Raw genomic sequence first — 72,089 nt, forward strand, 5'->3', positions numbered from 1 at the left:
GTCCCTCGCTAAGTTAATTGATCACGCGACTCTCATTATTCAATCCACATTCTGCACTTGCCTAATCCAAGATCGTCGCGAAAACACACGTCCGTACACATGAGCCATCGCGCGCGCCTGGTTTAGTACCTCCGCAAGTGAGTGTAACAAAGTTCGCATGACTACTTAATTAAATTGATCAATTAATTAACCTCTCTGATGCAGAAAAGTGCCACGTCCACCTAGACTTGGAGTCAATTTTCGCCAGTGCCACGCCCACCTGGACTTGAAATGAAATAGTTAAAGTCCCTACCGACCACCACGTCCCCTTACCGACCCATGTTCGTTGGCTAACATGTACTAATGTGTACTGCCGTTTACTAGCGTGCACTAACGTGTACTAACCTACATTAACTTACCACATTTTGTCTATACAAATAAGCCAAGTTTGAATTCGGATGGTCAGTTCGTGTTTCGCTACCAACACAAGAAAATTGTGGCAAACGAAGCCACTAACTTAAATCACACTGTTCGACATGGGTTCTATTTCTGATATTAAAGTAGGTGCTTCTAGACATTTTACCGTGGGAAATTCAAATATGTAAACAAAATATCGTTGTCAGGGATACTTTTTATGTAATATGTATATACATATGTAAATTCACAATTCATGGCAAACACAGAGACGTTACAGAGAAATACGGGTATGTTGCCGCATCCAGTAGTGACAGAACGTGATAATTTCTTGTGCAACAGCAGGTGGGAAAAATCAGACATCATTAGGTTATCCCCCGCCACACCTATGTCATTAAGACCACCTGAAACATCTCATTAACTCGAACGGCGACAGCCGGTCGCTGCCTCGGCAGTAAAGCTTCACGCCTCCTAGGGGCAGGTGCATCGAGTTTACAACAGTGGTGTTACCCGCAATTTGTGCCAGTCTTAACGAGTGTGTGTTTTGGATGACAAATTACTGTCTGTCATATTTCCGAGCACGGTTGAATTTTTTAGTTCCTGTGTGTAAACTGATTGAGCCTGGTGCTGAAGGTAAAACGACTGCTTGTTTTTACACATCAACGTTCCTCTAGTTCCATACTATTAATTTAATACGGGTGTATTACCAAAGTGGTATTTTTAAATTTGCAGAAATGCCGCGTCATCGTGGATGTCGATATAAGCCGGACAACTTCTGCTACATCTGTGGGAAGTTCACTTTTGCCAGAAATAGGAAGAAAATTTCTTCAGTCATAAAGAAAGCATACAAACATTTTTTTGGAGTAGAGGTAGGAGACCAATATAAAGAATGGGCACCACATTTCTGTTGTGCTACATGTTACTGCAAACTAATTCAGTGGTGGAAAGGTAAAGAGAATGTGGCGTTGTTTGCTGTTCCCATGGTGTGGAGGGAGGCTAAGGACCATGTTACTGATTGTTATTTCTGTCTAACAAAAATTCAGGGTTTTACAAACAAAAAGTCGAAGAGGCACATTGTTTACCCAGATCTGCCTTCATCGAGAATGGAAAGTATGTGCAGATTTCAAGGTAATTGCTATGGTACTTGGAATGCAACAAGACTACACAAATTATGCCTGTTTTCTTTGCGAGTGGGATAGTCGAGACCGAAATTCTCACTACGTGAAAAAGAAATGGCCTAGGCGAAGATGGAAAGTTTGCGAAAAGAATGTACAACGTGAAAGTCTGGTAGCTCCTGAATATATACTACTTCCACCGCTTCACATCAAACTTGGCCTTATGAAACAATTCGTGAAGGCCATGAATCCATCAGGCTGTGGGTTTGCATATTTAGCTACCAAATTCCCCCGTCTTTCGACTGCAAAAATAAAGGAAGGTGTATTTGTGGGCCCACAAATCAGGGAGCTGCATAAAGACGCAAATTTTGAAGCATGTTTAACTGATAAAGAAAAAACCGCATGGGACTGTTTCAAGATGGTGTCGGAAAACTTCCTCGGAAGAAGAAGAGCTACTAATTACAAAGCAATGGTGAAGGATATGATCAAAGCATATCAGGATTTGAGGTGCAATATGTCTTTGAAGGTACATATGATGGACTCTCATCTGGACTACTTCACAGAGAGTTGTAGTGACGTATCGAATGAACATGGGGAAAGATTCCATAAAGAAATTTCTACCATAGAAAGGCGCTATGAAGGGAAGTGGGTACCTTCTATGTTAGCGGATTATTGCTGGAATATCATTCGAGAGAAGAAAGATTCACAATACAAGAGAAAAAAGTGATGCGCATTACAAGGCAGTGGCTCATTGTTTGTCAGTTTTCTGTAATTTCTCATGTCAAATAAATGCTTCAAAGTGAATACACAAAGGTTACTGTGTTATATGTTAGATCCCACCCTCCATTAATGTGATGAACTTATAACATCATAAAGATGTGCATTTGTCTGTCGAATTTCACCTCACGTTTGCTGCACTATATCAGAAACTGAAAAGAGAAATAAAATTGCGATTACTCATAAACTATCCCTGACAGAAAAAAACCAAAAACAGTTTTCAATTCAGCACCCAAAATACAACTAGGATCACAATATTTTTTATCAGAAATAGAAAAAAAGGTTTTTTTTGTAGAACGGTGTCATCTGTGATGACTCAAAATCGTCGGCTTTGCCTCTCTCTCACACCACAAGCGCGAGACCGCCCATCTCACAGCCTGGACATTTATACTCGCGTCGGACATACTCCTCTGTAAATATTCTAGCTAAACTATGACCCAAATACTGTTGTTCAATCCACACGGTCTAGGACATGGCCAGAGCATGCCGTACAAAATCACCATTTTACATCAGAGCACCCTCAGTCGACCCAAGTCGCTCTCAGAACAGTTCAGCTGATTCGAGAGCCTTTTCCCGTTGGCAGAAACGTGTCAGTCTTTCTGATCAGAGCCTGCTCCCTTTTCTACAAACATCCCCAGACTCGCGTATTAGAAGACCAAAACTATTTTTAATATAATATTATAAAATTCACCTCGTAATCGTCGATATTAAGCACAGTGCTAGTACTTTAGCGTGCCATAGACCTCTGACTAACTAGAATTCCTGCCCTGCACAGACATTAACATGGACTGATGCACGGCCTCTCACAGGAAACTATAACTTGCACCTTGTAAATCATATTCTTACAGTCGATAGGTTAACATTGAAAGATTTTAAATAAAATACAGCCAAAACACAAGGAAACTAGAAGAGCCTGGTGGCGTTGTGGTGACTTTCCAAACTACCCCACTCCCCCCCGGAAGTGATTGACGGCCTCTACATTTAAACTCATATGTCGCAATGACCCAATAGTTGATAACTCTGCGTACCATTTCTAGTGATTGTTCATTTTGCACACAAGCACGGGATCACCGTTTTCGGTGCTAGCAACCCCAGAAGTTGTGGTCCATCAACCAAAATTTCTTCCCCAACTCAAACAAGCATTGTCACTCAATCATTATGTGGTACCCAATGCACGGATGGGATGGATAAGACACCACCGATCTACTGTAATATTATCCATCACAGCTGATATCGCGAAAAATTTTGCAGTAAGTCCAACACTGGCCAATCATGTGACAGCATGTTTTCCTAATTTCGGTATCATAGCTTCTACTTTGCAGGTATCATTGCGAGCATTGATAGATGACTGCTCAGTACGTCCATTCACGCTATTCTCGAACATATAAAAACGATCAAAGTATACCAGACAACAATATACATATTTCTAAGACCTTGCGCATAGTACTTGATCAATCTCTCTGCGTATGGCGGTCACAGAGCAATCTCGCCCTCTTTCGTTAAAAGACCATCCTCACTTCGACATTGAGCAGCCTACCCCACAACATCGCTACCCAATTAATCCTCAACCGAGCAGACGAATATAGCTACACTTCACTTCCCTTGACTGAATAGAGCTTTCCCAGTCCTACCCCCTCCAAGTGCACCACATTTCTCGAGATGTAACCAAGTCTTGGAGCTTAGCACACCATATCGATCTGAAGTAACAGATCTCAAAGTGCCTTAATTTAATAGCATACAGTTAAGAAGAACAAGAACGGAGTGATATTTATACGCAATGTAGTTCGACTCATTTGTATGTAAATCATCCAATCTATCATGTGCAAAGTACTGTAGCTGCATATGACTAGAACGCAGGCTATATCATGTGACTAAAGCATCCACATAGAACACTGGAAAAAAAATTGACCTTCAGCAACTTGTCCTTCTCTATAATAAATGAGTCAATGTTTAAATCGTACCTAGTTACAGCTCTATCTCAATTGATCATCCCATACACTCTCTGTTATCATTTAACACAGATGTAAATAAGTTTGGACATGAATGATTCTCTGTCCTCCTGGAAAGCATCAAATACAGTATCCAACTCGTGTGTATCACTGCTACCTCAGTAGACATACACTATAATACGAACTCAATGAGAAAAAAATTGACTACCTTCCTGATTCCGCTCACTTCGATGTCATCATTTTCCTACATTCCTCTTGTTGCCGCGTACGTGGCTCCATGTACAAATTGCTCGGTGGGAACCAGAAGATAAGTAAGCACATCATTTTCACCACATTTCGGTGTTTATTAGGTTAGTTTATACGTATGCGCTAATCAGTTTTCGCATTTCTTTCGATTTTATGTCAGATCCATCCATGCGACCGCGACATAACCTATCGTTCTGTGTTCTAAAATTGCCTGTAAATGTAACCCAGGCATATCCAGTCCACTCCACATTCGGAGAGCGCTTGCTCTGGTTTCTGTATGTCTGTGTACATGCACGCCTCGCGGATGGCTCCCAGGACCCAGTCTCATCAGCTGGTGGACAAAACTTCGAGCATAGAATACTTGTCCAGATGTAATGCGTGCTTGGTCCACCCACGAACCCTATTGCAGATGCTTCGTGTGGTGGATCCGCCCACGACACAGCTCTGGATATATAGTACCCAGCAGATCCACACCCGAATGCTAACTCGGGTATTGTATACTGTGGATCTGCATTCGAATTCAGCATCCTACCTTGCGCGAGGTGGATCCACCTTCAAACACACCCCATGCGCGGCATAATGTGGATCCACATCTGTACACCGCTCCAGATATAACTCGCGGCGGATCCACTATTGAACGTTAAGTCGAGTCTACAGCCGGTCCTGGGGGAAAAAATTTGATTGATGGACCACAACTTCTGGGGTTGTTAGCACCGAAACGGTGAGCCCGTATTTGTGTGCAAAATGAACAATTACTAGTAATGGAATGCAGAGTTATCAACTATTGGGTCATTGCGACATATGAGTTTAAATGTAGAGGCCATCAATCACTTTCGGGGGGTAATTTGGAAAGTCACCACAACGCCACCAGGCTCTTCTAGTTTCCTTGTTGTCGCTGTCCTTTATTTAAAATCATTCAATGTTATTCTATAGAGTTAAGACGGTGACAGACGACGCGTGCGGCCTGGCTCGGATAGTGATATTCGGCGTCTTCTCAGGTGTTAGGTGTGAATGCGGCTGTCAGCAAGTCATGTTTGAGGGGTTGTAAGGCGTCAGGCAAATCCAACACCTTCCATGAAAACCCTGACATGATAAGCAAATCCAGCAGTATGTCACATAGCTCCAAAGAAATCCTGACATTAAATTAACCAAAGTAATAAGATCAACGAGTGAGCAAATGGAATACCACAGACTAACACAAGAATGCCTAAATGCATGCCATACCTTCCCACCGTGAAACAGACGCAGTTCCGAGGGAAGAAACGAGAACAGAAGCCGAGAGCAGAACCGTGTTAAACTAGAAGGCCCTACGATAAGGGATGGACACCCACATCGCCTGTCGACCACCAGGACCACCTCCCCAGCCCATGTTAAAAGATAGAGCCCTCCAGAAGAACAGTATAGATCTTACGATAACACTAAAAGGGCCACACCAGCTGCAAGTTTTAGCGTGAGACTTTTTCGCGTCTCTGTTACGTTGCAAACGTTAAAAACATTGCCCCACCACGAAAAGTATAACGTTTCTCATTGGATAGGCAGAATTTAGTAGGTGGAGCTTAAGGTTAACATTAAGACCCTGATTGGTCAGTTGAAAACGCAGCCAGATAGCTTTTTTTAAACCAACTTCAGTAAATTGTACTAAGGAGAAGTTATGAGACAGTTGCTTCCGAGACGGCGAGCTGTATGGAGCTGCGCTGCCCACCGCCCCCTGACGCTGCCCAACCAACGACAAGGTAATGAACACACACGATGCCGCATAACAGCGCATAAAGCTTCACTCACAACTGCAGAAGTCTCATCTGTTACACCCCCTTTTTACGTAATACTAGTGTCGATCGTCAATTAAATCTCATGATGTTCACATTTGCTACTTGAAGTAAAAATCTGAAACGCGATGATTTTTCTGTTATATAATTATTGAGAAGCCACTGTAATTGACGGCAAGTTAGATAAGTAATGAAAGATAATTGAGGGTCACTGTAGACCATTTTGATAGTTTTTTCTTTTGTGAAACTTAATTTAAACCTAGATTATAGATGTGATATGGCATAGGTCATTCTTCGATCCATTATAGATCTTGGAAACCCATTCAGGGAATATTCGTTCACATTTTTGTTGAACGCAGTTGGTTTTTATCATCCTGTATTAAAACATTTCCTTTTATCAATAGTGCAATTTATAAACAATGTTTTGTGAGTAGAATAAAATTTCCAATGGTAAACTTAACTGCTTTTTCGACGTTATTTCACCAGCTAACTAAAGGTACGAAAGCCTTGAACCCCTTCCACTAAATTTAGTTAGTATTAAGATTCTTTTACAAGGAGTGCAGTGGAACTGACGCTGAAATCATTAGGTATTTGGTTATATCATCGCTAGTCTCACTGAACTCTTCTGAACTCTACATGTCATGTGTGGTCTGGCGTCTCCTTGCCAGGAACAGGTCCCAGGTTCAAACTAGTCAATTCCCTAAAAAACAAGCTCAGAGCGTCGTTGCGCGAAAGCGGTAGGGAGACACGACTTAGAACAAACAGACGCCACGCAGAATGTTAGAGGGTCGAACAGAGACCTTTGAGCGAATTGAGAGCCGTCAGACGTGTGACTTAGTGTGGGACAGGTTGATTGCGCACGTCTGTTGAGTCATTTTGCTATGCATTATTTGGACAGATTACGAGTACTGATGGTGTTTACAGTTATGTGTACTGCATTATTTAGGAGCAGTTTGATATTGTGCACTGAAATTAGGAGCTGTTTGCGTGTCTGCCGACTGCGCAACATGACACCAGGTACACCAGCGCGAGTGTTTTTTGTATGAGAGTGATAGATATACTCGAAGCATAAATAAAATCTACGTTAAGTATTTGCGGGACCATATAGAATATGAGAGAGTTCGAGTTGGTTCTTCTTTTTTCTACTTGGAGGATTTGTTAGATCGAATTGCTGAGACAAGTAGCTACGAGAACACGATGGATTTGATTGCAGCATATCTCCGTCTCTCAGCGGTTAACTACAGGTGGGGCGAGCGATGTTCTCGGCTTAGGTACTGGGGGTGTGCTCTGGCCATGAACTACACCGTGTGGATTGAACAACAGTATTTGGGTCATAGTTTAGCTAGAATATTTACAGAGGAGTATGTCCGACGCGAGTATAAATGTCCAGGCTGTGAGATGGGCGGTCTCGCGCTTGTGGTGTGAGAGAGAGGCAAAGCCGACGATTTTGAGTCATCACAGGTGATTTAAGTTAGTGGCTTCGTTTGCCACAATTTTCTTGTGTTGGTAGCGAAACACGAACTGACCATCCGAATTCAAACTTGGCTTATTTGTATAGACAAAATGTGGTAAGTTAATGTAGGTTAGTACACGTTAGTGCACGCTAGTAAACGGCAGTACACATTAGTACATGTTAGCCAACGAACATGGGTCGGTAAGGGGACGTGGTGGTCGGTAGGGACTTTAACTATTTCATTTCAAGTCCAGGTGGGCGTGGCACTGGCGAAAATTGACTCCAAGTCTAGGTGGACGTGGCACTTTTCTGCATCAGAGAGGTTAATTAATTGATCAATTTAATTAAGTAGTCATGCGAACTTTGTTACACTCACTTGCGGAGGTACTAAACCAGGCGCGCGCGATGGCTCATGTGTACGGACGTGTGTTTTCGCGACGATCTTGGATTAGGCAAGTGCAGAATGTGGATTGAATAATGAGAGTCGCGTGATCAATTAACTTAGCGAGGGACGTCGTGGCGAGCACATGTGCTGGACCACCTGTTGTGACGTCATGGCGGATTCCACTCTCGAGCAAACTTTGGCGCCAAACGTGCAGCAGGGCGTTCTTTGTCAACCAGGTGCTGGATCAACCGACCTACTGTTATGAAGTCGGCAGGATCCAACCTGTCCAGCGAACAGCTTTGGCGCCAACTGGTCGGCGGAGGCGGACTCCACTGTCCACGAAAAGACGTTTACATCGCTGGACCAGCGGGGGACGGCGACGCGAGTCGGCGCCAGTAGGATGTGACGTGAGCGGCCGCTGGACCGGCAGCAGGCGCTGATGCATCCGACGGCCGTCACGTGAGGCGACCACTCGCTTGCTGGTGGCGCGCGGTCCGGCGCGGGTCGGCGGCGACCATATGAACTAATTCAGTTGGACTGGGGCCCTCGTGGCGACTGGACTGCGATCTCTAAGATGTGTATTAACTCCGTTGGAGAACAAGTGATGACGGTACTGTTTGAAATAAAGACTTCAGTCCTTTTCCCACGAAGTCACAGGAGGTAACTTACGTTAGTAAAAGTGCACTTTATTACTATTTGACGCGATTTTCATAGCTTAGGAGTGAAACAATAAGTGAGGGCGAAAAATTCAAACTTCGTAGGATGACGTGGACTTAGGTTAGTGCACATGGCCCAATTGGTCCCTTTTTTTTTCATAGGTGTGACAGATTATCGTGTTTGAATTTGAATTTGTGAGAGATTTTTTGTCATGGATCTTGATTAAATAATAATAAATCATAATAAATGCTAATAAATAATAGTAAATGATAATAATAATAATAAATAGAAGTACGGTTTTCCAGAGATTATGGCGTGTGAATTTGAACATGGAGCGATTTTCTGTGTTAGTGGAGGTAGGCCAGTAATAATAAATAATAATAAATGATAATAAATAACAATAAATAATAAATGACAATAAATAATGATAATAAATAATAATAAATTATGAATGTTAATGAATAATAATAAAGACAAGCATGGTTCTGCAGCCATTATCGACTTGGAATTTGAATTTGGCGTGAATTTTCTAATGGAGGTAGGCCAATAATAATAAATAATAATAATAAATAATAATAAATGATAATGAATTATAATAAATGATAATGAATAATAATAAAGACAAGTAGTTTTTGCATGCATTATCCAGCTGGAATTTGAATTTGGCGCCAATTTCTTCTGGAGAGTCAGGTTAGTGGACTTAGCCCAATTGACCTATTTTCCCGCCAAAATTCAAACTTCCCACCATTTTTCTGGAGGGTTAGGTTAGTGGACACAGCACAATTTGCCTATCTTCCCGCCATAAGCCGCCGTCTTGGATGACGTCATGCGCTGTTTCTAAGTCTACATGCCGCCATCTTGGATGACATTATCTCCGCCATCTTGAATAAATTTGGCAACAATGCAGAGTGAGTTGGCACGAAGGTTGCCCCACTTCTAACGATGCGATACAAATATTCACATGAATGATGATCTTGCAGCATAAAGCTGAAGGCTGCTGTAAATCGTCTTTTTCGCCCAAGTTCAACATTGAAATAAGCTATTCTATTACAAGAGCAAAGATTGCATGGAAAGCATAGTTTTAACATTAATGTATAAATTTTACTGATGATTAAGCTCCGTGGCTCTGGGTTATATTACTTTAACAAATATGGCAACCAGCCCCCTTTTTACGTGTTTTTATTTATAGCAACACGTGTTTCGGGCTTCATACCTCTTCAGTTAGAGTAATACGTACTTAAATCTTAAATTATCAAAAGAATTGAAGTTTTGATACTGCATTTGTCATGTAGGAACTACAATTTTGTTTCTTTACTTGCAGTCAGCCACCTGTTTGGTCGTATTTGTGCGTGTTTTATTAGTGATTTTGAAGTATTAAATTTTCTTTCATTCACACACGAAGTTGGTGTCTGTATTCTTGGATCTCTTCACATGACTTGCACGCCAGACCAGCCAATGTTGTAGTCAAAAAGCATTCTTTATCGGTTATAGACTGCTGGCTAGGCACACTTTAAAAGCGTCACCTACAGCGACCAAAGGGCAGTGTGGGAATATGGTCAAGTGAGGTCCTGGGGGTTCCAGTAGGAACTTCTCTCTTCTCTCGGCCTCCTATCTGATAACACGCAAACTTTCTTCATGTCACCACCACTTCAATATGCTAGCCCCTCTGTATCCCGGGTACTGAGTTATAATGAGCTAATTACCCAACTTAACTCTCATCATACCTTCACTAGATGCCCATTCCTTCATCTTACCCTATGTTTCACACACTTACTATACTTCATAAGTTATATTTTTACAGTACACACTCTTAAACGCGATGTACATGTGCAGGTAAACAAATGATAACAAGTTCAGAAAAATTGGATATTTGTTCAAAAGAAAGGTCTTCACAAATTGAGCAAGTCAGTAACGTCTTCGTCCACCTCTGACCCTTAAGCAAGCGTTGTTGGGCTTGGTATTGACAGACAAGAGTTTTTGGATGTCCTCCTGAGAGATATTGAGTCAAATTCAGTCCAATTTGCGCGTTACATCGTCAAAATTCCGAGATGGTTGGACAGCCTTGCCCATAATGCTCCAAATGTTCTTAATTGGGTTGAGATCCGGTGACCTTGCTGGCCAAGGTAGGATTTGGTATCCACGAAGACAAGCAGCAGAAACTCTCACCATGTGTGGGTAAGCATTGTCTTATTGAAATGTGAGTCCAAGATGGCTTGTCATCAAGGGCAACAAAACAGGGAGTAGAATATTTTAGATGTGCCGTTGTGCTGTAAGGGTGCTGCGAAATACAACCAAAGGGGTCCCACAATGAGAAAAATGACTTCCCAAGCCATCACTCGTGGTTGTCAGGCCGTACGATGAGCAACAATCAGGTTGGTTGGTATCCTACCTCTGTCCTGAGCGTCTCCAGACACGGCTTCGCTGATCATTAGGGCTCAATTCAAAGTTGGACCCATCACTGAAGACAATTCTACTTCAGTCAATGAGATTCCAGACCGAGGACGTGTCTGGAGAATCCCCAGACAACTGTGGGATACCAACCTGACTGTCGCCAACCATACAACTCGACAACCAGGAGTGGAGATATGGGATACCATTTCGTTTCATAGCAAGGACGCCTTACAGCACAGCATGCATGGACAATACTCTACGCCTCGTTTTGTTTCCCGTCATTTCAAACGATCCTAGGCTAACATTTCAGCAAGATAATGCTCTCCCACACACGGCAAAAGCTTCGGCTGTTTGTTGTCGTGCTTTCAAACCCCACCTTGGCGAGCAACGTCGCCAGATATCTCCCAAATTGAGAAGGTTTAGAGCATTATGTTCCGGACCTTCAAATCATTTCGGGATTTTGACTATCTAACCCACCAGTAGGACATAATTTGATACGACATCCCTCAGGAGGACATCGACCAACTCTATCAATCAGTGCCAAACCGAATAACTGTTTGGATAAGATCCATAGGTAGACCAATGTGTTATTGACTTGCTCAATTTGTGACGATATTTCTCTTCAATAAATGACCCATTTTTTAAAAATGTAATAATTTGTTTGTCTCTACAAGTGCCTCGTATTTACCTATTTCCGTCCCATTCGGATAATTCCTTCGTGGTGCGTCGTTTTTTTGTCCTTAGAGTGTATTACAATGTTCTTCAGAATAGAAGGCAATTGCATCTAACGAGTAATATATTTTAAATATGCAATTCGTGAAGCGTATTAAATAAACAAAATTGTCATTTGTACAGGGCAGCTGCAGCATTCAGATTGCGGTCTATGCTTTTAACGATGTGCTAATCGAAGATTGAAATGCGTACTCGTATAAGGCCCACTGAAGATGAGCGAAAGCATAAAGCGTCTGGCAATAAATCAAAATACATCAAAAGTGTGTGGTTGTTATCTTTTTAAAAGTTATAAAGCACAATGTGTTGAATGGTTTATCGAAACTAAATCTGACATTCAGATCGAAAGGAACTTTCGAACAGGCTGGAGAGAAAACCCTCACGGTCACCTATCTACACCGGTTAAATGAAAATGTCAGTTTCCTAAAAAAACGTGGCATTAACCGAAGAATCCATTTTTCATGCGTTTGGTAGGTTAAATAAAAAACTACTGTTTGGGGCGCAACCACTGCACGTATGGTAGGTGAGGAAACAGCTGTATGTGTGATGATTTTTGGGTGTTAGTCACACTGTTAAGCCATACTATTTTTACAGAAAAATCTGTTAACATTCTCAAACATCATTTACCACAATACTGAGCTGAGATTGTGTATGTGAGCTTCTCCTGACCGATCGTTTCTGGAACAAGGGAATGACGAAAGTGACCTGATTGACTGACGTAATTAGTAACCCGGTGTTTGGCCTTTGTTTATGAGGATCATCACAGGTCTAGTTTTCCAAACTCCTGTAAATTATACCAATGATGTGAAGATTCGAATCAATCTTGTCATTGCTGCATTTGATGCAGATACGTTGTGCTCAGTGGAGGTGGAGATGGAATACAGATTAAATGTTGCTGACACCACTAAAAGAGTACACATTTAAATAGACAAAAAATTAAGAGTAGGTGAATCACACGTAATAACTCTTTTGTATATTTTATTTTATTCCGATTATATAGTTAATGAAACTGTGATGTGCATTCTGTAAGGCAATGTACTTAAATATATTTCAGAGATTTCTTTCACAGCACTTGTTTGCTTATTCCTGTCATGATCTTCATATTTCTTTCTGTTTTTCAGCTATCACTTCAAACCTCTCATTGGTGTGTGACACCATATTTAAAATATGCTGTCCGTGATTTTGGGCTACTATCCTGTGTTGCGGTTATTACTCGCCTTAGACACAGATACGCGCCTTAGTCGTGCAGCTATGATTTTCATCCCTTCAAAGGCTGAAGATAATTAAGTACCAGGTGTAGAATCCGTCATTCTACAGAGACACCCTCGCCTCCAGGTGGAAAAGTGTCCACAGAGAAATAACAGTGCACTGTCGCTTGGCTTTCAGTTTTAAACGTGGCATTTGTTTTTGCCGTACTACGAGTGTTTCCATTTTCTTTGCAGCCAACCCCCGTAAGTTGTCTTTCGGTAAATTGTGCGATTGCGAAGGAACCTGAGGGACCGGGCAGCCGTCTACAAAAGCGGTCTTGTGTTGTGACATCCGGCACCGCAACAGGTGGCGGAATATGGTCTTGTGACGTGTTTTTTATGACGCTGTAACACGCTTTTATGGGAGTCGCACGTGGACGAGGTAAGTAAGCATTGTCCCTCCACACTTGAATTTCGTTACAGTAAATAGTGTGGGGACTTAATCTTGCACAGTATATTCATGTTCAGTTTCTCCAGGGAACGGAAAAAAATTGTCAAGTTTTTTTGCTGTTAACGGTGTTTCTACAATATACCTGCAAATTGCTTCATTGGGTCTCCGGTTCTGTTGTTTTGTGCTAATTACAGATCTCAGACATAAATTAATTTCCTTACAACCAGAGTTTAGCATTACAACAAATATTTACTTCTGTATCGTCTATGCTACAGCGTGTAAGGTGGGTGTTTTCTGTGGGGTGTTCAAGTTTTAATCAAACCATACATTTATTATTACTCCTGCATCATAATAAAAACAAACAACTGCGCAGTTTATATTGGAACTGAAACTGAGTAATGTTCGTCAGCTTGAGACCCTTGTCAAAACGGATTAACAGTGCACTTCGTCACAGAGTAGTACTATCAAAAAGAGTGTCTCACAAAGATACGGGATTAAATAACAATGAAAAAGTCAAGTCTAAGTAAGGAATAAAGTACAGTTATTTATGACGATATTATGTGAGAAAAAACATAATGGATAAGGTAAACAACCTCTACTTATTCCTTTATAAACATTGTTTGATAATAATAATAATAATGCCGTGTGACGAGGGCCTCCCGTCGGGTAGACAGATCGCCTGGTGCAAGTCTTTCGATTTGACGCCACTTGTATGTATATTTCTGTGCTAGAAAATAAATACAGATATTTTGAAATATTGTTTCACTTCCCAGCACTTTAGCGCACAAAACTGATGAGGAACGTAAGCTATGAAGTCTGGTTTGGCTATTAAAACTTTTTATCATTATTAGTTCCTCAATTCCGAAATTCTACTTTTTTTTATCATGGATGGTGTCTCAGAACATCACTTTCACCATTTGGTACTGGGTTAAGCGAACTGACATGCAGTAATGTTTCGGGCAGTATTAATACACCTTGAGGTGATATGACGGTCTGTAGACCTCTAGTATGAATCAAACTATATGTCTCGTGTCTCTACTAGCCTGGCAGTGGCACAACGTGAAAGATTCTGGACAATGCTCTGTCAAGTTTCTGGTGGTTGAATTTCGAGAATGGTGCCTTAGATTGTCACAGAGGTTGGCGCCAAACCTTCACGTTCCAAGCGGAGTTGAATCCCGTATTATAAAAACGCCCCGCCTCAGCTGCCGTTGAAATAGCCGAGCCAGTGCCTTGCCTTGGGGTGCTGGATGGGGGAGCCCGTACGATTGCCAAATGAAATTGACATAATTATCGAACATTGCTTGGCGAAAGGATTTGCTGAGCTGAGGATGAACACAATACAACACTTTGTAAACATAAAAAATTATATTTATTATTGGAAGTTACAGCTTTCAACAAATTTTGTTACCTTTAATTTTTTAGGACAAGTTGTTGCATGCTGCAAACATCAAATTATAATGAATTCAGAATTCTTCTTTTAGCATATCAACGCTAAATTTGTTTCTAGCGGCAGAACAGAAATGATTCACTAGACTGAAGACTCATTCCACATAGACATTACGTATAGAGCCGCCATTATCCTTTTCATAACTTTTTTATGTTAGGCATTTGTTCTCCATTTAAAAACGTTTTCCACATAGGTTTCCCTACAAAACAGATTGATGAGGCAGCTCAACACTCTTCCAAAACAATACACCTCTGGTACATGGCAATATATATGGCAGGAGGTGATAAAATATCTATCTTCTGTCTCTCTGGAGCTAGAAGGTTATAAATCCACAATGATGATACTCGTGAAGATGCTGTTTGTGTACCAAATTTGGCTGAAATAGACAGTTGCGTGTGAGAGGAGATCCCAGACATGCATACATACATATATACTGTCTGATTTACACACACACACATACACATGTATACTGTTAAATGTGTCGACGAAACCATCAGTTCTGATGTCTTTCAAAACACACATGTGTGTTGAAGGATGTCAGATCTGATGGCTTCATCGACACAGTTAGTATACATGTTTTCCTCTTATAGGGTAGTACTGTTCCCTACACATCATGCCCTAGCAATGGGTGGTGTGCATCAGGGTTGTATCAGGAGACCAATCCACACAGACAACAACCACAGCATTCAATGTTTGCAACAGTGTTTCGCCATTTGTCTGAGACACGGTCGTTTCACAAAGCAGGAAATAATGGAGGACGTACTAGAAAAGTTCGGACACCAGACTTGTGATTAACACTGTGGAGGGTGACCACCGTGTCAGTAGCAGGCAGTTGGCCCACCAGTTACAAAACTTTACACACAGGTGTGCAGTAGTTGCACTGAAGTACATTGTAAACATGTTTAACTATCCTATTCGTTGACAAAATTTTCACAAGTATGTGAGACAACTACAAGAAAATATGGCTGGTTGAGATGCAGGATAAGGAACTCATAGGTAAAGTTACTATATTCCCAGCATGACTAATCCGTTTCCATGACCCAACGACAGTGATTGCCAAAAATTAGAGTTTTTATTGTTATGTATGTCAGACGGGCAGATTCCTCCACCTAATGAAAAACTCTAATGTCCACTGGGCACATCGTGTCCTAAATACTAGCTGAAGACGTTTGCAGATCCTACCATTTTTAACAGCATCGTTGTGTTCACTGCCAGTATTGCTGTTGACTCATGAGGTGTGCTAGCGTAAGGACAGTCACTGCATCATCAGAGGTCTGTTCTGGACAGTGACTTTGTCGAATACAATACTCGTGCAACCCTAATAGCAACCTGGCTCAAACTTTACATTTTGCTGCAGCTGGAGCTGCAAAGTGAAGTAATGACTATTCACTCAGAAGTCAGAACCAAAGTCCGCGAGCAGTATTTGAAATGTTTCTCCTGCAAGCAGAGACGGAAGTGTCTCTTTGGTGTAAGGGTAAGCCAGACGACCATGTGGAACATTCTCCATGACAACTGTTACTACCCTTATCACTTACAACGTGTGCAGGGCTTACCAGCGACAGACTTTCCACATTGGGAGCAGTTTCGTCACTTGTTTCTTCATCAGGCAACCACTATTCTGGGATCTGTGTGATCCATGTTATCCACAGATGAGCCCACCTTTAGATGGAGTGGTATCTTCAACTTTCATAACAGCCATACGTGGATTAATTGAATAACCTCCATGGTGTGGTGACAGTGAATCATCAGCATCAGTGCAGCTGGAATGTGTGGGCTAGAATAATTGGCGATTGTATTTGGAACCACTCTTCCTTCCACGTCGCCTAACAGGCTGTAATTCTTGGCGTTTCTTGTGGGTTATTTTGCCTTCTCTGTTGGAAGAAGTGCTACTGATGATTCGAAGGGTTATGTCGCTGCCACATGATGGTGCTCCAGCCCACTTCACCATTAATGTCTGGACACATCTCAATCAGGAAAAGGGGTCCTGTTGTATGGTCTGCTCGTTCTCTGGATCTCAATCCTTGTGGTTTCTGCTTATGGGGCCATCTCAGAAGCATCGTGTATGCAGAGCCCACTCCATATGCAGAGACACTGGAACAATGTATTCGTGCAGTCTTTGACACTGTTCAGATGGAGCCTGGTCAATGCGAACTTGAGAGACAGAACATGCTACAGTGTGTACAAGCATGTGGCGAGACAAAAATATTCAACACCAACTGTAACTGTGGCTGCATCTCACAGCATATTTTAGACCGCAGTCTCTGTAACAGTTAATGACTAAATAAATGATCTCTAGTGTGAACACCAAGCATTTCCAGACGTACGTTCATTAGACCTTTTTTGTTCCATATCCTCTCGCCGATGAATCTCTAGAGTTTGTACATGGTGGAAAAAATCACCCTGTATACCAAGATATGTAAACCGAATTAACTTGGTTTGCAGATAACGCATTCCTTTACTTTTATTAAAGATTATCCACATATTCTTTTCCTTTAATTGTCTTACCGACAATGACTGCCTGTATGTCAGGTACTTGTAGCAGTTTTATTTTTGGAGAATTGTGTTTGGTTGCGCTGTCAGTTTTTACAGACGGATAGCTGAGCGGAGTAGATGTAAGGGCAGCATTAATGAAGGCTGTCGAAAAGGCTATTGTGTGCAGTGACGAGGCTAGGGGACGTCTGTGGAGAGGCGATACATACTCTGCCTGGAGTAGCACAGCTTCGCTGTTTTGGAGGGCAGCCCTTAGTGTGCCCTGGCAGAAGCTGGAGAAATCCTAGATGGTCCTAATTTTTTTCCTGAAGAACAGTGCATCTGTTGGCTACATAACGGCAACAGGCTTTGTGTAGAACATAAAGGAACCACGACGCCAGTCTGTCGCTATGAAGATAACGCACCACTGGGTAACACGGTCTCTGTGAAAGCAGCAGGGAGAGACAGGAAGACATTTACAAGCCTTCGCCCTCGGCAGAACACGTCACTCGAGGAGTGAGGATTTTGTAAAGTGTGAGACAGCAGCTTTCTCATCCCAGAATACATGCAGTTAGGCCCTTGTGAGAAAAGCAGATAAGAATCTTAGGAGATTTGGTGAAACATGCTGTTATATTGAATAGTGCGCTTGTTTGACTAGCCGACAGGACAGAGCCAAAACAATTTCCTTTCTTTAGCTTAAGTCACGTAGCCCTTTTGGCATGGAAATGTGGGAATTTCATGGGAATTTCATTGGACAGACTGCAATGATGTAGTACTTTTTGGAAAATTATTGAGAGGTTGGGGACACTCTCCAGCCAGATGTGCAGGCAGTTTTTATTCTTGTTGTGCGGGAGATCACTGCAGAAAAATTGATCCTTCTCATTGGATAACTGCTTGTATGATTTTTTTTTTTTGGTTGGCTTCCCATGAAACGGTGAATGTTACGAGAGAGGATAGGGAGCACCAAAGAGATACTTCCGTCTCTGCTTGCAGGAGAAACATTTCAAATACTGCTCGCGGACTTTGGTTCTGACTTCTGAGTGAATAGTCATTACTTCACTTTGCAGCTCCAGCTGCAGCAAAATGTAAAGTTTGAGCCAGGTTGCTATTAGGGTTGCACGAGTATTGTATTCGACAAAGTCACTGTCCAGAACAGACCTCTGATGATGCAGTGGCTGTCCTTACGCTAGCACACCTCATGAGTCAACAGCAATACTGGCAGTGAACACAACGATGCTGTTAAAAATGGTAGGATCTGCAAACAGCTTCAGCTAGTATTTAGGACACGATGTGCCCAGTGGACATTAGAGTTTTTCATTAGGTGGAGGAATCTGCCCGTCTGACATATATAACAATAAAAACTCTAATTTTTGGCAATCACTGTCGTTGGGTCATGGAAACGGATTAGTCATGCTGGGAATATAGTAACTTTACCTATGAGTTCCTTATCCTGCATCTCAACCAGCCATATTTTCTTGTAGTTGTCTCACATACTTGTGAAATTTTTGTCAACGAATAGGATAGTTAAACATGTTTACAATGTACTTCAGTGCAACTACTGCACACCTGTGTGTAAAGTTTTGTAATAAGCAAAAGAATTTATGGTAACTTTGACTTTCATTATACAAGTATGTACCTGGCCAGAAAATTAAATTCTAATGTCACCATTCTGCCAAATTTTTAAAAACTATACGACCATAATATAGCATTAATTAAATATTCTTGGATAACAACTAATAATTAACAGTCTTCATTGGGTATATACATACATACACAGGTTACATATATAAAGATGGTGGTGGTGGGGTAGTGCATTTTAACTCTGATGTTCAACTGAAACCCAATACGTGGCAAAGACTGCATGCAGAATAATGTGACTGGTAGACACACTGTCAGCAGTATAGATGTGGGGAGAGTGGCAGTGGTGGGGGTTATGGAGGAAATGCCAAGCACTGGAGGGGAAGTGCCATTCTAAACTGAAACCTACAATCACATTTTTTCTAAGTATCAAGTGGACCCTCTCCATGCCCACACTTGCACTGACACCATCCGAAAAGATCTCTGTAACCTCTGCTTTGGTTAGCATCTAAAAATAAATCCTCTGAAAATGCAACAAAACCAGCGATTTATTTTCGTCTGACTTATTCACCACTTAACTTCCTGAGAAGCATCATGAGTGGCGAATTTTGAGTAAAACTAACATATCTCTTGTTGCCATGTTAAAATTTGTTTCTTTTGCCAAAATGCGGAGGACGTTACAAAATATCAACTCACTAATGTGTTGTGCAAATGAAATTGCAAGAGAATTCTGATACACTGGTTTATTAACGTTATTAAGTGAGGACAAAGCACATTCTCAGGAAAAAATTAATGTTTAATGCCTTCAGTTATGTTGTTCCAAAACCTATAGCATTTCACCATCTATCGATGGCTCTTAAAAATTATACACTCCTGGAAATGGAAAAAAGAACACATTGACACCGGTGTGTCAGACCCACCATACTTGCTCCGGACACTGCAAGAGGGCTGTACAAGCAATGATCACACGCACGGCACAGCGGACACACCAGGAACCGCGGTGTTGGCCGTCGAATGGCGCTAGCTGCGCAGCATTTGTGCACCGCCGCCGTCAGTGTCAGCCAGTTTGCCGTGGCATACGGAGCTCCATCGCAGTCTTTAACACTGGTAGCATGCCGCGACAGCGTGGACGTGAACCGTATGTGCAGTTGACGGACTTTGAGCGAGGGCGTATAGTGGGCATGAGGGAGGCCGGGTGGGCGAACCGCCGAATTGCTCAACACGTGGGGCGTGAGGTCTCCACAGTACATCGATGTTGTCGCCAGTGGTCGGCGGAAGGTGCACGTGCCCGTCGACCTGGGACCGGACCGCAGCGACGCACGGATGCACGCCAAGACCGTAGGATCCTACGCAGTGCCGTAGGGGACCGCACCGCCACTTCCCAGCAAATTAGGGACACTGTTGCTCCTGGGGTATCGGCGAGGACCATTCGCAACCGTCTCCATGAAGCTGGGCTATGGTCCCGCACACCGTTAGGCCGTCTTCCGCTCACGCCCCAACATCGTGCAGCCCGCCTCCAGTGGTGTCGCGACAGGCGTGAATGGAGGGACGAATGGAGACGTGTCGTCTTCAGCGATGAGAGTCGCTTCTGCCTTGGTGCCAATGATGGTCGTATGCGTGTTTGGCGCCGTGCAGGTGAGCGCCACAATCAGGACTGCATACGACCGAGGCACACAGGGCCAACACCCGGCATCATGGTGTGGGGAGCGATCTCCTACACTGGCCGTACACCACTGGTGACCGTCGAGGGGACACTGAATAGTGCACGGTACATCCAAACCGTCATCGAACCCATCGTTCTACCATTCCTAGACCGGCAAGGGAACTTGCTGTTCCGACAGGACAATGCACGTCCGCATGTATCCCGTGCCACCCAACGTGCTCTAGAAGGTGTAAGTCAACTACCCTGGCCACCAAGATCTCCGGATCTGTCCCCCATTGAACATGTTTGGGACTGGATGAAGCGTCGTCTCACGCGGTCTGCACGTCCAGCACGAACGCTGGTCTAACTGAGGCGCCAGGTGAAAATGGCATGGCAAGCCGTTCCACAGGACTACATCCAGCATCTCTACGATCGTCTCCATGGGAGAATAGCAGCCTGCATTGCTGCGAAAGGTGGATATACACTGTACTAGTGCCGACATTGTGCATGCTCTGTTGCCTGTGTCTATGTGCCTGTGGTTCTGTCAGTGTGATCATGTGATGTATCTGACCCCAGGAATGTGTCAATAAAGTTTCCCCTTCCTGGGACAATGAATTCACGGTGTTCTTATTTCAATTTCCAGGAGTGTATTCTGTCATCAAAAAACTCTGTTGGTAGTTGAATAACACTGTAGATAATGAAGTTTCACATAATAACCATGTGACAAAATACTCTGCTCTTTGCAAGCCATCATCTGCAAAAAATCTCCTTTCGATATCTAATCTGCCAAAATCTCCAATCCATATATCAAACCGTGTATGAGATATGAGGAAAGCTATAGATATTTTATTTTACCTTTATCACTGGTACTTGCGATTGCGAATAGTGCGCTATGTAAGATCAATTTTCTCGAGACTGATGACAGATAGAGAACTCCACCTACGTGTAAATAAATTCGATTTATTACCTAAGATTCAGACGCAGCAACATATTATGTAACATACACCAAATGCAAAATCATAATTACCCCTAGTTTCCATTGCTAACTTTCTCAAATTTGAGTCGTGTCTTACTTAAATGTAAGATGATAATAACTATGACCATTAACGAAATGATGGGCACATCATCATGAAGCTGACATATAAAGCTACAAACAACACAAAAATGATTTTGTTTACCGAGTGGTTACTGTAAAATCGTTTGAAAAGGGTTTCACGAAATGTGCCTGAAATCTGCCATCACAGCATGCAACCAACCGGCTGAAAGTAGGCAAGCAATGTTGGCCTCTCGTTCCAAACAAAGGAATGAACTCGTCCAGTGCTTTGAACGAAAACTGATCATTGTGCATTGGCCACCATATCTTGTGCAAACTCTACTCTGGTATTTGCAGGCAGCGGCCGCAGAATGCAAAGAAAGAAAGAAACAGACAACACTCAGTCAAAGTCACAGATGGAACACACGCCACACAACTCACTAAATGTTATTGACTTGATTTTGCAAATTCGTAAATAAATTAGCTAAATGAAAGGAATTCTAAAAATACCAAACACTTTGCTACCAAACACCGAAAACGGGGCGGAAATAGCGAACAGTTCGGTAAAAAACTGATCACCTGGCAACCCTGGGAGCTAGGCACCAGCCAGACTGGTCTGTTACACCTGGCCATTTGAACAAACCACACGCACACCTTCAACGTTGCGGAGTTTCCCCTCTGTCCATACAATTTTTATGTCAAACTTCCTGGCAGATTAAAACTGTGTGCCCGACCGAGAGTCGAACTCATTCTGGAATTTTTATGTCGATGGGTATTCCTAAACTCAAAGTTCTCTGGCCTCTACTATTTAGCTTATGCCTTTCCCATACCATTTCTTTCACCATCTTGTCGTCTTCCCCTTCTAATTTGTTCGATGTTAATTGCACTAAATAAGTCATGTGTTAACTGTCAGAACATGCCGTGGTCTGTGCTGTGCACCTTCAACCAGTATGTAGGCTGTGACACATGCTATGAACACAAGTCACGTACCCATTTAGATTTATGAGAGTATTGCAGGAGTACAACCCTAGTGTATACCACCTTCAGAAAGTTCGTTCTCTAGCCATAACCGTTTTAACACCTCTCATGGAATATGTACTGTGATTTCTTCGTCGAAATGCTTATGATACTGGCGATTATATACAAGTGTTTCCAGAATGAGATTTTCACCCAGCAGCGAAGCGTGCGCTGATATGGAACTTCCTGGCAGATTAGAACTGTGCACTCGGGAGTTCGAGTCTCGGCCCGGCACACAGTTTTAATCTGCCAGGAAGTTTCATATACAAGTGTTATTCACTGGTGAGTGTGCTGATAATTTTCAGAGGGTCACATCGAGGGTCATGAGGGCATACATGAGACTGTTGTCATATCTCACTATACAAGAGTCTTGTGAGCTTTTGTACTGGAATGACTGGTAGTCGCCTTCTGCGAAGGTATTTTGCCATCATACATAACTCTTGTATATGATACCTCTTGCTGTGCACAGCAATCACTGTTTCCAACCAAGAGCGCCCATGTGGTAGTCTGTAGGGAGGGGGATGGGTTAGACATTTTGGGAGGCGAATGGAGACTTGTAAGTAGCTATAAATGACCTCCAGTTATGACCAAATTAAAAACGTGCATAATACCGACTTTTAAATTATTTTCTTGAAAGAAAAACATCTGACAACGCTACAAATTTTCATTTTCCTGCGAGCTAGTGAGGGTGCCCTTTTTCAAAAATTTTAAATTTGTGGTAAGGTCCTGTGGGACCAAACTGCTGAGGTCATCGGTCCCTAGGCTTAATCTAACTTAAACTAACGTACGCTGAGGACAACGCACAAAACCTCCGAAGGGGGGAGCCGCGTGAACCGTGACAAGGCGCCCAAGACCGTCTGGCTACCCCGCGGGGGGCGCCCTTGGTTTCAATACAACTGTCGCGCGGGATTAGCCGAGCGTTCTGAGGCGCTGCAGTCATGGACTGTGCGGCTAGTTCCGGTGGAGGTTCGAGTCCTCCCTCGGGCATGGGTGTGTGTGTTTGTCCTGAGGATAATTTAGGTTAAGTAGTGTGTAAGCTTAGGGACTGATGATCTTAGCAGTTAAGTCGCGTAAGATTTCACACAGATTTTTTTCCAATACAACTTCCTCCGAAGCCGAGACTGCTAATGCATGACTGCGTGTTGGCGCACGAATCGGAAGTAACTCCTTCGAACCATGGTAGTGGATGAAATTTTCACCACCTGTATTTGGCCGACAAGGAGAGGAGAGTTAGTGTCGTAAAGTTCCTGATCACCAGACTTTCCGCCCTTGTTTTAAATTAAATTAAAACTACAGTGTATCATGGACAAAGGGTATGCAACACTGCTGATGGCGCCTTTCGAGAGGAGTAGGGTATGTGCCGACACCCCGTTCCGCCCAGTCCCTTTTCTTGTCATCATACAACACAAACATTACACCACACTATACACAAATCCATTGTAGTCTCTTACTCTTGACAAACCGAAAGGGTAAATTGTGTGTTGGAAACAAAGTGTTTTCGATTTGGACAGCTGAACCTACACTTCTGCATCTCCCAGGTAACAATGCTGTGTATCTATACTTCTTTGCCGGTACCAGCAGATTTCAGTTGATCTGCAAACATATTTGCAAACACACTATATAGATCGAGTAAAGCCTGTTATGTGGCCAAGACATTCACCTGATTCCAGGTGCCTTCATTATTTTCTTTGAGGTCTTGTTATGGGTGCAATGGACATCACTCCAATTGCTCCCATAACTTAGCCATCAACGACGTGTTTTACGACAAGGGAAAGAATTTTGATATACTCTACAGAGCTGAGTATTTATTGCTACAAAGGCGTAAAGATTGTAATGAAGCTCGGTAGAGACTGAACACCTGGTGGAAATTCAATATAACGTATCTTTAATAAAATGTTAGTTGTTTATAACTGTTATTCGATTTTAGAACTTTCAGACTTCTCACGCACATTACTCACAAAGGACAGGCTATAAATGATGCGTTTCTTAGCCAAATATGACCCTCTGGGTGTGATGTGTCGTTTTTCGAAGTCTGAAGGGGAGTTCGGGGAGCACCTTATGTTCCTCCCTCTAACTCACTCTTCGTCTAATGACTATGAGGGTAGCAAGGAAGACATTCGGCCGCACATAGATGGATACCTACCCTGTTTCTTTTCTCGCACCATCCATGAAAGGAAATGGGAGTGGAAGGGGATAGGTATACCACGTATCTCCACTATGCGCTGTACGGTGTCTTTCTTAGAGTACGTGCAGACGCATGTGAATTGGTAACTGCATTCTAATATGTGTATTTTCACATCTGTGACAACCTTCTTCTTTGCCCCTTGCAAATATCTGTATTAACAAAGAGACATTCATATTTGAATTAAAATATATGTTATACGTATGGCTGACGCCGAGAGAAGTGTCTGTTTAAAGGAACGTAGGGTTTTTTGGGCTCAGTTCTTTCTACTCCATCTTACCTGGCGGTGAAGGATTTCCGAGAACATCATGGAGCTTTCTAAAGTATGATCGTCTCTTTTTGTGTGTCGCCATGAAGGAGGGTCAGTTGTAATAATTTGTGTAAATAATTGTAACAATTGTCATCTTTTCGGCGCTTAGTGGGGATAGGGCATTGTTGGAATAGGGGACCGCCTACTTGAATGCCTTTGCTCAGCGTTCCCAAGCCTAGAACATTTATATTAGAGGTGGGCAAACTGAAACACGTAACTGTTCCGAAACAAATGAAACAGTACAATGTAATGTTCCGATACGCTGTTTCGAAACAGTGAAACAGTCTGTGTTCTGTAATCTAATAAACCTACACATTTTATCATCTTGAATGTCTACTGTATAAGTATGTCCATATAAACACAAACGAGGTGCGAGAGCGCTAATCATGTCGCAGAAAGTATGAAACTATCATCACTTAGGCGTCTTGGCAGTTTCGTATTTCCTGCAGCAAATGCGCTGCTTTCGAGTAGCGTGACTTTCATACTTTTCAATTGGCTGAGGACAGCCATAGCTGAAGACAGAAGAACCACCACGAACGGAACTGGAGGTGGGAGCAAACTGCAGAAACAACGGATATTCTGCTGGGAGTCCCACATTCCGTTAGTATGGGTAATATACCCATCCTGTTAATTTCCATCCACACAAAGGGAATCATTGTGGATAATAGGCACAGTAACTATAGACTCACAAATAACGCCAAATAATTCGAATAAATAACAAAATATAACAGAAAGACTTTTTGTCTTTCAAGGTGTTTCGAACCGTTACTATAAATTCACCATGCTTCCCAGCCCTTCCCGTACACCATTACACTATCAGTGATTTGTCAAACAGATTGCTTGCAATTATACCTACATCAAATTTTATTCAAAATATTGTAGGCTTACTTGCGTTTCTTAATATGATTACTGCACATGAACAGAGAAGCGTATGTTATAAAAAAAAGTGTAATTTAACTGAATGATTTTCACATATTTATTATTTTGAATGTGAATAGTATGCGTTGTTTTATTGTTTGGTTAGCGTTTATAAAGCAGATGTTACGCCATTTCGAAACAGGACAGGCAGCTAGAAACGAAGCTTTATTTTCGGATATCTTAAGCTTCATGCTATTGCTTGTCAAAAAGATTTCGACACTCTTGAAAGAGTTTCATGAAGTGGTATGTTGTGTTTCAGTTCCTGTGCCGAGCCCGAATCTCGTCCGACACAGAGTGGAATGAAACATCACTGTTTCGATACAATTAGTCCGTTCCAGGCACAGGTGGACTGAAACATCCTTATATTGAAACAACGATACAGTTTCTGTGTCTGGCTCGAGATCGAATCTGGTCAGAGGCAGGGGCGGAATGAAACACCACTGTTTCGAAACAGTGAACCACAACCGCTCCGAAATACTGAAACAGTTCCACGTATCGATACACTGTATCGAAACATAGAAACAGTGGCCAAGTCTAATTTCTATAGCATGAGTTCACACAACTGGGAGCTAGGTCTGATACAGCTGTGTCACTGGGAACCTCGACGTGAGCAACAGATGCCATCATTTAAGGCAGGAGCTGTCCTCGTTGGTTCCGGTATGGCGGCACAAAACGGGCAGTTACAGTCATAAAATTGCATTCGATGAGACCAACAAAAAAATGGTTCAAATGGCTCTGAGCACTATGCGACTTAACTTCTGAGGTCATCAGTCACCTAGAACTTAGAACTAATTAAACCTAACTAACCTAAGGACATAACACACATCCATGCCCGAGGCATGATTCGAACCTGCGACCGTAGCGGTCGCTCGGTTCCAGACTGCAGCGCCTAGAACCGCAAGGCCACTCCGGCCGGCGATGAGACCGACAGAAATAGCGTTCGCGCTTCTATTGTTTGCCTGCCTGCATCAGTTGGTGCTGCTAGTTTCGCTTCTCAGTTTCTCCCACATTAACACTGGCAGCTCTTATTGTAAACCGCGACAGGACGTACAGTTCAATAAAATTCTTGTATGGATCGCAAGAGTGTTTTGTAAGCAGCCCCCTTCATAGACTGATTGCAGTTCTGTAGCATCCTACCAATGAACCGAACTCTGCTACTTGCCTTACCTAAGATTTAGCCTTTGTGATACTACCATTTGATACACCCAAAACTTGTTACACTCATGTATTTGCATGAGCTGACCGATTCCAACTAACACTCATTGATTTTGAACTCACAGGGTACTTTTTTTTCTAGTTTTGTCATCATCATAATCTTCCTTACAAGTGTTAAGCCTCTTGGCCTGTTACGGTTTCGTCGAAAGCTTTCTTGACAACTTTTCGTTGGTTGAACTAGTGTTCATACACTGTTGGGGTGGTGCGTGTACCCTGGATTTTGGAATCCTGTTTAAGCCCATTCGCTGTACAAGGGCCATCCAGAAAGCAACAGACGTTTTGAAATAAAAATTAATAACATGGAAAAAGAAAATTTTTTAAAGATACACTCTAAAACTATTTTTCTACATAATCGCCATTCAATTTGAGGCACTTATACAGTAGCACAAGTATTTCAATATCTACCGCCTGTGACTGCAGCCACTGGTTTATACCGGCATGCAGTTCGGCGTGAAATTACTGGGTAGCGAGGCCTGTTTTCATTGCCCAAAGAGGTGGTAGTCTCTCGGCACCAAATCTACTATCGTGAAAAACACGACTTTCGTCGTTAATTTTCATCACCAGTTCGTCGGTCACCACTGCAGTTCTCATCGTGAACACTGGCACGCTAAGTTTTATAATCAATGCACCACTGCCTCATTCGGCTTTCATTTATTACTCCTTTTCCGTACACATCACAATGGTCGCGAAAAATTTCAATTGGTTTGCAGTTTTTTGCCAACAAAACCTTAATCACGGAACGCATTTCACAAGTGGCAGGATATTCTGTTGCAGCGCACATTTTAACAAATCACAAAAAAAAAAAAAAACAAGTAGCAGAGACACGGACCTCGCGCTACCACCCCTGAATGCATAGTGAGTGTAGGAACATTATGGCACCGAGAGGGTGGTGTAGCTCCGTCCACCGTTGCGAGAGATCAAAACGTCTGTTACTTTCTGGAATAAAACGTGTGACTGTTTCCATTTTAAGTTTCTTCAAAACATTGTCAATACATTTGTGACCCCATTTGGTGTAACCAGCTGTTCGCCTCAAGAATTTCATCTTATAGGTTGTTCGTCTTTTCACATCTTCTGCACTTTTGTCATTCGAATTCCCACCATAATTTATTTTATGACCTTGTAGATTAATTAAATGCGCAAAGGAATTGATGCGAAAACTTCGACACAACGTTACAGGGACAATGTTTCTTTGTGCTTTTGCCAAACATTTCCTGAGGGAATGTTCTTCCTATTATTGATTTTACGAGGAATGCGCGGAGACGACGGGCCATGAGCAGAGTTAGCAAAATTGATTCACATTCCATAAAATGGACATTTAACGCAAAGAAAACACTTCACTCTCACAGCACACATCGTGGATCTAGAAAAAACACTTCATTATTATGGTTCCTTGCGATGTATGGGAGACTCATAGCAACAGTCTTTATCTATAACATCTGCAAGCGAACTTCATACGAAGAAATACGGATCCATTAAGAAATGAATAACTCTGAGTCTCGCAGAATACGTCATTCACGTACAGAAAACTACTGGAGAAATTACACAGTGTATTGATATCAGCATGCACTACGATCACAGTGGGAGGTTTGAAGGGACATAAATCCCGGTCCACTATATTTGATAAAAATCAATAATTTTAATAAATCCCATTCCTAGCCATAAAGAGTTTTTTTCTGCTCAGGTGATGTAATTAGATGGGCGTACTGTGGGTGGACAGTAGATTCAGGACCAACCCGTAAAAAAGCAATAAAATCGGTGAAATCCAATACCAACAAACTTAAATGGGAAATAATTCCACTCAGTGAATTGAGAACGAATCGGTTAACCAGTCTGATAGTGGGAAACCTCTACACAAACTCACATGGTGTTCGGTACCATACAGAAACTCATGTTCAGCGTGAATAATCATATGAGAACCTGAATCATGATTAGAGTAATTAAAATTGTATAAACTGAAGGACTTGAAAACATCACACAATGGTGAGCCAGAACAAAAGCGACACTCGTGCTTTACAAAAACAGGAAAATTTGCTTAACGTTCACTTCAGGCTACAATTAATTAAAGAACATGGAAGCAATTCTGGATTTCGGTAAAGAACGTGCTGAAGGCACGTGATCAGCATCAGACCTAGAACAGCAAAGACCAAATTATATCGCAAACATTGTCCGCAGCTCGTGGTCGTGTGGTAGCGTTCTCGCTTCCCGCGCCCAGGTTCGATTCCCGGTGAGGTCAATGATTTTCTCTGCCTCGTGATGACTGGGTGTTGTGTGATATCCTTAGGTTAGTTAGGTTTAAGTAGTTATAAGTTCTAGGGGACTGATGACCATGGATGTTAATTAAGTCCCATAGTGCTCAGAGCCATCGAGAACCTTTTAGAATAAAATTATGGTGTTTCCTGAAAAAAACTTTCCCCAATTAACTCGCGTAAAGAGGAACAGTTACATACATTGCAAACAAACAATTAAGTAATTCCAAGCAACCTGAAACTCATGATGAAGCGTGCTCTAAGGAGCACCCATACTCACGACATTGTCCCCAGGAACAGCGACCAAAAACCTTCTAACCGTCGGCCGTTAGCGCCGGCATCTGACTTTTTATCGGGTGGGGGAGTTCTAACAATCGAAAACGCTAAAAAAGCGGGGTATGCTTGACCAACTGAGAAATAAAACAATACAAAACAATGGCACTCAGTTGCATGGGGGCTTAATTAAATATGATTGAAAATACTTTTTATTTTTCGTAGCTGTATGTCCGATTACGCTGTCTCGTAAACGGTTGGCCCTGACTAGTATTTGTACGCAATTTGACTGCATAGAATAACAACAAACAATGAAAGAAAATTTTCGTTAACACAATTAATTAATTAAGTCCCCAGCAACTATGAAACCTACGAAACCAAAGCACAAATGTAATTGTTCTGTGTGTGGAAGTGTGACTCAACGTACACATCTGGCACGGTTCTACTTCAACAAGACAAGAAATTTCAAATACCATTTATACTGACGTGATAAAAAAAAATAGAAATACTATAATTGCGTAAGGAAAGCAGAATTACACTCTAATACAAGAACACAAGCCAGATGCTTTGTTGACTGAACCTGTAATGACACATTATTCAGGACATTGAAATAATGAGAAAAGAAGAAACGGAGTTTGTTACCTCATTTATATTGATGAAAATCACTCTAACACAAGCCAGATGCTTTGTTGACTGAACCTGTAATGACACATTATTCAGGACATTGAAATAACGAGAAAAGAAGAAACGGAGTTTGTTACCTCATTTATATTGATGAAAATCACTCTAATCCTTACAATATATCTCCACACCGACTCTCTACTACCACATCTCAATAAGACTCTTCAGTATCACATCTCAGCAAGCACTGCCTACTAGCACATCTCAAAAAACACTCTCTGCTACGAGTTCTTAACAAGCACTGACTACCACGAGACCTCGACAGGCACTGACTACTACGAGCTCTCCCCAAGCACTGTCTTCTACGAGTTCTCTCCAAGCACTCACTACTACGAGTCCTCGACAGGCACTGACTACTACGAGCTCTCCCCAAGCACTGTGGAGGAGGCTTAACAATACTCTTTGGCGCAATCTCTGGCGCAGTGGCTCAGTGTAGCCACCTTTCATATGCCCCTCCTCCACAGGCCAGAATTTGATGGTATTTTTGCCAGCATTGGTGGTGAAAATACCACCAAATTCGTCCACAAAAATACAGACAAAAATAAAAGATAATATTAATACCTAAATATCACATAATTAGTTAAAATTTTGACTTTGCACTGACCTTTCAATAACCTAATATATAAAATACAGTAGGCAATACAAATTCTTTCATACATGTGGCTTTACATAATAGTTTACACAATACACAAAAAATCAGTTTATACAAATGTTCACATAAAATGCTTTCAATGATTAGTTCCAGTAGTAGCACCCAGCGATGGTCAACAGGTGCAAACACCAACAAGTGACATCATTTTAGTAAAAGCAGTTTCATCAGTGGCACCCAGTAAAGTTGAGCAGGTACACACAGCAACAAGTCACATTATTTCAGTAGAAGCAGTTCATCAGTGGCACCCAGCAATGTTGAATAGGTGCAGACACCAACAAGTGATATTATCTCAGTAGAAGCAGTTCCATCTGTGGCACCCAGTAAAGTTGAGCAGGTACACACAGCAACAAGTGACATTATTTCAGTAAAAAACAGTCCATCAGTGGCACCCAGTAATGTTGAGCAGGTACACACAGCAACAAGTGACATTATTTCAGTAGAAGCAGTTCATCAGTGGCACCCAGCAAAGTTGAGCAGGTGCAGACAGCAACAAGTGACATTATTTCAGTAGAAGCAGTTCTATCTGTGGCACCCAGCAATGTTGAAGAGGTACACACAGCAACAAGTGACATTATTTCAGTAGAAGCAGTTCATCAGTGGCACCCAGCAATGTTGAGCAGGTGCAGACAGCAACAAGTGACATCATTTCAGTAGAAGCAATCCATCAGTGGCACCCAGCAATGTTGAGGAGGTGCAGACACTGACAAGTGACATCATTTCCATAGAAGTAGCTCCATCTGTGCACCCAGTAATGTTGAGCAGGTGCAGACACCAACAAGTGACATCATTTCAGCAGAAGCAGTCCATCAGTTGCACCTAGCAATGATGAGCAGGTCCAGAGAGCAGTCCATAATATTCACTATCACTGATCACACTGTTCATCAGAGTTTATTAGCAGAAATCAAACATGTCCTAGTGGCACCAATCATGTAGAAAAAGTACAAGTAACAGTCCATAATATTCACTATCACTGATCACACTGTTTATCAGAGTTTATTAGCAGAAATTAAACATGTCCTAGTGGCACCAATCATGTAGAAAAGGTACAAGTAACAGTCCATAATATTTACTATCACTGATCACACAGTTCATCAGCAGAAATTAAACATTTCTAAGTGTCACACATCATGTTGAAAAGTGCAGGTAACAGTTCATAATATTCACCATCACTAATCAGACAGTTCAAGCATGAACAATAGTTTGAATACACATACAAATGCTTTTACAATGCTCTTACACTAAACATACAAATTCTAATAAACACACAAATGATATCAGATAATTGTCATATTAACTATTACAAATACTCAAATATCAGTAAACCTATAATATTTATGGGTGTCAGTGCAAGCCACTACAAACAAATAAAATAATATTTAGGAGATAGGTGGGTAGGATTAGGAAAGGAAAACACACAAAACACACTCACTCATCTTTCATCCACATTAAGTACTACTGTGTAATTGAATAGTGTTAACTGTGTAAATGCAATTCTGTCAAAATTTGATGTTCATCATGTGTATCAAGTAGTAGTGGCAGCAATGTATAACAGTCAATAATAGTTAAGTCAATGTCATAGTCATCATGTCAAGACCAATGTTTGCCAAGCCAGATCAAAATGTATGGTTGCTGAACAACTGTCAGTGTGCCAAGATATGCAAATACTTCCTCTCTTCAAAAAAAAAGTATATACTGCTTAGTGATTTAATAGTTAGTCAACGTCATAGTCATCATGTCAAGACCAATGTTTGCCAAGCCAGATCAAAATGTACGGTTGCTGAACAACTGTCAGTGAGCCAAGATATGCAAATACTTCCTCTCTCCAAAAAAAAAGTATGTACTGCTTGGTGATTTAACAAAGTGTGTGTATAGACTATCTTCCTTCTACTTTAGTGTTCTAGTCTGCTATCTTCATCCTCCTTGTTCCATATAGACCAACAAAAAAAAAATGCTCCTCACTTACTTTACCTCTTATCCACCAAAACTCCAATAATCGACAGCATCACATAATCTCAATACTTCAATAACACCTCTTACGTCGATACATATAAATCTTATCATCAATATCATTTACCTTACCTCTTGTCCACAAAAACTCCAATAATCATCAACTTCACATAATCTCAATAATACCTCAATAATACCTCTTCAATACGTCGATACATATAAACCTTATTGCCAATATCATTTCACTTCCATAACAACTCTTTCCTCTAGTCAGTCTCCTCGAACAAGTACAGATAAAATCCTAATGCAAACCTCATCATCCCATACAATCCGAAGACACACTGTCAACACACAACCTCTGTGTAATCCATCTGACCCAAATCTTCTACTCATTATGAATTATAAACAAAAGAAATGCATACATAACCTCTAACAGACTTAGTTCGAATAACTCTCAGTGATTAAGTACGATTACGGAGTGTGAATGATCATAATATTTCACAGAGTGTACACCACTTCAAGAATTATGGCAAACAGAAGCAAACATGTGGAGTATTTCTTGTATCAAGTGTCACTTCCTATTTCAATTGCTCACGAAGAATGCAGTGTAATAATTGTTAATGGTCTAAACCTAGTAATGGTATGTCATGTCGTTAGCTTCCTTCCTATTAGCATAAAGTTATACAGCTTCCATAAAACCTCCAGCTCATGTGACTTCAACGAAGTTCTTTGTACCAATGTCGTTCGTCGAATTATAGCAGTTCATTTTCTTATCTTAAAAATATAAGGCACTGAGCGTAAGCAAAACAAGCAATAGCGAGTAAATATACCAGTAGAGAACAGAATGTCAACAAGTGGATGCAGCACAATCCTTACAACGAGGCTCTGCCAAGCGAACAATCTATAATTAATACAATAGTGTGACCTAAACTCTCTGTTTGTACACAGTATATCAGCATTTCTATACACCAAATTAAAGAGTAGTTATGACAACAAACAGAAATGTATAAATATGCAATCCATACGCATAGCAGCAAACAGGTCATTAGCATCATATCAGCATAAGCAAATAAATGTTCATATGTCATCTTAATAAGTAAACATGAAGGCGCAAGCAGATAAATCACAAAGTATAACTTACATACCTAACCACATCAGCACAATTAATCAGTTGACAATTATAATTTAAATAAATAAGCACAGCAAACACATAATAAAAAAATATGACATCAGTGAAAAAGCAGTGCAGCCAAGCGATGCATAATATACACAAGTTACAACCCAGTTCATTAATAATCATTGTCAAAATCAATTAACGTACGCAAGCACGTCGCTTCACAAGTAAATTCATAGAACATGAAATTAGCACAAAGTATGAATCACGTAATCGCGAGCAGCAAATTACGTCCAAAGTACGTACCTAAGTGGAAATATGTTACCTGAAAAATGAACTCAATTAACAGTTACCTTTTTTTAGTTTATTAGTTTCTTCTTCGAAATTACATTCTTCCTGAAAATTTCTCGATAGCAAGTCGTCTTAACGTCGGACACGCACAGAATTTACCTGAAGTTCTTAAATATTTTATAGAACCGTATCCTGAAAAATACTGAATGTTAATAACATAATTCATCAAGTCACTATAGCTTTATACTGAATTTAATCGGAGAAATTAAACTGTGTATTTGTTTACGGCTGTCAGTGCATTCGCACTGAGTGCGCGATCAGCTGTAGGCGCGTGACGTAGGAAGCTATTCTTTGTGGTCAACGACTGCCTTGTGCGGCGCGCAGACTTGACTGTTGCTTTGAGTATGTGCCGCCGCCAAAACACAGCGCGGTATCCTTGTATTCTCTGCATGTTTACGTAAACTGTTGGTTTCTCGAAAGTATGTCATTCCACAAAAATTTTTCAAAAGTATATCATTCCACCCCCCCCCCCCCCCATGAACCATGGACCTTGCCGTTGGTGGGGAGGCTTGCGTGCCTCAGCGATACAGATAGCCGTACCATAGGTGCAACCACAACGGAGTAGGTATTAAAATTCATGGAGAAGAAATAAAAACTTTGAGGTTCGCCGATGACATTGTAATTCTGTCAGAGACAGCAAAGGACTTGGAAGAGCAGTTGAATGGAATGGACAGTGTCTTGAAAGGAGGATATAAGATGAACATCAACAAAAGCAAAACAAGGATAATGGAATGTAGTCTAATTAAGTCGGGTGATGCTGAGGGAATTAGATTAGGAAATGAGGCACTTAAAGTAGTAAAGGAGTTTTGCTATTTGGGGAGCAAAATAACTGATGATGGTCGAAGTAGAGAGGATATAAAATGTAGGCTGGCAATGGCAAGGAAAGCGTTTCTGAAGAAGAGAAATTTGTTAACATCCAGTATTGATTTAAGTGTCAGGAAGTCATTTCTGAAAGTATTCGTATGGAGTGTAGCCATGTATGGAAGTGAAACATGGACGATAAATAGTTTGGACAAGAAGAGAATAGAAGCTTTCGAAATGTGGTGCTACAGAAGAATGCTGAAGATTAGATGGGTAGATCACATAACTAATGAGGAAGTATTGAATAGGATTGGGGAGAAGAGAAGTTTGTGGCACAACTTGACCAGAAGAAGGGATCGGTTGGTAGGACATGTTCTGAGGCATCAAGGGATCACCAATTTAGTATTTGAGGGCAGCGTGGAGGGTAAAAATCGTAGAGGGAGACCAAGAGATGAATACACTAAGCAGATTCAGAAGGATGTAGGTTGCAGTAGGTACTGGGAGATGAAAAAGCTTGCACAGGATAGAGTAGCATGGAGAGCTGCATCACACCAGTCTCAGGACTGAAGACCACAACAACAACAACATCATTCCACAAAAATTTTGGAAACTACGAACCTCACGTTTTGTGGTAGGAACAGCATAGTTACGAATAGCGTCTAATTTCTTTGGATCAGGAAGAATACCTTCCGTAGAAATAATGTGACCGAGAAATTTCACCTGAGAACGACCAAATTCAGATTTTTCCAAGTTCTCTGTAATGCCAACTCTTGCAAAATACATAATAATGAATCCAAAATTTTGTTATGCTCACTCCAAGAACGCTTAGCAATAAGAATTTCGTCAACATATGAAATAATGTTGTTACGAAGATAAACAGGTAAAATTTCGTTTAAGCTACGAATGAATGCTGATGAAGATACAGTAAGTCCAAACGGTAATTTCCGAAGTCACTTTTGAGTAAATTAGTCATATCCGGTTATTGTTTACCACTGTCTAGATAGATTGATAGTCGAAGAGTTGTTTTGACAGATCCAAAGAATAGTAAAAGAGTAGGCAGCGGTGCAGAAAACTAAAAGAGAAATAGCACCACTACAGCTCGGGGCCCTATGCTCGCTACGGCACATATTCACTTAGAGTAGTGAATCCCCTGAGGACGTTAATAGCCGCACATAATTTCCAGTTTGTGACTTAGTGGCCAATTTGGTGGAAGTGCGTACATAAATTGATCTAACCATGAACATGAATGTATGTCATTCTTAGAATTTCGGAAGATCTTAAATTTCCGAACAGTCAAAAAGTGTTTATAGTCAAAGTTTTCGCCTCGTGGCGACAAAGACCTACCGCGTCTGTCCCAGTCCGAATGTCGATTATTGTAAAGTTCGCGCGCCTGGCGCTCTCTTGTTGCATCCCGTACATGAAACAAATTACTTTCTTCAAAGCCCTCTGCTATCTGTGATTCTAAATTTCTTCTACTGTCTTTTCCTACGATTTCACCTTCAATTTGTTTGACTTGCTTTCGTAATGCCTCAACTTCCCTTTTAACGCGTTCACTAGATTTTCCCTGATTTTCAACATGTTTATTTATGTTCTGGTACTCTTCGGTTTCTGCGAATGGTAATGGAGCTGTATCATCCGAATCTCTGTCCCCATGTAAACTAAGATTTGTCAATTTATCTGAAATTTCCTCAACTCTTTCCGATAAGTCACCTAAGTGTTCTTTCTGTTTATTTACGTCTTCCGTAAGTGTCGCGACTCGGGTTTCAGTATTGACACATTTGGTAGTTAACTGTTCATATTGTTGTGTTAGATTATTTAATCTGTCATTTGGTACGGATTCTTCGATTCTCTCAAATATTTCTTCCTTATCTTTTGCACGTTGTAAATTTAACTCTGAAAATTTCTGTACTATCACGCGATCTCTTTCTTCCTCTTCTCTATCCTGTTCCCTTTGTCTGATTTCTACTGCAATTAATCTATTATTGTGAGCATTCAAAATTGGTTGTACTTCTTCTCTGATTTCTTTCTTTAATTCATCTTTCATATTTTTGAAACATGTCCCTATTCATGAGTCTAACCGTGTTCCCAATGTTCCCATCTCAGCTCTTATTGTTCCTATTTGTGAGTCCAACCGTGTTTCCATTGTTCCCATATCAGTTTTTAATTCAGATTCCAAAGTTCCCATCTCTGTTTTAATTGTTCCTATTTGTGTTCCCAGTGAGTCTAACCGTGTTTCCATTGTTCCCCTATCTGTTTTTAATTCAGATCGTAAATGCTCCATTGTTCCCATTTGTGAGTCTAACCGAGATCCCAAATTTAATATCACACTCATCAGCTGCTCCATATTAACTTGTTCGAAATTCTTTTCGCCCCTAACACTTCCCGCAAAACCTTCGTCATAGCTGTAAAGCTATCTGTGTTCGATACTATTCCAGAATCTTCTATCGTTAATCTCGTATTCTGTGAATTTTCTGATTGAGAAAAATTTTGAAATGGTTCCGGACTATCTTCCTGACTTATTAAATTGTTTTCCACTTCATTATTCATGATACTGTTTTCCTCTGTTGGCGAGTTCGCCATGTTAACAATATCGTCATTCTCACTATTCATCATTTTTGCCTTTTTCATTGATCGCATAATCATTTACAAAATATACAAAACTCGTCACTGTACGAAAATTACACACAATGACTCTTTATCTCCAACAATACCATTTACATGAAAAGTTTCCCTCAAACACGATTAATCGAACAATTGAAATAATTGCACTAAATTGTCAAACCCGTAGACAAGACAACAATTTAAATTTTGAAAAATAGCATTAGAAGAATGACAATTACCAAATCTACACATGCAATACAGACTACAATTACTAAACTCAAATTACTACAACAATACTACGGTCTACTATTTTTACAATCAGAAGAATTCCAAGGGACGATCCGAAGCAGCGGTCGCCACGTGCATGGGGACTTAATTAAATAAAATGAGAATATTTTTTGTTTTTAGGAGCTGTATGTCCGATTACGCTGTCTCGTAAACGGTTGGCCCTGACTAGTATTTGTACGCAATCTGACTGCATAGAATAACAACAAACAATGAAAGAAAATTTTCGTTAACACAATTAATTAATTAAGTCCCCAGCAACTATGAAACCTACGAAACCAAAGCACAAATGTAATTGTTCTGTGTGTGGGAGTGTGACTCAACGTACACATCTGGCACAGTTCTTCTTCAACAAGACAAGAAATTTCAAATACCATTTATACTGACGTGATAAAAAAAAATAGAAATACTATAATTGCGTAAGGAAAGCAGAATTACACTCTAATACAAGAACACAAGCCAGATGCTTTGTTGACTGAACCTGTAATGACGCATTATTCAGGACATTGAAATAATGAGAAAAGAAGAAACGGAGTTTGTTACCTCATTTATATTGATGAAAATCACTCTAATCCTTACAATATATCTCCACACCGACTCTCTACTACCACATCTCAATAAGACTCTTCAGTATCACATCTCAGCAAGCACTGCCTACTAGCACATCTCAAAAAACACTCTCTGCTACGAGTTCTTAACAAGCACTGACTACCACGAGACCTCGACAGGCACTGACTACTACGAGCTCTCCCCAAGCACTGTCTTCTACGAGTTCTCTCCAAGCACTGACTACCACGAGACCTCGACAGGCACTCACTACTACGAGTCCTCGACAGGCACTGACTACTACGAGCTCTCCCCAAGCACTGTGGAGGAGGCTTAATAATACTCTTTGGCGCAATCTCTGGCGCAGTGGCTCAGTGTAGCCACCTTTCACAGTTTACGAGTGACAATTGGAGAGGGTTTCTACAGAACAAGGGGTTAGACAAATACTGATTTCGAAGTACCATCCGAAGGGGAATTATGTTGGGCGTAGTTTTCGGGCCTATCTCGGTTTTCGCTCGCGTAGGTGGTGCCAGACCGTGTGCAGACTGAAAAGTTAGATTGTATGGAAGCCTTTGAATGAACAATGAAAGATTTGGCAACATGAAAACTGGTTACTTGCTGTGTGAATTTGCTGTTTGACAACCCAGAGGTTAACAAATAGTGTAAAGCTACTGTATAGCAAGTGCGATATAGTCTCGTGTGCATAAAGCAAGACAAACTCGGATAAATTTATCCACCAGAGTAACAAAAGGAACTCTTGGGTTAGAAATTCGCTCAAATCTGCGAGTATAAAGTCGGTGATTTAGTCCTAGTGCATCGAGTAATCTGTACGTGCTACAAGGCAACGTTTGCACCTCATTGTATTCAGAAATTTGCCTGAACAGGATGGCTGAGATTAGCGTCATCTTGGTTCAGGAATCAGTAACTGCCTCCCTACGAATTCATCAATTTGTTCAGCTGATCGCTTCTCTATGGGTTTGGCTCCTGAACAAATTTCGTGGTTGGCTTTTAAGTCCTTGATCCCACGACTTCCCTTGTTACTAAAAAGGTAAATTCTTACTAAGAAGATAAATTCTTATGGATGAGACCCTTTGAGATCATATGAATCCACCACTCATGACCACTTCTAATTAGCTTTACCAGTTCAGGGAGAATAGAAAATTTATATCTACCTCAGGATATGAAACAGTTCTACAAATAATCAAACATGTGAAGCACGAGTCGTGTCTGATACGACCGTATGTAATTTGGTGTTTAGCTTACCCTTACTGTTTATGTTTGTGTCAGCAAGTAAGACGTTTATTTATTTTTTTTTTTTTTTATTTTAGAACAAGATGACCCATGACTGTAGGTGGCGACTCCACATTTTGTTTCATTGAGCTATGCGTTTTCATAGGTGAACTACACTTTAGAAGCCCGCATCTCGTGGTCGTGCGGTAGCGTTCTCGCTTCCCACGCCCGGGTTCCCGGGTTCGATTCCCGGCGGGGTCAGGGACTTTCTCTGCCTCGTGATGGCTGGGTGTTGTGTGCTGTCCTTAGGTTAGTTAGGTTTAAGTAGTTCTAAGTTCTAGGGGACTTATGACCACAGCAGTTGAGTCCCATAGTGCTCAGAGCCATATACACTTTAGAATTAGGATGCGAGGAGTCAAGGTAGTTGCTTTCCTTGAAGTTGTTATCTGCATGCAGCGCTGATCAACTGCAACTGCAGTGTATTTGCCAGTGGTTTTCTATCTGATCCTATTCGGACATGATTGTGCCCTATATTACTTCTTGAAATTTCAAGGATATACTCAGTGCAGAATTTTCCTGTGAAGGACTGATAGCATTGGCAGTACAAAAGCCACTACTGCCCGGGTCCAGCTTGCAACCATGTAACAAAATAGTTAGTGCGGGTCTTCCCGTTTACAAAGAATACCATATATACCAAGATGTATGGTTATAAAGTCATAGTTTGTCGACCGGTGTGGCAGAGCGGTTCTAGGTGCTTCAGTCTGGAACCGCGCGACCGCTACGGTCACAGATTCGAATCCTGCCTCGGTCATGGATGTGTGTGTGATGTCCTTAGGTTAGTTAGGTTTACGTAGTTCTAAGTCCTAGGGCACTGATGACCTCAGATATTAAGTCCCATAGTGCTCAGAGCCGTTTGAACCATTTGAAAGAAATAGTTTAGTTTTGTCTGATTCATCTTTCCAGTTAGATTTGATTTACTATGACCAAGTTTAGTCAGGTAAACGCGTAATTTATTTTGCATGCGTTATGGCTAGATCATTTCTGTCAACAAACTGTCGGGCTATGTAATGTTACAAGTACTCACTGCGTCTCATGTCATGCTGGTGCGCATGTGTTAACTGTAGCGCCAGTTTTAAAGTGCTTGAAGCTTCCTGTATTTGGACGACTTGGTTCGCCGTGTGAGGTTAGTGGATTGAAGACTCTTAGAAGTATACACATGGTGAACTTGCGAAAGCTCTCATATGGGACGTATTGAATCACTTGGCATATAACTTAAACATGCGTTTCCACCGCGCCGCAGAGGCGATTACAACCAGGCAATGTGCTGTGTGTGTTGGCTGTTTCGACAGATTGGTCGTACTGTGTTTACCTAGCTGCCGTTAAAGTCACGAAGAAAATGACTGCGAGAGGCGAACTGTTAACACTTTGGCGTCCTCAACGTCTCGTACAAGTTTATTCGCTCGGCGCGGCAGCGCTAGTTCGGATTACTTGGCTTGTCGCCGGCCGCTTGTCACCTTTCCGTTCATGACAAGCTTCAAACACATTGACTTCTGCGCGCTTTAATTTTCCTGAAATCCTCTATTTTGCTGTATCGTTCCACAAACTCGAATTTTCTTTTCAAGTAACTTCTCTACACGTTCTATACTGTTATAAACCATCCATGCAGAGATGACGCCACTTTCCATCAGAAGATGTCAATAGTTCCATCACTGTTTTTGCTAAAGGCTGTCCAGCGCAGGAATATATCTTGAATGAGGAAATGTATCCCGTACTCGAATCACACAGCATCCGAATGAGTATGCCGTATTTCGTATTTTTCGACGGATTGTAAACTTTAAAATTTAACCGTCCACGCCACGATATCATTCCTTCACCAATTGAGATGATTTGACTTGGATTAAACATTGCTTTAAACTTTTTGGAAAAATAATTAATTACGAATTGCACTTTGATAAGCCTGTCTGCATTATCCAGTTTATTATTGCTGTCGGAAAAATGTAAAAATGATAATATTTGTCTGAATCGGTTGCAGGACATCGTTTTGCGAAATACCGGTGTGTCTATCAACGGATTCATTGACCAAAATCATCGATTCATGCTTTTTTTACAATTCCCATAAGAATAGCAAGCCCAAACCATTTTCTAAGTTCGGGTCTCGTAACGCTGACAAATTTGGCATTTTTTAATCCACTTTCCTTCTATTGCAATTTTGGCTGTAGTAATTGTTGGTTTTGTTGCTAATATGTTCAATTAGATCGTTCCCATTATATAATTCTACGATATCCTCGACGCTCTGTGTATCTTTGGGAAATATATTTGGACCCAGGGATTCTCCAGATTTATTATTGGTCCTCGGTAAATCAAAGTCTGACCGTTATACACTGTCTTCTTCGTCTGATTCAGTCGAATCAGTTGGCAACGGTAGCGTTCGCCGAATTCTTCTTGGTCGTATTTCACTATCTTCGTACGATTCTGCTTCACTTTCATTTTTTGAAGTCCAATGTCTTATTCCCAATCGACAGAGTCGTCCAGAACGTCATTCATCGTAAATAATCCTATTGTCTCTTTCGTCCGCCATGATGAAAGGGCACAAGCACTTATAAAAACAAAAAAACTTGCTGTTGTGTGTAACTTATTGTTACTTAAACAAAACACCAACAGAATACAAAAGATACATAGGTGCTGTCGCCGGCCACTGCGCGATACTATGCTCATGACAACACTGTGGTGTCGCCGGCCGCTGAGCGATACTACGCACACGACACCACAGTGGTGTCGCCAGCCGTTGACCGCTATTTCGCGCACGACACCACTGTGGTGTCGCCGGACGGCATAGTGTTAATTCACATCTCCGTGACGAATGAGAAAGCGACATGGAAATATTTTGAACTGTCTTCGTTCCTGGCTGCAGGCCATCTCCTACAGGGCGTTTAATGTTTAACCCTAGTAGAGTACACCACTGAAATTGTCACACAAAGTGAACACCAAGTTCACAGTCTGGAGAAATTGCCTGTATATAGAATATTTTATTTCACCACTGTCATGTACCATACTTATTCAATCACTGTTCATCCAAAATTCGAGACTAAGTGAGAACTACTATGGAAGCTTTTCAGTGATGAAACTTGAAAGTGATCTGGATGTAAAGACTTTATCTACAGTTTAATTAGACGAAGATGGTATTCATTTAATAAAATGTACACATTACACAAAAATATTTTGAGGTATTCTTAACTGTTCATAAATCGATTAACTCATAATTTCCACTCTCTTGGAATAGGGTCTATAATGGCATAGATAATTGGCATGCTTCTTCTGTTAGGGCCGCTGTGTACCAATAATGACTATTCTTACTGTGGATGGCTGTATTTTCTCTACTGCTGTCTGGAATTCGCCAGACTTATCAGCTTCGCCATGTCCATAACTGCTGCAGGAGCACCAGCTTTAGCATCACTTTCGTACGAAAGTCACTTATGTCGCTTTCATGATTGATTTCTTCCAACAATACTTCCCGTATAATATTCTTGTTAATAAAACGACATTCCTAGGTGCCATTTGTACTTCACACTCAGCGACAGAACAATTACATAATGTGTACTCCAGGGTCACAGTAATCCTTCAAAAAATATTTCTGTCAAATTACATAACAATGTCTCACAACTTCAAACGTCCGTCCTCTATTATAGTCCGATTAAAATTACTTGATAAGTGAACTTCACGCGTTGAAGTTGGTTTTCTCCAGTCAAAACGCTCAACGTCACATCCGAAGCGTTTGCCGTTGCCAAACTGCCACAACAATTGCTCATTTCACTCCCAGTTCGTTGTACGGCTCTCTTTATTGGCGTGTTTGGATCCCGAATCCTGGGTCTGGCCCTTTTATTCTGTATTTCGTCACACATGATAAGCACACCAAAACACAACACACACACACTCCAGTGATGCCAACGAAGTACACACTTTTTGTACACAGCACTAACCAAACGCTACTCGATACTACTGCACAACATGTGATTGAACGTCATTTATAGTTGTTTTAATCGAAGAGATCGGCTTACCTTGGATAAGCTTCACACGATATTACGTGAAGCCTCATTTCTGAAGGTTGTCAATGAATCGTTGCGACTGGCACACTAGTGTGCCAACCGGTACTGATCATCGGTTGGTAATGGAGCGTCCCATGTAGCCAGTGTGAGGATAATTTCAGATAACCAAGGACAGCGAAAAATTACAGTGTGCTTTTGCCGCTAAAACTAAAATTTTGCTGCAGAAGATGGCTATGCAAACAATCATTTGAAATTTTCCTATCTTGAGTTTGCTCGTAAATGTTAGCCTTAAATGAAAAAAGCGATCGTGGTTTTAGTAGCGCCATAGACTGCTGATCGCCGTTTTCTGAGATACATTGAGCGTCACGAGGCTGTGGTTACTTTAGTCCATGAGTTTAAATTCAGGGTTGAGGTGTACAAGGAACCCGATGCTAATTTAAAATATAACTTATTTCATGATACACTTGTACGAGAATTTGAAAACTGTTTCCCCAAGAAAGTAATTAAATCTAATTATAAGAAACCATGCAAAAATCGTGGCTTACTAAAGGAATAAAAATACCTTGTAGCCACAAAAGGGAACTGTATCTAACAACAAGAAAGAGTAATGACCCAGAAACAGCCAAATATTATAAAAACTACTGTGCTACATTAAGAAAGGTTATTAAAAAGTCCAGAAGTATGTGCATCATGTCTGAGATTAATACCTCTGATAAAAAAATCGAAACAATTTGCAATATTATTACAAGGGAGACAAGGCAACCAAGAGTACAGGATGACGGCATTACCATCAAAGTGAACGGAAACTTGACAAACAACAAGCCCGAAGTCGAAACATTTTGAATAATCATTTTTTAAATGTTGTAGAGAAAATAGGATCTAAATGTTCATTAGAATAAGCAAGGCAGTTAATAGAAGAGAATTACTGGAAGACGTCCCGCTCCCTACAAGACAACGCATGTGGTTCCAACATGACGGGGCGTCGGCACATTTCAGTCGTCGTGTGCGTCGATTCCTGGACCGACGGTTCCCAGAAACGTGGATTGGCAGAGGTGGTCCTGTACTATGGCCTGCTCGATCCTCAGATGTGTCCCCTCTGGACTTTTTTGTTTATGCAACTCCTGTAGCATCAGAAGAGGATCTGGTTGCCCGGATAGTAGCAGCAGCAGGAACAATTCAGGATACTCCCGGGGTTTTTGACCGTGTCCGATAGAACATGATCCGACAGATAACCTTTGTTTAGATGTCAATGGAGGCATTTTTCAAAACTACTGTAATTGAAATTGGGTTGTGTTAATGTGTTGTCTCTTGGTCATAAAAAGAATGGAAAAGTGTTTGTTGGTTTAATTAATTTGCCGCCAGAGAAATCTTCCTCTACCGGTTTAAATACTCCTCATAGGAAAAAATGGCATTAGGGAAAAATATTTGTTTTGATGTCCCCTACAACCGTCCAGAGTTTGTCAGTTTAAATACTTTTCACCCTGTATAAGAATCATACGCTGTACATTAGAAGTTATATTCATCAATTTAGATATCCTCCCTTAATTACAGGGGGTCAGAAAAAATAAACTGAGATATTCTATCATCATTGCGTCTTCTAACACAGACAACTACACTCAGCAATATCTCTATCAACTCTACAGGAAAGAGATGTATTATCTACAAGGAATAGTGGCATTTGAACGAAGGAAAGATATAGGATTTTATGCCCAAATTTCGTCTGAAATGCATCGTAACACAATCAAGCCAACATTTCGTTTTACTTGATGTGTTTATGTATGCTTATGGTGCTACCTAAATGTGCGTTGTCACTCGGCTTAAAGAGTTCCATCGTGTATATTTTTACTCCTCCCCTCGTACCTTTGTACAGGAGGCTGTTCCATTTCCACCTTGTGCTCCTCATGTTGTTGTTTTCGCTGGAGTTAATTTCTTAATTGTTCTACTTACCGCATCTTTTATCAGTAACTGTCTTCAGGTACTATACTGATGTAAAGTTCTGATTCTCTTATTTACAATTCTTACTACAACTTCTAGTAACCAATGTACATACCCGGAGAACCATATTCCAGGCGTAGGCGTTTTCGCTTGTACGTTTAAAACCTTTAAAATGCCATTTGATAAACTCATTCGTTATGGTATTACATATTTTCTTTACCTCATAAATTTATTCACGTACTTTAATCTCCAAAAAACTGAGCCATTCCACATACATTATTTCGGCAATTTTTAAGCTGATTAAAAGACGCAGTCTCTGGCCGCTAGATAGCGATAACTTTTGTGACAACGACAAAAGGTAGCGAGGCTAGAGATGATTACAAATGAGCAAGCCAAACCGCACTAATTAATTGGTGTGGTGGAAATGTTCTTGTAAGTATGATGACAGCATTATTCATGATTTTCAGATTCAGCTCGCGGGTTTTCTGTCTTATAATGACATTTTCTCTTTGTCTGAAAGACAAAAGTATCATCAACAAACGGAAAAGGGGAATGGCTTTTAGGAAGGAAGTTTACCTCTACACTAGCTCGTAAGGTAATGCTAGATGGAACCTCTAATTTAAATGTAAAAAATACGTAAGATTTAAAAAACTTTAATCCTTCGTCAAAATGTCTGTATATAAAGCTTGTTTCCAACAATTTTGTAATTAGCTTTAAGTTTCATGTGTTTGTATACGTATGCAAATGTTCTACGTGAAAGTGCAAACATGACTGATCAAAACGCGTGAATCAGAAAAAATCATGACGCAGTAAAGTGGTAAAGTGCAACACAATTAAAGTGTTACGTACCTGAAATCAGCGAGGCACCCACCTACCGAAAAATTTATGTGCTCTGCATCATCAAAAGTACGCTCTTCGAGAGCACAAATTTTATCTGCAAACTAGGAGAAGGAGTCCATTGAATAACGACGCCAAGACCTACTAGCGGAACAGTAAGGCGTTGATGGCGAGGGCATGCGTTACTCACCTCAGATAGTGGGATAATTACATCGGGCGTGGATGTTCCGGCGGGTTCTTAAGGCGACGCTGCCGTCGGAGTCTGCGTATTACATAGGCAACATTAAGAAGAACCGGTCTCGGACTCCGCGCTGTTGCAAGAGCAGTTGGTGTGCGGGCTCGCACGGTACCATGAACGAGTAAAGGCAGTGAGACGACTACTCAAACGATGAATAAAAACTGGCCGTGGCCAGGTATACTGCAAGTGACAGTCAAACCCAGAAGTGTACCCAACCAGTGGCGCCAACAAGAACAATCGATTTTTTCCTTTCTCCTGCAGTCAATAAAGACCTTGTGTAATCCCACAAAATTAATCGCGAAATTTACAAAACTTAATAAAGAAAGAACGAGAAATAAAAATGACCTTTACTAGTTTTTCTTATCTACTGAACCGAGAAAGGGTAGTGAAGATTTCACGTATTTATATGTCTAGGTACTTTTTCAAATATGTATCAGGTGGAGTGTAAAACTGTAACGAAACATCACACTATCACAAGAATTGGATAATCAATTTTGTAATTAATATCTGATTCTCTTTCGTTTATTTTTGTCTTAATGGTAGAAAGCAATATTTAGAGTTAAGTTATGATCAAAGAGATTCCCATCATAATTAATTAAACATATCACCAGATGTTCTGAGAGAACCGATTAAGATAATAAAAGGCCGAAAAATAAGGGCTCTGCCCGTATGACATTAGTGATGATTACACACTGCCTCCCCCGAAATATCTGCATTTGTAAATTTTTTGTGATAACCAAAAACTTCATCTAAGGAAAATGAGCAACTGTCTGTAAGTACTGTGTGCTGCATATCGTTGTAAACATCACACAGTATGAGGCAGATGTGGCAGTTATTTCTAAGTTGATTCAAAGACGCGCTTTCTGGTCGCTAGATAGCGATAACATCTGTGACAACGATAAAATACAGCGAGCAAGCGATGATTATTAATGAACAATTCAGCACGGACTAATTAATTGGTAGCTGTCTGTCTGTGTCGAGATCTGAAAGGAACTAGATGCATGTGTAAAAAATTTATGCACGCGGAGTATTATTAACCTTTTGGATGTATTACGTATAAAGGTTGTGTGTGAAAATAAGTCCAGCACAGTTCTAAAAAGTTGTTTGAATATTTATTCATTAGTCCAAGAAAGTCTATTGTAACAAATGTTTGGATGATCGTGACGACCTGCAGGGACACCAGTACTAAAGGAGGGGAACACCGACATGTCTCTGCAGCCTTCAAAAAGTATAAGAAATGGACATAAGAATATTTTTAACTTTTATATCTATGTATTCATATCGAAAACTTATTAATCATGTTTTCTGCATTAGAGACGGTGACTTCAGATAACCTAAACCCTCCTTTATGCAGAATAATCTTATAAAATCATTTATCCATGTTGTGTACATAGTTCCGCGTAGTCAGCGCGTACACAACTTTCCCAATAGAGTGCGCCCCGCTAAGCACAACAGCGCAGGCGCAGCGCTCGTCCGTCTCCACACTACAAGATGGCACTGTCTTAGAGACGGACCAAATTCTGCTTCTGCCGATCCGTGTATTAATATGTAATGCAGCCAGTGAGATTGCTGCTAACGTAGAAACTTTTCTCCTCGCGGATCACACTCCCGCGGTGATACCTGAATGCTCGAGGTATTATAATGAGTGTACAGACCTCTGATTAGTCAGTCTGCAATTAGTCTGCATAAGTCTGTAGTCAAGTTTCAGTCTGCGCCTAATAAGATTATCATATTCCTGTACATAGCCAAGAATATAAATGAATAGACACTTTGTCAAGTATCAGAGATATGTGAGAATAAGATTAATGTACCAAGACCAAAGGAATTTCAGATTGTCAATTGTAAATAGCATCCAGAACCAAGTTAAGTAATTTTTATGCTGGTTATTACCTTAATGAATGTGTTTGAAAATTAATCATGATCTGTTTAAAGTTGGTCACCATCAATCTGCTACTCTAAGCGTGCAAGTGGCATTTCTATCGTCTAATGGCAGAAGATAAACACACCATGATAAGACCACGAGACATATTTCTGACACTCGCCTACTTCGTTAGAGCGACAAGTCAAATAATCCGATGGTGTGTGTACCGAAGGTCTTACAGTACGCACACCACAATCTTATCATTTACAAATCCTTTTTCCCAATAATTTTCCTTCAAATGGTGACCGAACAGTGACCGTGATTACCAAAAATTTTATGTGTAAGTACAGTAAAAATTAGAATGCAGTATTGGACATTAACATTGTATCAATAATTATCTTTTGTTACATCTTTATGGTATATGAGGAAGAATGATGGAAAAGCCAATTAATAATTACTAGGAAATAAATATTTAACAAAATTCAAATACACTGGAAATAACCTATGAAACGTGAACAAGACAACATTCAAGGTATGATCAAGAGTATTGTTGAATTTTGTGCATGTGAGAGCAATTCCACCACGAACCTGTACTTTGTTCAATTTCCGAACCTTTGTAGCAAACAAGAAGGCTAACCTTGTAATGTGTATTCTTGTAGTGTTTGTTAATCAATAATATCACAATTACCTACAATATTGTGACAAGGTAACAGTAATTTTGTAAAGATGCAAAAAAAGTATTCTGTAAAAATTTAACATTTTTGATCAAATATTACGTGTGTAAGTCAAAAATGGAACCCAACAACAAGCAAAAAATAAGTATGAATAATAGTGAAAATGTCAGAGTATCGACAAATTTTCCAATAATGGATGACAATAATGAATCACAAGAATGTGGTAATTCGCCAAATATTGTTAATATTCAGTTAAACTCTATTATTATCACTGAATCACACATGCATTTTGGGGACAATACGTGCCTCACACTTGATGAGACCTGTCCTCATTCAATGTTGGAATTTTTATAGAATCAAAGAAGTAATGAAACTGACCATGGGAATTTTCGCAACTCAGTTTTGAGTGAACGAAGCGAGCTCGCAAGAACGAGTAATGTGGAATGATCAATACATAATGGTAGGAATGAGATGGACAGCAACCCAATACTGCAACAATATTAGAAATGGGTTCAGAAATATCCAACGTGTGTACAGGAATGACCAATGTGCGTTCAGAAATTGCTGGCATACGTTCAGATAACAAAAAAATAAGTACTGAAATTGCCGGGGTACGATCAGATTGTAATGCCGAAAATACATATCCTCCTATGTCCATCTATTGTACTATAAATTTTTTTCCTTATTTTGTTACCTGAAGAAATGGCATTTCTGTGTCTTTATATATTGTAATTGTTTTACAATTTGTGTATATATATATATATATGCATTTATGCCGATGTATAATTGGTTTGTTTTGTAAATATTATTTGTATTTTTACACTGGGTCTTGCCTAGGGAAATCTATGCTATCGAACAATTACATCAATAGGTCGAGTGGAGAATCAAAGTATTTAGGATCTTGGGTAGTGTTAACTCTGCTGCGTGGAGTGCGGGCAGATCAGAGTCTGGCTGGAGTAGGGCGGTGGAGCAGGTGTGTTGAGTGATGCTCCCGTGAGTTGCTGCGCTTCCGGGGTTTGGCAGCATGTAATTGTGCTCGACTTGCTATGATACTTTCTGACATTTATTTATTTATCTTACAGCTTGAAACGTATTTAACATGCATGGGCAATGTTATAATAATTACATTTAGATTATTGATACACAATATAAATAGGTTACATGCTATTACGTAAAAGATCACTTAAGTATATTTAACATAGCATTCCTGAGGTCAAATCATGTCAGCACCATACTGTATGGGCACTTCAATATAAGCCATTTTTTAACTCGTTTTTAAAAATTCTACCAGAAAGCTGTTTCAGGTTGTTTGGCAGAGAATTATAAAATATTGCTCCCTTAATGAATGGGGTATTTGTTGTTAGATTCAATCGTCTGCTCACCATATGAAAGTCTGATTTGTGTCTTGTATTGTAATCATGGATTTCCGTATTCCTGTTTGTCACTTTTTTGTCTTTTTTCACTAATAATATTGATTGAAACATATATACTGCATAGATAGTCATAATATTAAACTTAATAAACAGGTTTTTACATGATGTTCTGGGTCTTACTTTTGCCATAGTTCTTATTACTCTTTTCTGCAATACAAATACCCTTTGTATATTGTATTGGCTACACCCACCCCACAATACAATTCCATAAGATAGATGGGGATACACCAACCCAAAATACGCTATTTTTATTGCTTTGATATCTAAATATTGAACTAATCTCCTTAGTAAATACAGACTAGATGTTATTTTACCACAGACATGATCTATTTGCTGGTTCCACGAAAGTCTGTCATCTATATATATCCCCAGAAATTTACATTCTGAACAGATATTTTCCTGAATATCCTCATTTACAACAGTATTTTTATTTGAGCCACTTGCCTTAAAATAAATTAAATTAGTTTTGTTAATATTGACCCTCAGATTTTCTTTTTCAAAATATGTTTGGGCTTTTTCAACTAAATTCTGTACCACTGAATTTAGGTCATCATTACTATGTGCCCAGCAAACCCCAGAGGTGTCGTCAGCATACATAGTAATACGATGACTGGTGTCTAATACTTTTGGGAAATCATTCACGTAGCAAATAAACAAGAAGGGGCCCAAGATAGAGCCTTGTGGCACACCAAAATTTATATTTCTTATCTTTGATCTTCTTTTTTCGATTACCTCTCCATTATCATACACAACTTTTGTGCATTGTTGTCTATCTTTAAGGTAAGATTCTATTAAAAGCAACAGTTTCCCACTGGCACCATTACAAGCAAGTTTACTTAAAAGAGCGCCATGATGGACTCTGTCAAACGCTTTGGAAACATCTAAAAACACTCCTGCTGTTTCATAACCCTCATTTATTTTCTCCATCAGACAGTGTACAAACTGTACTCCTGCAGATATGGTGCTCCGACTACTTCTAAAGCCATGTTGGAAATCTCCTATTAAGTTATTCATATTATAGTGCTTGATTAAGATTTCTAGCATTATTTTTTCAATTAATTTACCAAACACTGAGGTTAAGGCAACTGGTCTGTAGTTCTGTGGTTGTTTTCTTTCCCCTTTTTTATATAAAGGTTTAACTATAGCAAGTTTCAGTTTCTTCGGAAACACACCTTCTTCAAGTACACAATTCATTAGATGGACTAATGGTCTGGCTAACTCACCCTTGCATTTTTTTAGTAGAAAAGGAGAAAATTCGTCCCATCCAGCTGATCTTTTATTTTTTAGGCTGTCAATTAGCTGTGTTACATCCTTGATTGTTGCTGTAGGTAGCTTACAAGAGTCCCGTTCCTTTTCCTTGTCATATTTAAACTGCCTCTCCTGTTTCATGCACGTATCATTTTCAATAGCATCTATAAAGTAATCATTAAATATCTTGCTAACTATATAAGGATCAGAAAAATTATCATTATGTATACTTAACTTTATATTATTAATTTTAGTTTTTGAATCAGTGTTCCTCATATCATTAACTACTGCCCAGCATGACTTTGAGACACAGTCAGAATTTCTGATCTGTTTACTAATATGTTCTACTTTCATTCTCCTTACTTCCTTGCGATACTCATATTTTTTATAATCCTCTTTATATGAATCAAGACTGGTTTCTCTGTGTAGCTTATACATATACTCCATTCCTTCTTTGAGTCTTTTCGTTTTTTCATCCAGTTTTTCATGTTTGACTACTGGAGGTTTATTTTTATTTACATTGATCTTCTTTGCTGTTACAAATACTTCCCATTTGCTGTCAACTCCCCTTACCCTGTAAACTGATTCCCAAGATTCTTGACCCAAAGTTTTCTTTAGCAAGGTGATGTTGTATTCAGAAAATAATTTTCTATTCTCGTATTTTTTGTTTTGTTTGTATTTATTAAGACAACCAGTCACTAATAATTATCCTAGATGATCAGATATGTGCCCGTTTACAGTCTGTGCTGACACAACAATTTCATAATTGGTCATTACATGATCTATGGAACTGCTGCTTGACTCAGTTATTCTAGTGGGCACATGACCAAATAGGTCTTTAATATCATAGGATCGTATGCAGTCTTGTAAACCTTTGCATTCCTGGCTGTCGCTTAGTGTGTTTATATTAAAGTCTCCTAACATTATAATCTTTACTGTATTGCCACCCTTACTTAGCTTCCCCAATACACTATCCAGTGCTTCCAGGAAAACCTCGAGATTACCAGAAGGGGATCGATATATACCTACCACAATAAGTGGGACGGATACAATCATTAACTTAATTATCACTGCTTCAAAATCTTTCTCAAGACAATAATCATTAACCCATGATACTTTTTCTACAGAGCTTATTAGGTTACATTTCCTTACGTAAGTAGCAACACCCCCTCCTTTATGTTCTGTTCTACAGAAAAACGATGTAAGATTATACTCCTGTAACTTATAATATTGAATATTATGGTCAGCTTTTTGATGCTCTGTAACCACGATTACATGTGGAGCTAGATCTGTAACTAAGGCCTCAAAAACATCGATTTTGTTACCCAAGCCTTCGACATTATAATGTAAAAACGATACATTAGTACAATCATGAGAGGATATATCCTTGTCAAGGTTAATGTTATCACACAAATTGATAGTTTCTAAATTAGGAACACTGAGCGACTTTGTTATCCTAAAAAATCAACAGTTTTGACATTGCAGTGAGGAATTATTTCCGTTTGTTTGCTCTGCAGGCAAGGTTTCGCGGACGGGAAACTTTAGCTGCCACACATCAAGAGCCCGTTTCGCTTGGTGACCTTGTTGAGAAGTAGGCCTGCCAACATCCAACTTCTGCGTCAGCGACGGCCGACAATAGGTGATTGTCGCACCTCCTCGATCGACGACTTTAAACCTTCAATCAACCAACAAGGAAGACTGAAAGCATGTAAAGTTTTAGAACTGTATGGCAGACCTCAGCTTTTCAAACTGTTCCATTTGCATCACTAAAATACAGCAACTTAGCATGAAACTTTGTTGCCCATTGTCCCAATTGCATTACCAAGCAGGGTCCCTTCCTTTCCCGAAATGAGCCCGAGTGTCGTTGAAATTCAAACGCCAGCATTAAAATAATATCATTCCATTTCACTGCTTTAATTTCATAGTTCAGTTAAAGTATTCATAGCTGGCTGCAATAACCAAACAGAACTATATTTAGATTACACAAGCACAAATTAAGAGTGCGAGTTTTGTTACCATATTTTAGCTTACCTGTGACTGCAGCTCAGCTTTGTACGTACTAAATTTTACTACAGTTAATTGTTCAAAATCATTTAATTCAAGTTCAAAGTTAAACCTCTTATTTCTAAATTGCGTAGATTCAAGTTGCTTTTGAGATGATTGTTGAGGTAGCCCAAGACTAACCTTATTTTATTTGATTTCGTAGCGCTTCAGAAACAAAGTTCAGTATTAATTTCAGTCACTAAATAAACTTTCAATTTTCCGGTTTTATTAATTCTTTTGCTAAATTAAGTCAGAGTTCTGACAAACATTCAGTTTTCACACAACACGTGTCAGCCTTCAGTTGCCACACTTTTAGTGCCAATTATATGTGCATTAACCTTTCTTTTTCAGTTATTATAGTAGTTGGACTGGCGACCGTAATTTTCCCCAAATCTCAAATATCTAATTAACGCCAGTTAATTGTTAACGTAACGACTGCACATTTACTTTCTTTATTAACTTTACCCTTTTTCAAAATTAATTTCCACCAATTTAATTTGCATTTTTCCTTTCATTTAGATGTAGACCTTCCTCGCTCTTTACTGACAGATTAACTTCGGTGACGATTGCTTTTTCCCAAATTTCCATTAGAGTACACGCGGTCTAAACATTCACTGTCATGAAGGTCGATAAGCGAGGGGGAGGTTACAAGATAATACCATATTATCGGACAAAATCAGTAGCTTGGATTCAAAATTAACTTAAAAAATCGTGGCTGTTGCAATAGAAGTCAGCAATATCGATAAAAAACTTTCTAATAACATCCTCATAGCAGAACAAAAAGTGAGTACGTTAGTTGCTGGTCTTGGAACTTTGCGTAATAATTGGAAAACATATCTAAGAGGGACCGTTAACAAGAAGCCTTGAAAATGAGCACAAAAATTTGACCGAAGTGGTCACGACTGTGCAAACAAATGTAGCCGAACTTGTATCGACTTGTGGAGAACTGCCAGAGGACATAAAAGAGCGGGGTATGCTTGACCAACTGAGATATAAAACAAAACAAAACAATGGCACTCAGTTTACGAGTGACAATTGGAGAGGATTTCTGCAGAACAATGAGATTAGACAAATACTGATTTCGAGGTACCATCCGAAAGGGAATTATGTTGGGCGTAGTTTTTGGGCCTATCTCGGTTTTCGCGCTCGTAAGTGGTGCCAGACCATGTGTAGACTGAAAAGTTAGATTGTATGGAACCCTTTGAATGAACAATGAAGGATTTGTCAACATGAAAACTGGTTACGTGCTGTGTGAATTTGCTGTTTGACAACCCAGAGGGTAGCAAATAGTGTAAAGCTATTCTATAGCAAGTGAGATATAGTCTCGTGCGGATAAAGCAAGACAAACTCGGATAAATTTATCCACCAAAGTAACAAAAGGAACTCTTAGTTTGGTTAGAAATTCGCTCAAATCTGCGAGTATAAAGTCGGTGATTTAGTCCTAGTGCATCGAGTATTCTGTACGTGCTACAAGGCAACGTTTGCACCTCATTGTATTCAGAAATTTGCCTGAACAGGATGGCTGAGATTAGCGTCATCTTGGTTCAGGAATCAGTAACTGCCTCCCTACGAATTCATCAATTTGTTCAGCTGATCGCTTCTCTATGGGTTTGGCTCCTGAACAAATTTCGTGGTTGGCTTTTAAGTCCTTGATCCCACGACTTCCCTTGTTACTAAAAAGGTAAATTCTTACTAAGAAGATAAATTCTTATGGATGAAACCCTTTGAGATCATATGAATCCACCACTAATGACCACTTCTAATTAGCTTTCCCAGTTCAGGGAGAATAGAAAATTTATATCTGCCTCAGGATATGAAACAGTTCTACAAATAATCAAACATGTGAGGCACGAGTCGTGTCTGATATTACCGTAAGTAATTTGCTGTTTAGCTTACTCTTTCTGTTTATGTTTGTGTCAGCAAGTAAGATGTTTTGTTTTCTTTATTTTAGAACAAGATGACCCATGACTGTAGGTGGCGACTCCATATTTTGTTTCATTGGGCTATGCATTTTCATAGGTGAACTACACTTTAGAATTAGGATGCGAGGTGACAAGGTAGTTGCTTTCCTTGAAGTTGTTACGTGCATGCAGCGCTGATCAACTGCAGCTGCAGTGTATTTGCCAGTGGTTTTCTATCTGATCCTAATCGGACATGATTTTGCCCTGTATTACTTCTTGAAATTTCAAGGATATACTCAGTGCAGAATTTTCCTGTGAAGGACTGATAGCATTGGCAGTACAAAAGCCACTACTGCGCGGGTCCAGCTTGCAACCATGTTACATAATACTTAGTGCGGGTCTTCCGGTTTACAAAGAATACCATGTATGCCAATATTTATGATTATAAAGTCATAGTTTGTCCCCGGTGTGGCCGAGCGGTTCTAGGTGCTTCAGTCTGGAACCGCACGACCGCTACGGTCGCAGGTTCGAATCCTGCCTCCGGCATGGATGTGTGTGATGTCCTTAGGTTAGTTAGGTTTACGTAGTTCTAAGTCCAAGAGGACTGATGACCTCAGATGTTAAGTCCCATAGTGCTCAGAGCCGTTTGAACCATTTGAAAGTCATAGTTTAGTTTTGTCTGATTCATCTTTCCAGTTCGATTTGATTTACCATGACCAAGTTTAGTCAGGTAAACGCGTAATTTATTTTGCTTGCGTTATGGCTAGATCATGTCTGTCAACAAACTGTCGGGCTATGTGATGTTACAAGTACTCACTGCGTCTCATGTCATGCTGGTGCGCATGTGTTAACTGTAGCGCCAGTTTTCAAGTGCTTGGGGCTTCCTGTATTTGGACGATTTGGTTCACCGTGTGAGGTTAGTGGATTGAAGACTCTTTGGAAGTATACACTTGGTGAACTTATATGGGACGTATTGAATCACTTGCCATATAACTTACACATGCATTTCTACAGCGCCGCACAGGCGAATACATTCAGGCAATGTGCCTAGAAGTGCTGCGTGTGTTGGCTGTTTCGACATATTGATCGTACTGTGTTTACCTAGCCGTCGTTAAAGACAAGAAGTAAATGACTGCGAGAGGCGAACTGTTAACACTTTGGCGTCCTCAACGTCTCGTACAAGTTTATTCGCTCGGCGCGGCAGCGCTAGTTCGGATTACTTGGCTTGTCGCCGGCCGCTTGTCACCTTTCCGTTCATGACAAGCTTCAAACACATTGACTTCTGCGCGCTTTAATTTTCCTGAAATCCTCTATTTTGCTGTATCGTTCCACAAACTCGAATTTTCTTTTCAAGTAACTTCTCTACACGTTCTATACTGTTATAAACCATCCATGCAGAGATGACGCCACTTTCCATCAGAAGATGTCAATAGTTCCATCACTGTTTTTGCTAAAGGCTGTCCAGCGCAGGAATATATCTTGAATGAGGAAATGTATCCCGTACTCGAATCACACAGCATCCGAATGAGTATGCCGTATTTCGTATTTTTCGACGGATTGTAAACTTTAAAATTTAACCGTCCACGCCACGATATCATTCCTTCACCAATTGAGATGATTTGACTTGGATTAAACATTGCTTTAAACTTTTTGGAAAAATAATTAATTACGAATTGCACTTTGATAAGCCTGTCTGCATTATCCAGTTTATTGTTGCTGTTGGAAAAATGTAAAAATGATAATATTTGTTTAAATCGGTTGCGTTGACCAAAATCATCGATTTATTCCTTTTTTACAATTCCCATAAGGATAGCAAGCCCAACCCATTTTCTAAGTTCGGGTCCCGTAACGTCGACAAATTTGGCATTTTTTAATCCAGTTTCCTTCTATTGCAATTTTGACTGTAGTAATTGTTGGTTTCGTTGCTGATATGTTCAGTTAGATCGTTCCCAATACATAATTCTACGATATCCTTGACGCTCTGTGTATCTTTGGGAAATATGTTTGGACCAAGGGATCCTTCAAATTTATTATTGGTCCTCGGTAAATCAAAGTCTGACCATTATACACTGTCTTCTTCGTCTGATTCAGTCGAATCAGTTGGCAACGGTAGCGTTCGCCGAATTCTTCTTGGTCGTATTTCAATATCTTCATACGATTCTGCTTCACTTCCATTTTTTGATATCCATTGTCTTATTCCCAATCGGTCAAGTTGTCGGGAACGTCATTCATCATAAATAATCCTATTGTCTCTTACGTCTGCCAGTACTTATAAAAACAAAAAAAAACTAGCTGTCGTTTGTAACTTATTGTTACCTAAACAAAACACCAACAGAATGCAAAAGATATTAAAGTGCTGTTGCCGGTCACTGCGCGATACTATGCTCACGACACCACTGTGGTATCTCCAGCCACTGAGCAGACGACACCCCTGTGGTGTCGCCAGTCGTTGCCGCTATTTCGCGCACGATACCACTGTGGTGTCGCCGGACGGCATAGTGTTACTTCATATCCCTGTGACGAATGAGAAAGCTACATGGAAATAAGTTGAACTGTCTTCGTTCCTGGCTGCAGGCCATCTCCTATAGGCCGTTTAATGTTTAACCCTAGTAGAGTACACCTCTGAAATTGAAACTTGAAACTTTCTGGCAGATTAAAACTGTGTGCCCGACCGAGACTCGAACTCGGGACCTTTGCCTTTCGCGGGCAAGTGCTCCACCATCTGAGCTACCGAAGCACGACTCACGGCCGGTCCTCACAGCTTTACTTCTGCCAGTATCTCGTCTCCTACCTTCCAAACAAGCAGGAGAGCTTCCGTAAAGTTTGGAAGGTAGGAGACGAGATATTGGCAGAAGTAATGCTGTGAGGAGCGCGTGTGAGTCGTGCTTCGGTAGCTCAGATGGTAGAGCACTTGCCCGCGAAAGGCAAAGGTCCCGAGTTCAAGTCTCGGTCGGGCACACAGTTTTAATCTGCCAGGAAGTTTCATATCAGCGCACACTCCCCTGCAGAGTGAAAATCTCATGCTGGAAACACAACGTGAACACCAAGCTCACAGTCTAGAGAAATTACCTGTATATAGAATATTTTATTTCACCACTGTCATGTACCGTACTTATACAATCAATGTTCATCCAAAATTCGAGACTAAGTGAGAACTGCTATGGAAGTTTTTCAGTGATGAAACTTGAAAGTGATCTGGATCTAAAGACTTTATCTACAGTTTAATTAGACGAAGATGGTATTCATTTAATAAAATGTACATATTACACAAATATTTTGAGGTATTCTTAATTGTTCATAAATCGATAAACTCATAATTTCTACTCTCTTGGAATAAGGTCTACAATGGCATAGATAATTGGCATGCTTCTTCTGTTAGGGCAGCTGTGTTCCAATAATGACTATTCTTACTGTAGACGGTTGTATTTTCTCCATTGCTGTCTGGAATTCGCCAGACCTATCAACTTCGCCATGTCCATAACTGCTGCAGGAGCACCAGCTTTAACATCGCTTTCTTATGAAAGTCACTTATGTCGCTTTCACGATTGATTTCTTCCAACAGTACTTCCCGTATAACATTCTTGTTAATAAAACGACATTCCTATGTGTCATTTGTACTTCACACTCAGAGACAGAACAGTTACATAATGTGTACTCCAGGGTCACAGTAATCCTTCAAAAAATATTTCTGCCAAATTAATTACATAACAATGACACAACTTCAAACGTCCGTCCTTACTACAGTCCAATTAAAATTAGGCCTACTTGATAAATGAACTTCACGCTTTGGAGTTGGCTTTCTCCAGTCAAAGCGCTCAACGTCACGTCCGAAGTGTTCGCCGTTGCCAAATTGTCACAACAATTGCTCGTTTCACTTTCAGTTCGTTTTCCGGCTTTCTTGATTGGCGTGTTTGGATCCCGAATCCTGGGTCTGGCCCTTTTATTTTGTATTTCGTCACACATGATAAGCACACCAGAAAACAACACACACACTCCAACGATGCCAACGAAATACACAGCTTTTGTACACAGCACTAACCAAACGCTACTACTGCACAACATGTGATTCAACGTCATTTATAGTTGTTTTAATCGAAGAGATCGGCTTATCTTGAATAAGCTTCACACGATATTGCGTGAAGCCGCATTTCTGAAGGCTGTCAATGAATCGTTGCGACTGGCATACTAGTGTGCCAACCAGGACTGATCATCGGTTGGTAACAGAGCGCCCCATGTAACCAGTTTGAGGATAATTTCAGGTAACCAAGGACAGCGAGAAATTACAGTTGGCTTTTGCCGATAAAACTAAAATTTTGCTGCAGAAGGTGGCTATGCAAACAAACATTTGAAATTTTCCTATCTTGAGTTTGCTCGTAAATGTTAGCCTTAAATGAAAAAAGCGATCGTGATTTTAGTAGCGCCATAGACTGCTGATCGCCGTTTTCTCGCATACATTGCACGTCACGAGGCTGTGGTTAGTTTAGTCCATGAGTTTAAATTCAGCGTCACAAAAACCGTCGTCTGCCGCAGTTCAGTCATCGGTTGCTTAAAATCTGCTGTCGACAGAGCATCTCCCATTTCCCTCGCACCTCGCGGCGACCGCTTCCAACATTGCTCTGTGTTGCACATTAACATCACTTGCGAACTGACCCACTGTGTTTGCGTGTAGCCTATAACCGGGCGGTAGCCGACAGTGGATGTGACAGAAATCAACTATCAGGTGATTTTAATCGGACCTTAGGTCTGACTCAGTGAATTTACGTTGGTGGCAGTTGGCTGTGTAATGGCAGTGGCATATACACAATAAGAAACGAAAAACACCACAGTCAGAGTGACCTCGATGTATTCGATAATAATGTTCTTTAGGTTAGTCATTCTTCATCTCTTGTGCCTTCCTTTTATGCAAACTATGGCAGACAATTAAATATGTGTACCCGTTGTAGTCACTGAGACTCGTCTAGCATATTTGTTTTGATTTGATGCTAATGTTTGTTACACATACACCACAATGACATACATCATGTAGTGCAGACCAACCTCTCTGTTGACAACGCATCCCATGGTTGCTGTTGTTGAGGTAGCCTGCCCTCCAAATGTCAAGCCTATACGTCAGACTGTGTATACTGATGAAACTGCTATGCCAGTTGCCGCTCTGTTGTGGAATTCAAGAAGGATTTCCCACAGCTACCAAGCTAACCCCAGACTGATGAATTCTCTCTCCCTCCAAAAAGCAACTCGAGCACCATTTTAACTTTTACCCGTTATTTAATATTCATTTTACAAAATTCTTTTATAAAATATTATTTTCAGTATTTAATATACTTTATTTTTCCTCTTCTCTGTGCCCTCCTTACTTCATTTTATATTTTCTTACATATTGTCCCTAAGGTGCGCGTATTGATTATTTAAGTTCAGTCTCTACTCCGCATTGTTAGCGCGTAGGTGTCGCGCAATATTGAAGCCAGTCGGTATGTCCGCGTAGCATCGTGACCTTGTGGGCCTCTCATTCCTGCTGAAGCAGCAACGAAGGAGTCATGTTAAGTTCTCGTCTACTAGTTCGTAGACGACGACGAACCCTGCAACGCTGCACAGTCCGAAGAAGCCACGTTGTACAATCGACACCACGATGATTGTCTTCATTTTTTCCAATGTCGCAACGAAGGAGTCGTGCAAGTACCCGTCAACTACGGCGATGTCACTTCGTACACTCGACACCACGACGAATGTCTGTCGAGGACAAGGTAAATCTGTTTTTGATCACTTCCCTCGTGTAACGATGCCCTGCGCTGTCGCACCGCTATAGCAGGTTTAACCTTGTCTGATCGCTGCAATAGGCACACGCTGGATTCATGGCAGAAAACCGCCCTTCTCAATTTTTGCACTTAACACGGTTGAGGTATGCCTTACATCAATATTGTCTGATTGCCTTTACATAATACATACAAAATATAACAGAATTACAAAGTTATGTACAGGGTGAAAAGTATTTAAATCGACAAACTCGGGGAGGTTGTAGGGGACATCAAAACAAATATTTTTCCCTAATGTCATTTTTTCCTATGAGGATTATTTAAACCGGTGGAGTTGTTAGAGGTCGTATTACGATCTTCAGTTGTTAGAGGGTGTATTACGCTCTTCCGTTTCAGGCAACTGCTGTCCACCAGTGTAGTACTGCATTGTCTCTGTTTACCAATGGAGCGATACACCTGGAGTGAGTACACTGATATGGTTGGTGCGTACTACGTAGCGCACCACAACGGACGAGCCGTACAGCGGGTTTATCCTAATCGCCATATCCCGGGGATCCTTCAATCAGCACTCGTGCAATTGCACGTAACATGGGGACGAATCAGACGAAATGTAAGAACAGTCCTTCGAGAGCAATTGTTACGTCCATTTCACTTACAGCGTATCCACAACCTGGAACCAGTTGATTATCCACCCAGAGCACAGTTTTCGCAGTGGTACCTGCAACAGTGAGAAATGCATCCTACATTTCCATCCTATGTGTTGTTTACCGATGAAGCAACGTTTGGGCGTGATGGAGTCTTCAACATGCACAATTCGCAAGTTTGGAGTGAGGATAACACACATGCCACAGTTACTAGCGCACCTCAAGTGCGGTTCTTCGTTAATGTGTGGGTCGGTGTCGTTGAGGGCTGTTTAATTGGGCTGTATCTGCCACCTAGGCCATTAACCCTAGCACGCCTGAGGGGGGGGGGGGTTCGTTGAACCCACAGTTTTTTTATGTCCCCTGCTTTTGCCCAAGTAACTTTCATACTACATATTCCCTTTGAGTTATTGTTTCTTGGCTATTTTATGAAACGTTAGTACCAATATATTTTATAGAAAATTCCTGCTTTGAAAGAAAAAATAAATGAACTTATTATGGGTCCAACAACCCCCCCCCCCCTTAGGCTTCCATGCTATAGAAAATTTCCCTTGGTAGGATTTCGTATTTCTCATCTCTACAACAATGAAAGTTAGTTTCTTGTTGGTTGGTATTCTTGATATTCACAACAATCGGTTTACTTTCAGAGGAAGTGATTGTTGATGTCAGTCAGCTGTTATTTATCTTGTGAACTTGCAGTGAGTTAGTGCAGTTTCCAGCACGTAGACCTCCAGTAACTTTGGTGTTCTACACAGCAAAAACGAAACCAAGTAAAAACTTACTGATGTTTGGCAACAGTGCACCAAGATAAAGGCACTGTTGGAGGAGAGAAGAATAAAACCGAGATAAATGCATATTATAATTCCACTAAAGGTGGAATTGATACCATTGATCAAATGGCGCGTAGATACCATTGATCAAATGGCGCGTATGTACACCTGCAAGAGGGGAACAAAGAGATGACCTCTATCTGTGTTTTACTCTCTCATCGACATTTGTGCTATCAATGCAACCACCATATACATCCAGCAACATCCAAGATGGAATGAAAATAAACGCAACAAACGGAAACTTTATCTTCTGCAAGCTGGGATGGAACTAGTGAAATTGCAGATAGAAGAAAGAAATGCCAATGCAAGAGGGTTATCTAACCAAATTGTTCAATCAATGGAGACTATTCCACAAAAGAAAATCAAAGAAGTGACAACAGAAGCACGTCAGCCACCTGCAGGGAAAGGTCGGTGCCATATTTGTGTAAGAAAAGCTAAAACAAAGAAGCAGAAGTACAACAATCTAAGTAAACCAAAACAGTATTGTGGACAGTGTCATAAACATGTGTGTACACACATTCAGAAAAAAATTGTGAAGTGTGTATCTTGCCTTGAAGTTGAGGACTCAGAGTAGTCTATTGTATATGAACACATCTGTATTTTGTATTGCAATATGTCAATTTTTTATTCACTCAATCCAATACTTATAACAATTAACAACATTTATAAACCGATGCCTTAGTTAAAATACATAAACCATTTTGAAAGTTGTAATTTTTCGTCAGTAAACTTATTTACTACCTGTGGGCTCGCCGAACACCCCCCCCCCCCCCCCCTTAGGCATCCACGTTAGAAACAAAGGCTTGGGCGTCCTAGTGTTAAATGGCAGGCACTATTACAATATTCTCCCCAGAGCGTTGCCAAAATTACTGGAAGACATCCCGCTCCCTACAAGACAACGCATGTGGTTCCAACATGACGGGGCGCCGGCACATTTCAGTCGTCGTGTGAATCGATTCCTGGACCGACGGTTCCCAGAAATGTGGATTGGCAGAGGTGGTCCTGTACCATGGCCTGCTCGATCCTCAGATATGTCCCCTCTGGACTTTTTTGTGTGGGGAGAGACGCGCAACCTTGTTTACGCAACTCCTGTAGCTTCAGAAGAGGATCTGGTTGCCCGGATAGTAGCAGCAGCAGGAAGAATTCAGGATACTCCTGGGGTCTTTGCCAGTGTCAGATAGAACATGATCCGACAGGTAACCTTTGTTTACATGTCGATGGATGCATTTTTCAAAATCTCTTCTAATTGAAATTGGGTTGTGATAACGTGTTGTCTCTTGGTCATAAAAATGAAAAAGTGTTTGTTGGTTTAATTAATCTGCCGCCAGAGAAATCTTCCTCTACCGGTTTAAATACTCCTCATAGGAAAAAATGGCATTAGGGGCAAAATATTTGTTTTGATGTCCCCTACAACCTCCCAGAGTTTGTCGGTTTAAATACTTTTCACCCTGTATAAGAATCATACGTTTTACATTAGAAGTTATATTCATTCTTGTAAATATTCTCGAGCTGACAGGAGTAAGTTTTTTTGCAATTTCTAAATAGAGGAAAATTAGCCTTATTTTCATCCATTTAGATATCCTCCCTTAATTACAGGCGGTCAGAAAAAAGAAACAGATATTCTATCATCATTGAGTCTTCTAACACAGACAACTACACTCAGCAATATCTCTATCAGGTCCACAGGAAAGAGATGTAATATCGACAGGGAACAGTGGCATTTGAACAGAGGAAAGATATAGGATTTTATGCCCAAACTTCGTCTGAAATGCATCATAACACAATCAAGTAAATATTTCGTTTTACCTGATGTATTTATGTATGCTTATGGTGCTATCTACATGTATTTGTGTTAACTATTAGACAATCCTTTTTAAATGTACGTTGTCACTCGGCTTAAGGAGTTCCATTGTGTATATTTTTACTGGTACCTTTCTACAGGAGGCTGCTCCACTTCCACCTTGTGCTCCTCATGTTATTGTTTTCGCCGGAGCTAATTTCTCAATTGTTCTACTTACCACATATTTTATCAGTAATTATCTTCAGGTACCATACTGATGTAAAGTTCTGATTCTCTTATTTACAATTCTTACTACAACTTCTTGTAACCAATGTACACTTGACAGCAGAAAAAGTGGGTCACTGCCGAATACAGCCAACATAACATAGCTGTGTTGGAGGTCCTCTAAACACCAAAACCCCGTGGGGTACAGTCGTTTGACTACACACAATGGGTACCGCAAGAGACTACTAAGAGACCAAAGGCCTTTATGACAGTCAGTCTAAGTGTCAACTATTATCGTCATACAAAACATATTAGAAAACACGTTCTTAGCGATGAGACACCCCATAACACTCATAATCTAACCTTAATTACAACAAGTGACATTCCAAAAGTTCTGAGAAAACGGATTATTTTACCATATATCGTACAGTAATCCTTAGTCAAAATTAAATACTTGAGACAATATAAGGAGTTACAAAGCTGTACGGCAATTGGAAAAAAGTTTTTCGTTCTCTAAAAGGTTTTCCATCCACGTGCTGATGGTCGCACAATGGCGAGTGGCTCTGGAAACTGGATATTGGACGAACCAGTAGAAAAATGCGATTAACGGCAACAAGCACTCTAAGGAAATCTCAACGTTAACAGCGAATCACCAGTAATATCATTGTTCTCGTAACACATCAACAGCTACGTGTACACAAATTTGAACTTCAAATGACATGACCAACTTCGTCGTTCTGGATCCGGATTCAAACCCAGCACCTATACCCATTGCTAACTAAGCTAAGCTTTGTTTGTGCCTTATTGAGACCCGATCACTAGGCATAAAGAGACGTGAAGTATAGACGTTTGCACCAGTATCAGTTATCAATTCAGATCCTGAAAATAAATGACGGAAATGTTTGTACTGAACTGGGAATCCTGTCATAACAGTTACCGTCCTGGGAGCTACCCCCAACGACGTTTAATATGGTGTCATTCACAAGGAACAAGGTATGCTCATGTTTAAAATTGAAATGCCGTCATATAAAGCTTGTGACAGGGATGCGAACCCAGCACCTAATCGGATTGTTAACGAAGAACAGTCACGCTCAAAAGTATCCGAACGACCTGGATTGCATTTCGCCTCATTCCCATGCACCCCACATAACGCAGCTGTCTAGCAGGTCCTCTAATCGCTCCTTGATACAGACGTTTGACTATTTACAATGGTCCCAACAAGTCACCACTAGAAAACACAGTTCTGTATCGCAATAACTCAAGATGTAAAGTAATACCACGATACTACAAATACCAGGGAACACCTCATCATAGATACGACTGTCCTTAGGGCTCGTAAACTCGCATTTATTGCAATAACTGACATACCTGAAATGTAAGCACGTCAGATAGGTAATGCACGTAGTAAGTTCGTCATATTCATGATTTCCTCTTCAAAGTAACATAGCATACTTGTTATTTTACACAAAATGTCATTAAAAATTTACGTTATTCACGAGCAGCTAGTTGAAAATATGTATGAACTTCAAATGACACGACGAACCGCCTCGTTCTGCATATGGATTCAAACCCAGGTCATGCAGGCTAGGCCGCGGTGGCCTTGCGGTTCTAGGCACTTCAGTCCGGAACCGCGTGACTGCTACGGTCGCAGGTTCGAATCCTGCCTCGGGCATGGATGTGTGTGATGTCCTTAGGTTAGTTAGGTTTAAGTAGTTCTAGGTTTTAGGGGACTGATGACCTCAGATGTTGAATCCCATAGTGCTCAGAGCCATTTGAACCAATCATGCAGGCTAAGATTTCGTGGCTGACGGAAATTAACAGTCATTCCTGACTAGGCATAAGAGAGTGATATACCTCATTTTTTGACAGTATCAGTTAAAAAATGTTGTTGTTGTTGTGGTCTTCAGTCCTGAGACTGGTTTGATGCAGCTCTCCATGCTACTCTATCCTGTGCAAGCTTTTTCATCTCCCAGTACATACTGCAACCTACATCCTTCTGAATCTGCTTAGTGTATTCATCTCTTGGTCTCCCTCTACGATTTCTACCCTCCACGCTGCCCTCCAAGACTAAATTGGTGATCCCTTGATGCCTCAGAACATGTCCTACCAACCGATCCCTTCTTCTGGTCAAGTTGTGCCACAAACTTCTCTTCTCCCCAATCCTATTCAATACTTCCTCATTAGTTATGTGATCTACCCATCTAATCTTCAGCATTCTTCTGTAGCACCACACTTCGAAAGCTTCTATTCTCTTCTCGTCCAAACTATTTATCGTCCATGTTTCACTTCCATACATGGCTACACTCCATACAAATACTTTCAGAAATGACTTCCTGACATTTAAATCAATACTGGATGTTAACAAATTTCTCTTCTTCAGAAACGCTTTCCTTGCCATTGCCAGCCTACATTTTATATCCTCTCTACTTCGACCATCATCAGTTATTTTGCTCCCCAAATAGCAAAACTCCTTTACTACTTTAAGTGCCTCATTTCCTAATCTAATTCCCTCAGCATCACCCGACTTAATTAGACTACATTCCATTATCCTTGTTTTGCTTTTGTTGATGTTCATCTTATATCCTCCTTTCAAGACACTGTCCATTCCATTCAACTGCTCTTCCAAGTCCTTTGCTGTCTCTGACAGAATTGCAATGTCATCGGCGAACCTCAAAGTTTTTATTTCTTCTCCATGAATTTTAATACCTACTCCGAATTTTTCTTTTGTTTCCTTTACTGCTTGCCCAATATACACATTGAACAACATCGGGGAGAGGCTACAACCCTGTCTTACTCCCTTCCCAACCACTGCTTCCCTTTCATGTCCCTCGACTCTTATAACTGCCATCTGGTTTCTGTACAAATTGTAAATAGCCTTTCGGTCCCTGTATTTTACCCCTGCCACCTTTAGAATTTGAAAGAGAGTATTCCAGTCAACATTGTCAAAAGCTTTCTCTAAGTCTACAAATGCCAGAAACGTAGGTTTGCCTTTCCTTAATCTTTCTTCTAAGATAAGTCGTAAGGTCAGTATTGCTTCACGTGTTCCAGTGTTTCTACGGAATCCAAACTGATCTTCCCCGAGGTTGGCTTCTACTAGTTTTTCCATTCGTCTGTAAAGAATTCGTGTTAGTATTTTGCAGCTGTGACTTATTAAGCTGATAATTCGGTAATTTTCACATCTGTCAACACCTGCTTTCTTTGGGATTGGAATTATTATATTCTTCTTGAAGTCTGAGGGTATTTCGCCTGTTTCATACATCTTGCTCACCAGATGGTAGAGATTTGTCAGGACTGGCTCTCCCACGGCCGTCAGTAGTTCCAATGGAATATTGTCTACTCCGGGGGCCTTGTTTCGACTCAGGTCTTTCAGTGCTCTGTCAAACTCTTCACGCAGTATCATATCTCCCATTTCATCTTCATCTGCATCCTCTTCCATTTCCATAATATTGTCCTCAAGTACATTGCCCTTGTATAGACCCTCTATATACTCCTTCCACCTTTCTGCTTTCCCTTCTTTGCTTAGAACTGGGTTTCCATCTGAGCTCTTGATATTCATACAAGTCGTTCTCTTATCTCCAAAGGTCTCTTTAATTTTCCTGTAGGCGGTATCTATCTTACCCCTAGTGAGATAGGCCTCTACATCCTTACATTTGTCCTCTAGCCATCCCTGCTTAGCCATTTTGCACTTCCTGTCGATCTCATTTTTGAGACGTTTGTATTCCTTTTTGCCTGTTTCACTTACTGCATTTTTATATTTTCTCCTTTCATCAATTAAATTCAATATTTCTTCTGTTAGCCAAGGATTTCTACTAGCCCTCGTCTTTTTACCTACTTGATCCTCTGCTGCCTTCACTACTTCATCCCTCAAAGCTACCCATTCTTCTTCTACTGTATTTATTTCCCCCATTCCTGTCAATTGCTCCCTTATGCTCACCCTGAATCTCAGTACAACCTCTGGTTCTTTTAGTTTATCCAGGTCCCATCTCCTTAAATTCCCACCTTTTTGCAGTTTCTTCAGTTTTAATCTACAGGTCATAACCAATAGATTGTGGTCAGAGTCCACATCTGCCCCTGGAAATGTCTTACAATTTAAAACCTGGTTCCTAAATCTCTGTCTTACCATTATATAATCTATCTGATACCTTTTAGTATCTCCAGGGTTCTTCCATGTATACAACCTTCTTTCATGATTCTTAAACCAAGTGTTAGTTATGATTATGTTGTGCTCTGTGCAAAATTCTACCAGGCGGCTTCCTCTTTCATTTCTTAGCCCCAATCCATATTCACCTACTACGTTTCCTTCTCTCCCTTTTCCTACACTCGAATTCCAGTCACCCATGACTATTAAATTTTCGTCTCCCTTCACAATCTGAATAATTTCTTTTATTTCATCATACATTTCTTCAATTTCTTCGTCATCTGCAGAGCTAGTTGGCATATAAACTTGTACTACTGTAGTAGGTGTGGGCTTCGTATCTATCTTGGCCACAATAATGCGTTCACTATGCTGTTTGTAGTAGCTTATCCGCATTCCTATTTTCCTATTCATTATTAAACCTACTCCTGCATTACCCCTATTTGATTTTGTGTTTATAACCCTGTAGTCACCTGACCAGAAGTCTTGTTCCTCCTGCCACCGAACTTCACTAATTCCCACTATATCTAACTTCAACCTATCCATTTCCCTTTTTAAATTTTCTAACCTACCTGCCCGATTAAGGGATCTGACATTCCACGCTCCGATCCGTAGAACACCAGTTTTCTTTCTCCTGATAACGACATCCTCTTGAGTAGTCCCCGCCCAGAGATCCGAATGGGGGACTATTTTACCTCCGGAATATTTTACCCAAGAGGACGCCATCATCATGTAATCATACAGTAAAGCTGCATGCCCTCGGGAAAAATTACGGCTGTAGTTTCCCCTTGCTTTCAGCCGTTCGCAGTACCAGCACAGCAAGGCCGTTTTGGTTATTGTTACAAGGCCAGATCATTCAATCATCCAGACTGTTGCCCTTGCAACTACTGAAAAGGCTGCTGCCCCTCTTCAGGAACCACACCTTTGTCTGGCCTCTCAACAGATACCCCTCCGTTGTGGTTGCACCTACGGTACGGCTATCTGTATCGCTGAGGCACGCAAGCCTCCCCACCAACGGCAAGGTCCATGGTTCATGGGGGGGGAGTTAAAAAATATCAACTTTAAATTACATAACGTAACATTTTTAACGGACGCGAATTCCTACCCAGCATCTATTGTCCCTGTGAACGAACTACGAGAGATGCTAAATATTGCTTCTTCACAAGTAACTTACTTGAAATGCAGTGAGGTAAAGCTTTGTGTTGGACAGGGATTCGAACCCAGAACCTAATCGGATTGTTATCGAAGCATAATCAACTTTGACATATCGGATTTTCTCAGCACTAACTAGATGTATTAAATGAAATGACGAGACGAAACATTAATTTTTCCTTCCCAGGACTCCAACCCGGTACGTATCGCTGTTATATTCTAGAGAAAGGGAACGTTAAGTATGGGTTTGTTACACCAGCACCGACATGTGAGAATGTTTGAACTAGAAATAATATGCCGAAGTGTTCAGTGCTGACTGAGAATCGAGCCCAAAACATATAGTTGTTGACTACACACAAAGAGACGTCAGCTACCGAATTTTACTCCATCAGCAGCTCGGAATAACATCTTGAACTTACAGTGATCTCACAAATAGTTCTGTGTCTCACTGGAAGTCAAAAACGTCAAATAGTGTTGACAACGAATGAAATGCATTAGAAATAAAAATTATTATCCACCAGCAGATAGGTGTTCTCATGCTAGAGCTTGATAATACATAGTGAAAAGTTTAGTGCTGGGCCAGGATTCCAACCCATTCATGCGCAATATGTGGAGATGTCCAGCAGTTTTGAACAAACAACAAGTTGTAGTCGAGCTGTATTGTCACGAAGGGATCAAATTCCGCGTTAAGGGCGGTCTGAGTGTCATTACCAGTTCAGAACCAATTTTATCGACATACAGAAGCTCAAATAAAAGATGGAATAAGTGTTCTGTGACCATACACAGGGTTTGTTTCGTCACTAGCCATAAATAACTAGTATAAGAAAGGTTACTGGTGATAGAGTTTCTACATGCCGCCACTCCTTACTTTATTGTCGTTCCACCTAACGTTTACTTGGTAGAGAAGGAATATCATGTTTAATGTGATTTTCAGACCACAATGCCATTATACCTTCTTCACTTGGCGTAGCCAGAAGAGAATAGAATCTGCCTCTCCCTATAAAAAAAATCGGCAGAAGTAGGAATCGAACCGAGACCATCATCATATAAAACTATCACCAGTTCAACAGACCGCCAAACCCTCTTCGCTACGACTCATTTCTCTGCCATAGCACCTTTGCGGCACACAAGATGATAATTCTGACACACAGGCTCCCGGTAGTGGTTTGCAGGATGTTCAGTACATTCATTTACTTGGTTGACCGAATCGCCATGAACTAGCTGCTTTGGCAACCCAGTGCATACATTCGACTCTATTTTGTAATCACCGAAATAAAATAGCATAACTGTCACCTACACAGAACTGCCAACAGTGTAGGATGCAGA

Source organism: Schistocerca americana, chromosome 1 (assembly GCF_021461395.2).
Source record: "Schistocerca americana isolate TAMUIC-IGC-003095 chromosome 1, iqSchAmer2.1, whole genome shotgun sequence".
Lineage (NCBI taxonomy): Eukaryota > Metazoa > Arthropoda > Insecta > Orthoptera > Acrididae > Schistocerca > Schistocerca americana.